Below are 68359 nucleotides of genomic sequence, written 5' to 3'. Positions count from 1 at the left end.
CCAAGCGGAGGGGGCCTGCTGTGGGAGGGGGGTCTCCTCTCCTCTTGCTTTGCTTCACTGGAGAATAAAGAGGTGGCCTGGATGGGCCTGGCAGTGGCTCCTGGACTTGCTGGGCTGTGGGGTGCAAGGGCAATTGGGGTAACACCCCAAGCTCTTGGTCATGACCCACTCCTCCCCAAGAGGGATGGGGGGCCCTGCTTCCCAAAGGGGGTTTTACTCCCTGTGTGAGTTGGGGGTCAAATATTCACACCTCTTTGTGCCCAAGGCCAGTCCTAGTCCACCTGAGTGTCTCCTGGACCCTTGTGAGCTCTCCTGGCCTCCTCCATTCCAGATGGAAATTCCTGATGCCCATCTGCCACACCAAATTTAAACAGGATGCCACAATTTATGTCACCTCCATGTTTTTAAAATTGAGTTTTCTTTTTCCTGAAGCTATGCCCTTCCTCACCTCACTCCTCCCTACCTCTGCTCTGCAGGGCTGGGATCCCTTTTTCTGGTGGCAGCAGCAGACTGTGGGAGCTGTGCTGCTATCCCTGCTACCAGCCCTGTGCTTCTGCAGACCTCCAGGGAGAGGGGTGGAGCATGAGAAAGCTTTGCCTTTTTAAAAACTGGTTGCTACGCTTCAGGGTGCTGAATTTTCCAGGACTTCTTTAGCAGAAGCTGCCGCACATGCTCTCTGGCTGGGGTCTACATCCAGTGCTTCACAGCCCCTCTGAGCCAGGCATTTGGGCTCCCCTCTGCTGGGAAGAGCTATGCTGGCTCTGCAGGTCATGGAGGGTAAGCTGGATTCTCTCTACCTTTCTGTGCATCAGCAGAGCTGCTAATTAGGCCCAATCTGGCTCATTCAGGCAAAGCTGTGCTGCCAGGAAGACAGCACAGATGTCCCTGTGACGGGGGCTGACCTGGCAGGGCACTGTGCAAGGCTTTTCCGCGGCTGTGTAAACGCAACATGACCGATGCTGCTCCTGTCCTCCCTCTCCTAATGGATGCTCTTGTCTGTGCCTTTAGATTGACATTCATGTGACCTTGTGGTGAGCTGTCTGGGCCACAAGGCGTTCCCAACCCGCCCCAGCTTTGGCCATATCCACATCTTGTCATGGGAAAGGTAACTTCGGCTTAAACTGGTGGAATTGGAGCCTTATAGCTCCTATGGGGCTGCTGGGAGAATCCTCACTCTCCCATACCAGTGTTTTGCAGCAAGGGAACTGAGGCATAGTGAGATGAATACAGCAAGGTGGTCTGCATCACAGGGTGACACCTGAGCCATTGGTACCAGCTATTTCCAGCCTGAGCTGTGGTGTTTGTCCAGTGATTTCTATTCCCAGCTGTAGGGCTTTATGGAGTCTCCTCCCAGAATTGAACAATCTCCAAGCACTGGAGGATTTTCCCACCCTATAGATCTCCTTAGAGACACTCACAGGGTTATTCCAACTTCAAGCCCCAGCCTTTTAAGTTGCTTCCAGCTGCAGTGAGGCCATGTCTTTCCCCTCCTCTCTTGTATTTCATTGATTAAGAGTCCTAGGCCTCACTGGGGGATTTAGGAAGAGCTAATTGCAGACTGGTAATTGAAGACAGCTTGGAGTCTCTGGAAATGTCAAGGAATGAGAGAGGAGCTTAGATGCTCCCATGCATTTAAATATGCATCATTGGCTCAGCCAGAGTCTTACTGGAGGGAGGGAGGGAGGCATGTCTGGTTTTCCCTACTCCAGAGGACCTTGTAGAGCTGCTGGGGGAGCAAGGCAGGGGTAGCACTAATCTTACCTTGTCTGGAAGCTTTCTGCTCCCCCCAAGGCAAAGGAGACGTGAGAGAACACAAGCAGGGCTGGGTACTGAGGGGGAGAATCTCAGGCTAGGGAGCTTAGTTTTCCCCTTTTTAAAACCGTGATTTGACATGCCAGACTCCTGTGCTGCTGCATGATTGATGGTCTGGACTCCGGAGCCAGCTATTGGACAGCAGCAAGGGGAATGGATAGAGCTTGTGTCCAAGCTGGTGATCCCTGCAGCGCTCCCTGAGGAGCAGGGAGGAACTGAGACCCTCTCAGGAGGGGCTGAGCAGCCCCCTGTGCTGCCAGCCACAGGGCCCAGCAGTGTCTGGGGTTGCAGGGATGGACAGATTCATATCGGGTTTTGGACTTGGAGGTAGAGCAACAGGGCCAAATCACTGACCAATCGCCACAGGAATCCAGGTGAGAGATCCCAGTACTTTCCTAGTTTGAAATTCCTCCAGCAGCAACACATCTCCTTTCCATGCCTCACAGTGGGTGCCCCATTTGCACCACATTGCAGCAGCAGAGGTGGGCACTGCAGCCTGCAGTGGGTTCAGCCCCTTCTGCCCCAAGGAGGTCTCTTCTCAGGCCAAAGCACCCTTATCTTCCTTCCCAAAGGTGTGCGGGGCTCTTAGATGCACCTTGAGTGGCAGTGGATCCCGAGGATGAATAGTCACATGCCAATAAGGGAGTTTCTACCTGGAGTCATGGAAAAAGCTCAACAGGACTTTCCTTGCCTGACTGCTCTGTCTGTGGAGCAAACTCCATGGGCTGGATGAGCTGGCCATAGCACTGGGACAGGGAGAGGTGATGGGCAGCTGGAGCAGCCAGCCTGGCAAGCCATGCCTCTTCCATGTCAGACAAACAGCAGGGAAGCCGTGGTTTTGCTATTAAGAGTTGTCATCATCCCCCAGAATGACTTGGAGATGCTCCATGGGAGGAAAATGTTCAGGATGATGCAGACCCAACACCTGCTTGGCTGCTGAAGGACCTGCCTTGGCCCAGCTTTCTGCACAAGCCTTTCCTCATTTGCCTGCAAGGATGATGGATGCTGTTCCTCGAGGCAGATGGGAGTGGGAGGTCTCTTCTGCCTCTGTGGGGGCCACTCGAACACTGGCTCTATTGCAGCTTTGGGCTGCTGCTACTCTGTTGAAATGGGGATGGCTTGTGGGTGCAGGTTTCTGCTCCATGGAACTTCAATCACAGCTGCTAACGGGGTGCCTGTGGGGAAGCACATGGGCAAAACGACCCAGGGAGATGGCAGCAAATGGCAGAGAGAGTCAGAGGGTCCCAGATGGCAGCAAATGGCAGAGAGAGTCAGAGGGTCCCAGACTAAATTGGCTGATGAGATGTTTGTACTCAGGGAAGGGTGGGATACTGCCACAGGGTCTCATCTGATGGAAGACACATCCAGGTTGGGTGGAAGGCTGCAAGAGCTCTGCCTGTGCCTAGGGTGGCCCAGTGGCAGGTATGGGACTGAGGGAGGTGGGATGGCAAACATCCACTGTAGCCAAAGCATGGCCTGTGTCCTTGCCTGGCTGATGTGTTTGGGAGTGAGGAGCACAGACTGGGAACAGCTCAGTGCCAGGAAGCTGGGGCAGGTGAGGAAGGGGAACTGGCTACCTTGGAGCCCTGCTTGGTTAATCCTTCTGCCACAGAGCTGGCAAGGCAGAGGCCAGGGCTGCATAGTCTGAGTCATTACCTCCAGCTCACTGAGAGCTGAGTGTGAAGGTTTCCCTGTGCTGTGTCCCCTGCCTGTCTCACAGTCCTTCATCACTTCTGAGGACTTAGCTCGTTAGGGGACAGCCAGGCAGAAGCAAGCTGTGACCCAGGGCAGATGTGGGGAGTCTGGCCCAGGGAGTGAGTGTCCCCTGGGCTGGAACAGGGACTGCTCCCTCATCAGAAGGCCTGCATTAGAGCATAATCTGGCATTAGCGCATTAATCCAGCCCTCCTGCTACTCAGCTCCTGCCTTCAGCAAAGTCCACACCAAGGTCTCAGTGTACAGCTGGGCAGCAGGAGCATCAAGACACTCTCCCTGGCCACCCCTGATGGGCACCAGAGGTGGTGGCAGCAGGGACAAGGTTTGGGTTTATGGTGGCAGTACAGCCCCAGCCCTCAGTATGTTGCCGAGGGAGAAAGCATCTTTTGGAAGCATCACCGTTGCTTTCTTGGAGGGATTTCACACGGGGTTTTGGAGCCTGACTGCCTGCAGGTGCAGGCTTAGCCACACTAAGTCACGAAGCACTTTGCAGGGAGCCAGGCCAAAAGAAGGTGGTGTCTGGAGAGAGGATGTGAGTCAGCAGCTTGGGTGTAGGGGGCTGAGGAGCCAGTGCAGCTGGGATGAGGAGAGAAGGAAGTCGGTGGGAATTAGGAGAGCTGGAGAGGGTGCAGGAGTGGGCAGGGAGGCAGACTGTGTCCCCCAGGACAGACGTGGCCTAGCTTTACTGCAAAGGCTCTTCCCAGCATGAGAAATGAAGAAAGTGGCAAGGTGACTTCACTAAAATAGGAGAGGGACTAATCCATTCCCCCTCTGATACATTACAGGGCGGCTGTAAGATTTTGGAGGAGTTGGAGAGGTCTCCCTGTTATGCTGGCAAGAGGCTGAGGTCCGGGCAGCCCTCTTGCCAGCTGAGCAAAGCCAGATACAAAGATACATTTGTTGGTTTTTTTTTTTTTTAAGTAGGAGAAAAAAAAAATATCCTTCTTCCTTTAATCACTGGGCAGCAGAGAAAGCTGCTAGGCCATGTGCTCTGCTCCCTCAGTCTTCCCAGCACAGGCTGAAGCCCTTTGGAACTGTGTTCCCCATCTCACCTTACACAGGGCACCCAAGGACTCCCCACAGGTAGGTTGGAAGCCACAAGGGCACTGAGTGCAGCTGTCAGCCACACAAAATAGGCTCCCAACAGCTGGTGCACCCCACAGCCAGACACGGTGCTCCCCCATCTGCCCCCCCGGCTGGGCACCCCTGCTCAGGGCCAGGGATGATGTTCCACGGGGAGCTGTTCTGGGCTGGGCCCTGCTTGCCCATTGGCAGGATTTTGCTGCAGTCTGCTCCGAGCCGGTGGTTTTGGTGACTGAAGAAACCTGCAGAAAGCAGCACTGCTGGTGGATTGGGTCAGACAGGGCTCTGGGGAGGGGGGAGGCTGAGTTGGGTAAGGTAGTGCTCTGTTCAGCCCTCCGATAAGCTCAACATATGAGGGGAGGTGGCTCCCAGCGGGGACTGGGCATGCAAGCATCCCGAGTTGCCATGGTGACAGCGGCTGCATCCTCAGGCAGGCCAGAGCATGGCTGGTGCAGCCCCGCATGGGTGTTCCCCCCCTGCTTCCTTCCTGGCTGCCGTCCCCGGGGAGTGCAGGGCTGGTGCCCGGCTTTCGGCCTTGCACCCTGGGGACACAGCGGTGGGACTGTGCCAGCCGGGCTCAGAGCAGAGCGAAGCAAGGCGCAGCTGCAGCCTGTTGCGCTGGGTGTGTGCGGCGGCCCTCCCTCTCCCGAAAAGGTAAGTCCCCCTTTTCCCTACAGTGTCCCGCCTCCAATCCATCAGGGATCCGGGTTGCGAGGTCGGGCGTGAGGCGGGGGCCGGACTCACCTGGGCTTCCCTGGTGCAGAAGGGGGAGCTACTTTCTGAGGGAAGGGAGGAGCTACTAGCGACCCACATCCCTTAATCCGTGTCCTGTCCTGCGTCACGCAGTTACCTAAGCCCCGAAGCAAGCTCCCCCGGCGAGGGCACAGCCCTCTGCCCCGGCTCTGAGGGAGCCAGTTGTGGCCATTTCCCCCATTTTGTCCTTGCAAAGTGAAACCTGGGGAAAGGGGATGTCTCCAGCCTATCTCGGCGCTGGTTGCGTGGGGGTAACTACTCCTTTTCCCCCTCACTTCACCTCCTGCCGTCCCTGGGAGCCAGTCTGTGCAACACTCGGAAACCCTGGAGGTAGGGACAGCCCCCGCCTAGCCCCTTTCGCTCTCATGGGTTCTCTGCCAGCAGCATCAGGCCCCCCCACTTCACAGCCTGAGCCCTCCCCAGAGGACACACTGACAGCAGATCCCACTCCCTTAAGCTGATTAGGGCAGTAAGGATGCATTGGAGCAGATGCCACCAAGGCTATGAGAGTGACCAGACCCTGGAGGGATGGAGAAGGGGCAGCATGGAGCCCTCAGATCTGGGAACTGCTGTGGTCTGAGGCATGAAGGGAGAGGAGGTGGGGGCTGACCACTCCTTCCATGAGCTGGGGAGTTGCATGACTCGCCCTGCACTGCCAATGTGATCCCTGTTGCAGGCCTGGGAGCCTGAGAACAGTGTATGTGGCTTTCCTGAAGGGGAGGCTCAAGTAACCCAGAGGTTTCCAGCTCTGTCCTATCTCTTGGGGATTGTAAGAACCAGAGGTGATGCCTGGAGAAAAGATGATCCAGACAATGGCCACATCCTTCCCACCCCAGCCCTGAAGGTATTCTGGCTTAGATGGGAGAGGATTTGCTGAGTGGTTCCCCCTCTCACCAGCTCCCTTCAGACAGGAGAGGACACAGGTCACAGCACCTCTCTGGTTTATTGAACACCAATCCCACCCCTCAGCCAGTACGGAGCTCAGCGTGCCCAGCTCTTGTGCATCCACTGGGCCAAAGTCCTGCTCCAGAGGATGGGGGCAGCTCCTTGAACCCAGGGGGAGAGACCCAGGGCTGCCCCTTAATGCCTGGGGCTCCCAGGCCTGCTGTCATCCCTTCTTCTGCTCCACCACCCACGCTGCCTTGTCCCTGGGGATGTTCCCATTTATGGAGAGTGTCCCACCAAGCCCTGCATGTGAGGGGCTAAAGCTGGAGTAAAACTGGAACATTAATCTAGGAAGTGATTAGCAGGACATGGGCTCATGTCTAGGGTGTCAGGGACTGTCTGTGGTGTGATCCTTGGGCACTGGGGAGAGGGCAGAGCTGCAGAGACCAGGCTATGCTGCCTCCAGGCTCTGATCTTGCCCTGAGGACTGGCAGTGAGCCCACACTTGTCCCTGGCACCTCCAACCCCAGAGCCCTGCCCTGGGTCTGAGTGAACCCATAGAAAGCATCTGCTCTCCAGACCAAGGCTTCTCCTGAGTCTGAAAGAAGCTGCCTTCAGGCAGCAGGTATAGGAGAGATGGAGGAAACAAAGCCTTTGGAGACAAAGGTGAGGGGACCGAGTGGTCAAGGAAGATCCCCTTTCCTTGTCCCTGCTCAGTGGGACCCTCATTCATGGACACAGCTGCCCTGGGGCCCCAGCTCCTGACTTGTCTCTGCAGGAAATGGGGAGGGCAGGCACAGGCTGGAGGCAGAGCTAAGGACATTCATGGCATGGGCAGCATGTTGCAAGGGAAAGGTGGGCCAATGTCCCTGCCAGGAGAGGAGCCCATGGTTTTTCCTTCCATTCACACCCTGCTTTAGGTATCCACATCCGTTCCCACGATTGTGGATACTTCTTCATCTTAACTTTAGATGGCCTCCCTCCTCCAGCCACCTACATCAGAGATTCAATCCAGCTATCCTGCAAGCACCCCCCACTCCCCACACCACATCAAACATAAAAGGGGGAAAGTGAGAGCAGGGCACAATCCCTTCCCCAATCCCTCCCCACTGAGCTTCCCAAATCCACAGCCCCACGCTGCCAGGGACATGGAGCATCCACTTGTCACAGCTGAGCCTCTAATGGTAATGGTTGTTCATGTTGTTGAGGTGGGAGGCTGCCATGGCACTGAACGAGGCTGAGGGCTGGAGCCCATGCCCAGGGTAGAGGGACGGGCTGGAGCCAGGCCAGTAGGAGAAACCAGCTGGTGTCACTCCCGAGGTCATGAGGTTGAGTTTGGAGATGCCCGAGAAGGGCAGTGGTGCCAGGTTGCCCTGGAATTTGTAGAGAGTGTGATCGGGGGTGGTTGGCTGGCACACCTGTGCCAGCCCGTGGAAGTCGAACTTGTAGGCGTAGCGCTTGCCATGGACCTTGGTCATGATGTTCTTGTCGTAGTAGTAGCGCAGCGCGCGGCTCAGCTTGTCGTAATTCATGTTGGGTTTGCTCTTCCGTTCACCCCAGCGCCGCGCCACCTCGTCAGGGTCAATCAGCTTGAACTCCCCGTTTGTGCCTTCCCAGGCGATGCAGTTCAGGTTGGCCCGGTCCGAAAGCAGCTCCAGCAAGAACTGCCACAGTTGGATCTGCCCGCTGCCTGCAAGGCCGAGCCCCAGAGAGGTTAAAGCTCCCTCCCAGGGCACAAGGTGAGGGACAGGATGTGCCCCAATCCCCTTGACCCACTGTTATGTTGCCCTCTCCCACACCCAGGTTTTGGCTGCACCCTCATTGCATGTTCCCTGCTTTAGAGACATGTACGATGGTAACAAGGTTATGTCTCCTTTGTGACATCCCAACCCCATCCTACACCCCCAGATATGAGGAGAAGATGCCCCTGCACCTTGAGATGGAGTAGGAGTGCTCAGAGGTCAACACAGGTTGCAGTAGGTCTGGATCCAGAGTCTCCCCATCCCTCCCACCCACATTCACACACCACTGAAGATGAATACCCGCTTGTTTGTTTTTGTGGGAGGACATGGCCTTGTTCTTCTATAGACACTCCCAAGAAGGACATATCTTGGCAGAACCCAGATCTATCCCAACATAAACATTCCCCATGCCATGTCTGCTTGAAACTGGGCTGGTCTCACAGCTGCTGCTCTAGGGACAGTGTCCTGCACAGATGTCTCCATGGTCAGCTCAAGTTAGGGTGCAACACTGATCTGAACTAAACCACAGAGAGACACAGACAGGTGTAGGGATGGGAGAGACGAGGACATAGCATGATGTACTGTGGTTTTGAATCAGGCATTAATGATGTTCCTTATTTCTGGAGGAAAAATGTCCTCCCTGAGCCATGGCCATTGCATCTGCAGCTTGCACCAAGGAGTATCCTCAGCGGGTGCCCATGGTGCCCCTGTGCCAGGCTGTGCACACACTGGAGCCTGGCACAGCTCCACACGCCCATAGTGAGGCACAAGGACATGCTCCATGGAGTCTGGCCAGAGGTCACGAGAGGAGAGGGAATCTGGACCTCTGGGCAAGGAAGGAGTCGTACTGCTGGGACCTGGCCATCCTGCAGAGGAGCCCTGCACTTACTTAGACACCCCACTCTGCCTCCTCTGAGCAGCATCCCCTGCACATCCCTGTTCCTGGTGCCAGTCCTTGCAGCACAGTCTCTTTCCAGAGCAGAGGATGTGCCTTTGCAGTTATCCCTGTGCTCTTCTAACATTATTTTGTCTAAAAGTGCTTGAATCCTATACAGAGGTTTAGCACCCATGACCTCAGCAACAAGAAGTCCTACAGCCCTGCTACATTTCCCACAAAAAAACATCTTGTTCTGCTTGTTTTAGACCCACCTATTTTATCTAGTGCTCCCTGTATCTTGCTCTAGAAGAAGCAGGGAACAGCCATTCCCCCTCCATTCTCATTCCACCAAAACCCACACAGATCCTGATCCAGGCAGTTGAGCCTAGGTCTCTCCAAGTTGCTGTATTTCCTAATTCCCCATCCTGGGACCAAGGCGGGGGATCTCTCCTCCCTAGGGTGCATCTGCAGCCCTTGCCTCTTCTCCATCACCACAGACCCCACCCTGGCCTCCAGCTATCTCCCACCCGTGGGTGTTCCACCCCATGCAAGGAGGTCAGGGAGGCGTTGAGGGGTGCATCTGGGTGGGGTGGTGAGGCTCAATCCTGCCTGCTGCAGGGTGCCATGATAATGCACCTGAGCGCTCCCTAAGGAAATATCCAGGCATCCAAAAAGATCCTTCTCACTGCAGCACAGTGTCTAGAGTATGGCTGGGCAGAGTCTGCAGTGCAGAGCAAAAAGGATTCCCCCAGTTCCATCTTTCTCCCCCTCCCACTACTAAACCAGGGCTCCATTTTTTTCTGCTCAGAGGAGTCCCTGGTCCCTGCCTCCTAGCAAACATGAAAGCTACACGGCCCAAACACTACAGCGCTGTCTCCACGACGCCCAGTGCTGCCGCGCTCCCAAGCAGGCTCCAGGCTGCTCCCTGGGCAGCACTGGGAGCTCCAGGCTGCTCCCTGGCCAGCACTGGCCGATGCCTGTGTCCCCTGTGCAGGTTGTTCCAGATAGATGACTCCAGTTCCCGGGGACACATCACTTCTGAGCCCTGTCCGAACCCCAGCACTTCACTGGCAGCTCCCTCACGAATGATGCCTCAACTCTCCTCTCCACTCGCAGGAACAGATCTCCCGAGCCCGGATTAGCCCGCCCCACTCCCGGGATGGCTGGCAGCTCCCTCCCGTCGGATGTCCCGGAGCTCCTGGGAGACTGGAATTAGGACCCTGCACTCTCCCCACTGCGGGGCTCGGGGGAATGCGTTCCCCGCTCCTCTCTGATGCCACGGACGGGAGCTTCCGACCGTCGGGGTTGGCCGCCGTCCCCGTGGGAATAGGCGGCGGGATGCTCCCAGCCGGAGGCACTCGCAGCAGCAGGGAACGGGGGCTCCGCGGTGGCTGTGTCCTTCATGGGCAGTGCCCGGCAAAGGACGGGAAAGGGTCTCCGGTGGCTGCTGGGCGGGAGAGAATGCGAGTGCCCCGGGGTCCCCGCTCCGTGCCGGCCGAGGGAAGCAGGGCCTGTCCAGGGGAAGGGGCAGCGGTGCTCTTACCTTTCTGCACGCCGGGGTTGAGAGACCCCCACGCCTGGCTCTTCCCGTCTTTGAACAAAGTTTCCCCGACTGGATCTGGGGGGAAAAGGGGACGCGGGTGGTGTGGAGGGAGGGCTGGAACCAGGCGGGACCGCGACACCCCAGCGCCCACCCGCGGGCAGCGTCCCCGCAGCCCCCGGCCGCTCCCCCTTGCCTGCCCCGCCGCTGCGGCGAAGCCAGGAAACGCGTCCAGGAAAAAGGAAATCCGATTTCCGATCCAGCCGGGGAAGCTTTTAAATAGGAATAGACGATCCCGTGGGCTGGGGTAGGGAGGAGAAAGGGAGCGAGGGAGAGAGCTGTGGGGCAGGGGGAGAGGGAGAGGAGGCGAGTGGATGGCAGAATGGATGACAGGAGCGGCAGGTGGAAGCAAGGATGTCTGTCGGCATTTGGGGAGTGGACTGCTGTGGAAAGGAGAGATAAATGGATAGATGGATAGAAGGAAGGAAATGGGTGCATGGATGGAAGGACAGAAGAGACGGTGAGTGGGTAGGTGGAGGAAAGAAAGTGCGAGAGATCGATGGATGGAAGGGCAGGTAATGGATAAGATGATGGGAAAACAGCCTGATGGAAGGGACATTGGGTGGATGGAGGGGTTGGCTGGTACCGGGGATGGAAAGGGGGATGCAGGGACAAGTGGGTGGGATGGAAGGATGCATGGAAGCACAGGGGAAGGGTGAGTGGGTGGGTGGAAAGATGGGTTGGAAGAAAAGAAGGGTAGATGAAGAGATGGAAGGACTGGGTGACGGTGGGTTGATGAAGGATGGGAAGATGAGTGTGCGGGTGTGGAAAGCTGTGAGGGCAGCTGAAAGGAAGAAGGAAGGGATGGTTGTGGTGCTGGAAGGCAGGAAGAAAGAATGGACAGAGGGAGAGGGGATAACAGGGTGGGCGCTGGAAGGAGATGGGGCAGAGGAGAGCCCCAGGGCCTCAGCGGGACAGGGTGGGCAGGGGCTGGGTGCTGTGCGGTGCACGGCGCTGCGGTGGGGCAGCGGCCGAGGGATCCGCCCGTACCTGGCAGGTACATGTTGAGCAGCAGTGGCACCGCTCCGGTGCCGTGTCTCATGGCAGCTGTGGGGGCGGCCCGCGGGCTGCATGTTTTAATATTCCTGCCCCTATTATTATTATTATTATTCCACTTTATCAGGGAGCAGCTGATGGCGAATAAATGGCAGCGGGACGGGCAGGGGACGGGCAGGGGCCGGGGGAGGCGGGGGAAGGGGGAGTTTCCAGGCAACTCGCAGGGGCTGGGGCCCCGGCTCCAGCAATTTCCTCCACTGTAATTAAAGCGGGCGCTGCCCCCCCCCTCCCTCCCCCCGCTATCGGGCCCGCATCAGACTTTAATCACGGCCGCGGGTTTCTATGGAGAGCGGTTCGGGCCGCTTCCTGCCTCTTCCGCCTCCTTAACTCTTCGCAAACACGGCGCTGACATCCCAGCTGGGAGCGGGCCCGGCCACTGCCTGGAGACTGCCCGGGCCCGGCCTCCCACCAGCATGTCGCTCCCTGACCCGCCGATCGGCCAGCATCTCCTCGGACCCCTGCACTCGCTGCACGGCATCGGCAGCAGCATCGGCTCTGTCCCCCTGGCGTCTGGCTCTCCGAGCCACAGTGCTGCTGGCCGTGGGGTCCTTGCCTGCCCCTTCCCCAGCTCCAGCATCATCAACACAGTTCTGGGGTCTCCTTGCATTTCACAGAGCCCTGGGGTGGGCCATGTGAGTCCCCACCAGGTCCCTCCTCCTCCAGGACAATGGTCATGGGGTTCCTTTGCAGTGCCCAGAGTTTTGGGGTGGGTAAGTTCATCTCCAGCTGTTGATGGCACCAGGTCATGACACAGCTCTGCCACCTCCCTGGCTCCTCTGTGCTCTTCTGAATAGTCCCTGCCCCAGGGACAGTTAAGCCTGTGACCATCCCACAACACCCAGCCCTGTCCAAACCTGCTGCACATCTTTATTAGAATCCATAGAAGCTGGGGAAAACCCCAACACCCAGACAAACCAGGATGGCCCCATCTTCATCTGCTTGTCCTGGGCAGCGCTGGGTACATTCTGAAGACAGGAGGGCATTTCATGGAGAAACTTAGGATGGAGAAAAGTTATACCAGCTCCAAAAAGACACATCTGGCCAGGGTTTTCCCTGTCACCCATGGCTCCAGCTGTTATATGCACTTGTGAGGTGCTGTCAATCTCTGTCCCCCAGGTCAGAACCCACAGCCTGAGGCAGCCAGGCAGTGTGCCAGCAGCTGTCATCAGTTCTACTCCATGAGTCCAACACCGTACAGCCAAGCTCACAACTTCTTCTGTAGTGTTTCATTGATGTCTGGCAAAAGGATGAGCTCTTGTGCTGGATTTAGTTGCCTTTCTGGAAAGTGATCATTGCAAGATATGAACCTAATGGAAATCAGGATACAGCCATGCCAGACTCACAATTATTTACACTGCAGCCAAAATGTTCCTGCCCTGCATAAGAAGCTGCAGCCCAAGGGGAGCGATGCTCAATTGGGGTGGCACAGCCCAACAGAGCTGGTGTCTCCTCTTGGCAGGGGGTGTCCAAAGTGTTTAGGAAACCCGGGGTCCCTTGGTTACTGAGCTCCAGCTCTGCTCCAGGTGCTCCACCTCTGCTGCCCATCTCCATCACGAACAAAGAGCAGATGCTGGCAAGGGGAGACATGAGCAGAGACCATGGTATTCCTCTAGAAATTCCCTAGTAATCCTGTTTGGAGGTAACAGCCCTTAAAAAGCTTCTCTTCCCCCAGCTTGTCTCCTGAGCTCCCCTGAACCTCTCAGTGGGGTGTCCAGGTCTGTAGAGTCCAGCAGCCCTGGCTACTCCCTACATCCCTCTCCTCCCCGCCCCTCAAAGTGCAGCTCTCCCAGCAGTGGCTCCGCAGCCTCCCAGACTTGCTTTCGCTGCCTGAGTGACTGAAACAAACCGCAGGCAACAGAAAACAAGCCCCGGAGACAGCGGGGTGAGGTGGGGAGAGTGCCAGACCCACCAACCCCTTCTCTTCTGGTGGCCCGGATGACTGTGATACTCCTGCAGCAAACCTGCATGGTGCAGGGCATGGAGGGGGGGTCTGGGCTGAGGGACATTGCATCAGCCCAGAGTGGGGAGGGGGTGGGGGTGAAGTAGGGATCAGGCTGAGAAATAGGTTTAGGGCTGCGGGAGCTGGAGAAGGGAGTGCTGTGGAGGGATGGAGATGCCTGGGTCCCCGGGAAATCCAGTGGGCAGGGGGCTTAAAGTGGCATGCGAGGGGACTGGGGTCTTTGAGTGATCTGGGGTCAGAGGTGTGCAGAAGGACAGGGAGTGTCAGATCCTAAGAGCTGGCAAGCCCTGTGTCCATGTGGAGCTCTGGGGACCTGAGTGATGTGACCCCAGGTTCATGGGGGAGCTGGGGCAGACCCAGAGGATGAGGAAAGCAGGGTATATGAGAAATCCAGGAAACAGGGGCCCATGTCCATAGGGGAACAAGGGACTGGGCTGTGGGTCTGAGGGGGATCTAGGAGATGAGGTTTCGGGTCTGTGGGGCTACTGGGGATGGAGCCCAGACATGTGGAACACCCAGCTGGAAGCAGCTGCAGGTCCCTCTGGCTGCAGGAGGCAGTCTGCCCCCCACCCCCCACTCCAGTGCTCTCCTCCCACCCTAGGTGGAACAATAAGGACCCTAGACTTTACAACGACCCCCACAGCCCACCCCTACCCCCCCCCCCCCCATCACAGCCCTATGTGCAGGTGCCCGGGAAAGCTTCACCTGTGAGCTGGCGTTGTGGAGCGGAGCCGAGCTGACGTGGCCCTGGGCTGGCTGCACCTGGCCAGGTGTGCCGGAATGTGTTTGTGCTGGGGGAGAGGCCGTGCGGCCGTGCTGGGGTGGGGCCAGTGGGGACGCGGAGGAGACAGGGGCGGGCTGGGGGGCACTCCGCAGCCGGGATGCCATGTGGGATGGGGATACACAGGTGCTGGGTGTTCTGCACAGCAGCACTGGGGCTGGAGGGGAGAGGGGGCATGCAGGGAAACACATGTGTGCTCAGATGTGTGCAGCTCACACACACACACACACACACACACACACACACATGCTGACACACACACCAGGGCTGGGGTCTCTGCACACTGCTGGGTGAGGTGTGTGCACAGACTGACCCCCAACCCAGGCTCCCAGCAGCCTTCTGGGACACTCCTTTCTCAGGGCCAAGCATGCTTTTAGCAGGGTGGGCATCAGGGAACCCAGGCAATTGAGGCACTCAGAGCTGTTCCTCCATGCATCCACGTCCTGGGTGTGGGGAGTGCCTCGGGACCAAAAGCCTGTGCCCCAGGAGGGCTTTGGGATGCCAGAGCAGGGTAGAAGACAAGGAGGAGGAGAGGAGGAGGAAGCAATGTGCTGGGTGCAGGGAGCACCTCGGGATGGGTAGCCTGCAACCCGGGAGGGTTCAGAGCCGGGTGGAAGAGGAGGAGGCTGGGAAAGGGTGCTGGAGGAGGAGGAGGCTGGGTGTGGCTCCCGGTGTCCCGGAGCCGGATACTCGCACGGATATGCTGGCGTGGCAAGGCTGGGGGAGGACACGCACACCTAAGAGCATCAAGCCAAGCCCCCTACCACCTGTGGAACACTGCCCTCAGACCTCCTTCCCCTGACCCCTGCACAACTTGCCTCCCCCTCAGCCCCTCTGTGCCAGCAGCAAACCTGACACAACTGTGCCCCCAAACCTGACACAACTGTGGCTGCCCCATGTGTTGTCAGTCCCGTCCTGCCCCAGATGACCCCTATGTTCTTCCTCCTTCCCAGGCCCACAGCAGGCAGGGACCCCCTTCTCTCTTCCAGAGGGGTGCAGAGGAAGGAGACCTTCAGTTCGCAGACTTTGTAGCAATCAATTTCCCTGGCATTGATCCTGGGAGGAGAATGCAGGGTACAACCCTGCTGGATGCCTCTTCCCAGGGCACAACCCTGGGTGACCTCTCCCACCTCCAGCACTCTCTTTGCCCAGCAAGTTCCCATTTTCCCAGCCAGGGCATCACAGCAGTGGAACTCTGCATGGAGAGGTGGGTGCAGACAGCTCAGCCCAGGGTGGAGCTGGCCATGAGCCCAAAACTGCCTGGGGAAGAGGAAACCTTCCAGATTGCCACCATGGTCCTCCCAGCATGGCAGCACCCTGAGGAGAAAAGAAGAGGCAGGAGCACTCTTTTTTTTTTTTTTTGACAAATGCCTTTATTTGCTACCGGATAGAGGTCTATTGCACAGCAGCCTGGAGGCTGCAGGGCACACAGCCCTGCCCCTGTTCAGTGCTGGACGCGGCGGATGGATTGGATCTGGTTGGTGTGGGCCTGGCTGCTGTATTCATTGTACTTCTTGAACTCGCCGTTCTGTCTGTCCCGCTCCAGCACGTACTGGTAGCCCCTGTATCCTGGGTACTGGTATGCCACCCACCTGCAGGCAGACCCTTGGCTCAGAGCCCCATCCCATCCCATCCCATCCCATCCCATCCCATCCCATCCCATCCCTCTGCTTGACTTGGGAGGAGAGGGACAGAAAATACCCAATGGCTTGTATTTTCAAGGAAAAGGTATCAGGAAGGCATCCCTTTTTTGAGGGGGTCCCCCTTCCACATCCTGGGGTTTACGCAGGTGTTTTATGCTAGGAGGTTCTTGCTGAGCCCCTTGCTGCTCTTGGCACCCCCAGTCCCTGCCCCACTGGCCGCACTCACGCTCCGGCGTTCACTTTGATGGATGCCACCTCCTTGTTGCCCCAGCCCATGGCCTGCAGCGAGGGATAGTCGTCACTCAGCTCAAACTTGTGACCCTGGAAGTTCTCAGCCTCGTAGAGGATGACTTTGCTGTCATTGTGGTTCTGCAGAGAGAAGGAGCTGGAGGTCAGCAGGACTGGGTTGGCTTGTCCAGGGATAGGGGATGTGGCATCAGCGTGACATACACCAAGGCAGTTTGAGAGGCCAGGGATCATGAGCAGCTTTGATGCAATGTATGGGAATGTCCTTCAACCTGGCACCCCGTCACTGGGATACCCCAGAACTGCCCCGAGGATGCTGCTCTCATGTCCCTGTGGTCCCAATGCACAGCTGTCAGTGAGAGTTAGTGGCTACAACCTTTGGACCCACACAGACTGCTGCCCTCAGCCTCACCACACTCCCCAAGGTTGCAGGAGGGTTCAGGGCAAGGCAGGATGCTGAGAGAGGTCCCCTCAGCTATGTGGGGCCTTTCTGGGTGCTGGACATGGTGGGGTTAATGGCTGGGACACTGAGTGATGCAGCACTGTCCCCCGTGCCCAGCCCCCACATGCATCTATCTGCACCGAGGAGCAGTCCTGCCAGCAAGGAGTGATCTTATCGCATCCCCTTTATTAAAGCCTGAACATATCTGCCTGGTGATTATTAAAAGTTGGGGGGGCCCCCCCGCTCGGAGGCGCAGACGTGCCGCTGCTGCGAGCACCAGTGTCTCTGCAGATGGAGCGATAGAGCCGCGTCTGCCGGGCACGCCTCAGGTACCCTGGGTGGGAGGGGGACGGGCCCTGCACTCCGAGCATCCTGTGGTCCCACTAGCTCCTCTCTGTTCATCCCATCCCCAGGAATCAGGGCTGGAGGACAAGGCCTTGGAACCCTAGCCTGGGAGGTGACTCTCCAAAGCACAAAGCAGGAGGAGCTGGAATTGTGGTTCAGGCTAAATTTTAGACCTAAAAATCCCAGGATCTTTGCAGGGAGGTGGGAGTTGGTGGGTGCAGCTACTCCTCCACTTCACACGTACCTCTGTGAGCACCTCAGCCCTCCATCCCATGCCCCATGTAAGTCATCCTCCAGTCTGTCCCTCATCGCCTCCATGCTGGGCTACCTGGAGGAGGCTCTGCCCGCCCTGAGCCCTCCCCCTGTGGTGTCCCAGTAACTCACTGCACATTTGACAGGCCGGAAGGAGAGGAGGTGCTCGGTCCGGTAGCCACTGTTCCCGCTCCAGGCCTCCCACCGGGGATAGTCACCCTTCTCCAGGATAAACTGCTGTCCCTGGTACTCAGGGTACTCGAAGCCTACCCAGCTGGAAGGAAGAGGAGGAAAAACCTTAGGGATGTGTGACACAGTCCCCAGGATCAGTCAAGGGTCAGCTTCTCCTTCCTGGGCAGGGGGCAGAGACATCCTGGCAGGTTATGGGTCTCTCACAAATGTTGGGGTCCTTGCTAGCAGCAAATGTCCCTTTTGAAAGTGGGACCCCTCTCCCCAGAGCCACATCATTGCCTCCAACCTACACCTTGCCTTGGTAAGGTCTCCCTGATTTAGCAGATGGGAAAACCCAAGGAGCACAAGCAAGGAGGTCGCATGATGAAGCTGTGTCATAGCTGAGGAAGAACTTGGGTGTTCGGCTCCCAGCAGTCCCCTGGGAGCAGTGGATTTGCTGGAGCGGGGTATGCCAAGGGACCACGGGGCTGGTGGGGCACTTACGGGCCAGACTCCACCTTGATGGAGCGGATCTTGCGGAAGCCGCGCTCCATGATGCTGGGGCACTCCATGAGGAATTCGCAGCGCTTGCCCTGGAAGTTCTCCTCCTCCCACACAGTGATCTTGTACTGCCCCAGGGTGTCCATGGCTTCACTGCTGGTCATACGGGTCGCTCGGCTGCTGGCAGAGCCCCACGTATCACCCAGGGCAGGTGCCCACCATCAGCCCCCAGCCACCCTACTGCCTGCTGCTGAGCCTGGGATGCCCGTGGTGCTGCCTGCACACATCCCACGCCACTGGCCCCTTGCCCTCCCAGGCTGGCATGGGGACATTTCCCATTGCCTTTCCTTCGGTGCTGGGCGATCTCTGTCCAGTGAACCCCAAGATGCAGGGGGAATTTGCAGTGCCCCATCTCTTCATGTGATGTACCCAGGACTGCCTCAGTTTTTCCTCTCCCATGCTCCCTGCGATCGCTCCAGGAGCTGTCTGGGGGCGGTGGCCCTGTACCCACTGCTGGGAGGCGGCAGTGACCGCAGCTCAGATGCAGATGCAAGTGTAGCCCTGGGGCACAGCAGCCCGGCTCCTCCATCCCTCCTGCCAGGGTCCCTCCTGCTTGCACAGGGCACCCCCCGCTGTGCCACACAGCACCCCGCCACTTGCCCTTCCCCAGGGTGAGCGTTGGGTGGGGGGCTTGGTGTGGGGGTGAAGGGAGCGGGGCAGCGCCTGTGCACTGGGGTCTTGGGGGCTCACAGCCTGGTACTTACTTGGTCGGAGGGCAGGGCACAGAAGCGAAGGTGGCGGTGCCGGCGCCGGCTTTTCCCTTCGCCCTTTATAGGCGGGCGCTGAAGTGCCGATGGTGCAGGCGGTCAGGGCGCTGTGTCAGCAGGCAGGGGATGGGGGGGACGGGCTGCTCACCCACCCCAGACTCCGGCTGTCCATTCCACTTAGGCAGTGTGGCGAGAGCGGCCCCCCCGCGCCCAGCGAGGCTGACAATGAAAGTGCTGGGCTGTGTTTGCGCAGGGGCTCAGGGCACAATGAGCAAAGGGCCTGACGCGCCGCTTTCCTTTCTGCCCCCGGACAATGTCCCCGCTTGCCCAGGGATTAGGGACCCAGCCTTTCCCAGGGCATCCGCAGCCTTTGCCAGGGTTGAGGCTTGTGGGAAGGAGGTGCCAGGGTGAAGTGGGGATTTACCATCTGGGAGCTGAGGGGCACTAATGTCCTCACGCTGGAACACAGGGCTTATCTGGGGCTACTTCTGCCCCTCTACGTGGGACTCTGCCACCGCGGGTTCCTTTTCCCGCCAGGCCCTGCAGGGGTTCCTGTGTTGGCTGCAGACTGGGCGCTAATGGACTGCAGATATGTGCTTGTAATGCCCTGAGCATTTCTCCTGGCTTGAAAAAGATCTCCCTGTGCTCCCACTCACCTCCCACTTGGGCAAGGGACGCTATGCACAGCAGGAGGGGACCAACTTTGGGGCAGAGCTGTGTCCTTCACCTGGACAGGAGGACCAGCCCTGCCTGGAACTGCACCATGTCATGCAGCTATCCCCAGTGTCTCCTACCAGGACCTGGGATGGACGATGCCAACGCACGCTGGAAAGGAGGAAGAGTGCCCTGTTGAGCTGTGAAATCCTGGGTGTCTATGCAGCTGTGTTTCTTGCAGCATCCCTGTGTAGTGTGTGGTGAGGCCGGGCACTCCCCACCTTCAGCTGGGCAGGTGCCATGCTGGCCACTGGACAAGGGCCGGACCACAGCACCTCAAACCTTCTCAGGAAAACTCCAGCCCTTCTGGGGGTCCTGGGCATGGGGTCAACATCACAAGACACCCGGACATTGTTGGTTATGGAGAATGCAGCGTGAGCAGCTGGGGGTGGTGTTAGAACGCCTGGCATCAACAAGAATCGGGGACTGAGGGATGACAGCAAGGACGGGCTGGGGATAGGACTCGGGGGTCCCCTTCGGTGACTTTCCCACTGCTCGACGGCCCCGAGGCTCGGTGCGAATCCGCGCCGATGCCTGCGGGTCCCAGCAGAGGGTGCAGCCTGGCAGCGGTTGGAGCAGGCTCCAGCTCAGGGACATTAGTGGCTCTGGGAAGGGGACAGGCGCTGGGGAGGCGACCCTCAGCTTGCGTTGCCTGAAGTGCTCCTAGCAGGGAGGGGGAGACCCTCTTGGAGCTGTCTGAGGAAGCAGAAGGTGGAGGGAAGGATAGGGATGCTCTCTGAAGAAGGAAGAGCACCCCGGACCAGCCTAGTGGCCTGGGGACATCTCAAAATGCTGGGAGACAGGTCTGGGCAGCATTTAGGGAAGCCATCACCTTGGCGAAGATGCAAGAGGCAAGATGGGGCAAGATGCAGAGCTAGTGCACTGCATGGTCTCCCCACGGTGCTGCCACCCCTTGCCTGGGCTGTGTGAACAGAGGTGTAGGACACTGGTTAGTTTGGGGTGCTTGAGGCATCAGGGCAGTTGGGGACTCTGAGGTGCAGGGCACTGTGGGGTGTACTACAGAGCCCCAGTACAAGAGGCACCACAGAATACATCGGATGCTGCAAGCTGTTATAGGATGTGCATGTGGAGTGTGTGGGGCACTGTATGGTGTGCTACAGCACCTATGGGGCACTGGGGTGTGCCATGAGGAGCACGCAAGCCGTTCAGCCATCCCCATGCAACATTTTGGATAAAAGCACTGGAAGGTGAATGGTGCAGAGGAGAAACCCAGATGCAGACTGTGCCCCTCCCTTGTTCCTCAGCATGTCGTACTCACTGGGATGTGCTTCACCTCCTGCTTGGTACATTCAGGGCAGCCACATGGGAGCTACAGCCACATCAGGGCACAGTGCATCAGTGGGGTCACTCACAAGGAGCCTTGCCCGACTGCATCCCAGAATGCCGATGCAGGCTGTTCTCCCTGGGCCATCTCCAGGTGGTCTCTGTCACCAGCCAGCATTCCCCTGGTTAGATCACCTGCAAGCCCCCAGCCACACCTGCCCAGCTGGGGACAGGGGCAGAGGGAGGCTGGTGCGGGGGCAGGCAGTGACTCTGCTCAAGGGCAGCTGCTAATACTGGCTCTGGGAGCTGGTTAGCACTCGCCCAGGGCCTCTTGCATAGGCTAATTTAATAAGGGCCCCTCGTAGCTCCCAGCTCAGCTTGTTCCCTGCACTAGCAAAACAGATCATGTTTCTCAGTGCCACTGGGCACAGCGTGGCAGCCGGCAGCCCCGGGACACGGTGGGAGCACAATGTCACCCAAGTGCTCCATGCCAAGCCCAGACCATGCCAACCATGGGGCTGGACCCCGTGCCTTGTGCAGGCACTGGTCCCAGGACAGTGCACAGCTGGGGGAGCCGAGCAGGCTGAAGGGCAGTCACAAGAGGTGAGGCAGGTGCTGCCCAGGAATCCTGAGGCTGATGCCGTGTCTGTGGCAATACACAACTGTACCCATTGATGTTAGGAATATCTGGGCTGGCTGACCAAGGCAGCACAGCTGGCCTTGGTGGTCCACCTGGCTGACACCATGGGCTGAGCCCTGGTCACACCCTGCAAGGACCACTAGCTTCTCTCTCCTTCTCCCCAGACCTGCTGGGGGCTAGACCAGCACTCCAGGGGTCTGTAGGTCTGGGGGCTGGGCCGAACAGGAGCAGATGGAGCTGGTGCCGGCCCCTGTTTGTCTTTCTTCCAGTTGCCTGGTGCTCTGTTTGTTCTAGGGATGGCTTTCTGCTGTCAGGGCCAAAACAGGTGGCTTTTATTTGCAGGGTCTGGCTGATTAGATCAGGGGTGGTGTATCACTGCCCCCACACAGCCCCACTGCTCCATTTTTCCTCTGCTTTCTCCCCCAGCCTCATTTCTGTGGGAAATCATCCTCCTCGACAAGGATGCAAACACCCTCCTTCTCTCTCCAGTCACCTGTGCTTCAGGGCTGCTCTGAATATGGCCACTCTGAATATGGGATTGGTTAATCCCAGCCAAAACCCCTACTTGCACCTGCTGAATCCTGGATCCCATAGCCAAGAGGGTTGCTGGGATCCCCAGTGTCACTTGTCCCCTCCAGAAGCCTTGCTGGCCACATGAGCCATATGTGTACAGGCGCACATCTGCCACAGAAGCCTCCTCACACTGGCACTGCCTTGCACAGGGAGCCCTGGCACTTGCCACCTGCCCCACATGCACGTGTCCCCTGTGCACGCAGACATCCCATCCCTGCAGCCAGAAACTCCTGGGATGGCAGAGAGCCTGGCAGATGTTGCTGGGATTAGCTCCCAGGCAGGTGCACACGCACACCGTGGGCTGCCAGCTGTTCCATGCCACTGGCACCGTGGCCACCCCAGGCACGCTGCTCAGCCCCTCCTTGTGGGACTGTGCCTGCCCACTCTGCCCTGTGGCACCCACAGCTCTGGAGGTGCACCTGCAACAACCCACCAAGACAAGGATGCTCCCAGGGGCACAGGTTCACCCTGTGCCACCCATTCACCACCTGACTCTGGCTGTCCCCAGCATGGGGGTGAGCTCAGTCCCCACAAACTGCCAGGGGAGCTGTGGCCTCACCTGCCTGCTCCCCACTGTTCCCATGGGGACTAATCCCACCTGAAGGTCAGGGAGGCTCCGCCAGCTGCTTACCTCCTGCCTGTGGATTACAGCCTGGGTGTGAGCAGGTGGCAAAGGCTGTCTCCCCAGGTTGGCCCAGCCCTGGTAGAGAACTGACAGCAGCACAAAACCAAGCCAGACTGCTCCAAAAGGGAACCCAGAGTGGCATGTCCCTTTCACCCTGAGGTGTCCCTTCTGTCACACCCTACCCAGCTGGGGATGCCAGGCACTGGGGCAGAGAAACCAGTATCTGAACCAAAGGTCCAGATCCTGACCTGGAAGGGAGCCCGCTGCTGCCAGCCACTGTGACCTCCTGCTTGTTACCACAGGTGACAGCCTGGCACCTTCAGGGCACTCCATATCTTCAGTGTCCTGGGGAAGCTTGCTGGTCCTTACAGAGTCCCCAGTGCAGAGCGGTGCCAGGGCTGTGGTGATGGAGACAGGGGAGCACGTCCCAACCCACACCCAGCCTGGCCGTGACGCAGCTGCTGATGCATCTCCTTCTGCACATTGTGTCATTTTGGAGGGATACCACGGGGTAAGCACAGCTTCCCAGATGCCAGCTTTACCTGTAGCAACTAGGGTGTTGTCATGGAGGTGCAGAGTGCAAGATTAAGGCTGGCAACCCCTGGCATCCTCAGAGCTAGGGGATACCAGCTCAGCTGGCACCTGGCCAAGGTCCCACTCCACCCCAGTGCTCCTCCACTGCCCTGTTGGCCACATCTGTAGTGGCAGGCACCCCAAGCCTGGGTGATGCTCACGCAGGAGGCAGATGAAGAGGTTGGCAGGGGCGGGTCCCTCCTCCAGCAGCTCTGAGGATCAGCACAGGCGGGGGCTGAGCCAGGCGCTGCCACAAGAACAGAACATCCTGCCTCAGGGCTCCTGAAGCCAGCAATAGCTGGGCCAGAAGCAGCAGCCCCGGCAGCCTGCTCAGTGTCCATCCCCTGGGCAGGCTGCCCACGCACTTCCCAGAGCCACTGGCTGGGAAGAGAGGAGCCCCATCACTCACCCCTTCCCTGGAGGCCCCGTGGGAGGATGGGGCTGATATGCTCCAAGATTCAGGACAAGTATAAGCTCTGGGTTCCCCCCCCCCCCCCAGCATCTTGAATCCTTCATCAGGGCTCTGCCTTATCCCTTTCTCTAATGGGAGTTCAAAGACATTTTTGAGGGGCAATTGTAAAACATGTCCCTTCACCCCAGTGGTCTGTGGGTGCAGGGAGGAGGATGCCAGTCTGTACCTATGCTGTCCCTGATACTCCCCATAGCCAGGAATGGGTTGGAGTGTGCAGAATTCCTGTAGTTTCACTACAGCAGAATGCAGATCCATGCCTGGGACCCATCTCTCTCCTCCACCTTGACAGAGGGGGATAAACTTTTCCCAGAGCCCAGGCAGACCGAAGACTGCCTCTTCTTATTGTCTTCAGCTGGGGGTGGTGTGTGGGATAGCCTCATTGCCTGTTGACATTATCTGAAGCCTGGCAAGGGGAGTGCAGGACCCCAACACAGAGAGAGGACAGTCCCTATGCTCCCTGCCCCAGCTCTGGCCATGCCAGGAGCAGGCTGGAGCAGCACCCTGGCCTCCAACATTAGCTCATCCCCAGTGTCACAAGCAGCCTGTCTCCTTGTGCAAACTGTCTGGGTACCCACAGTGGTTTTGGGACAGACTGACTTTGAGGGGCAGGGAGCTGGGCACCTTTCAGGCACAGCAGAGATGTGCCAAACAGACTGAGTGGGGTTAGTTGAGGTCTAGGGATGCTCACACCACCCTGGTTCTCAGCCCCTGAGGTGCCCACACAGCCCTGTGGGCTGGTCCCCTCTGGGGCACTGGCATGCTGAGGACAACCAGCTGCCTCTCCCACATCCTGAAGTAAAGCAGTGCCTGCCCCAGGATGGCACACCCCATCCGGGCTGGGCAGGACATGAGCAACCCAGAGGCTGCCAGCAGCAGCGCACACCTCTGCTCCCACCCACACCTTCAGCTGCACACACCAGGAAACAGAACAGCAAGCACAGCAGGGGCATGGCCAGCACCACCCATTCAGCTCAGCAGAACACACACACGTGCACACACAGGACAGGGATGCACCAGCTCTGCTCTGCCTGCCAGGGAGGGCACACACATTGAAACACCTATACAAATACACAGGCATGCATGCACATACACACCTGTGTGAAACTACACCTATGTGCAAATCCAAACCTGCGTCTCCCCAGTGCTCTTCCCGCACCCTGCCCTCTCCATGCAAATCCTCCTGGTGCAGAACTGTGCCACGGAAATCCCCAGCCCAGGTCCTAAGGTCCCCAAAGCCATGTCACTGGCCATGCAGAGCCTGGGGTTTGGGGAACAGCACTATCCAGCACAGACAGCAATACCCCACTGTGCCCCATCCCATGCCAGCTTTGGTACCCTTGGTACCAGCACTGGCTCTGACATGTACAAGTGGGTGTTTAATGCCTCTGGCTCTGCCTATAGTGAGGAGAAGCTCACCCTTGGGTGCTAATCCTGCCAGGGAGTCATTCTCCAGGTAACACAGTCCTCAGGGCAATGTGGCTTCTGGGGGCCATCCCACCTTTGAACAGTTTCACAGCTTCTCAGTGCCACTGGGCTGGCAGAGCTGGGGCAGTGAGAGCAGGCTGGGGAGGTGACGGGGCATAAGACAGCCCAGAGGTGCTGGAGCAACCAGGCGAAAGCGGAGGCAGCATGGCCGCATTTCCACAGCCTTGCTCTGCCAGATACCATCTCCACCAGGCTCTGCCCCCACAGGGACACTTGTGCAGCAACTGGAGCACATGGACAGCAGGGTCTGGCTTTGCTCAGAGTTATTAATCATGTTCTGTTTGATCCCAGCCTGAGCAGGGCAGCTGCAGAGGTTGTGCATATCAGGGGATGTGTTGTGCTTTCTCAGCTTTTCAACTTTGCCAGGATTGGTAGCAGAGGACACAGAGCCTGGAGACACAGCCCCAAGGGCCCATGACCACAATCATAGCCAATCACTGCATTGTCTGGGGGCTGTCCCTAGGCTAGGATGGACCCTTAGCTCTGGAGGGATGCAGGGAGTGTGGCAACCCTGGAGATGCTCGTTGATTTTGGCCCCTACCTACACCACCTGATGGAAACTGCCCAAACAGGAAGCCTAGGTGCCTCATCTCTGCCCCTTGCAGGGGCACCCCAAGGAGGGAACAGGATTTTCTTCCTCCAGGACCAGGGCTGCTGAGCTTTGTCCTGTGCATAGCTTCTTGGGGGTGAGGGAAAGCAGCAGGAATCATCCTGTCCCTTAGCAAACTCCTGAGCTCCTTCACCTCCAACTTCTCCTCCATCTACAATGGGTGGATGGGCTGAGCCTTTTTGGTGGTTGCAGAGAGGCTGCAGATGGGTTTGGGATCCACCTGTAAACTCAGAGCATCCCTGAGCATGACAGGACCAGAAGTGGATCCTGTGCTACGGAAGTGCCTGTGACTGAGGGCAGGGCAGAAGCAGCTCAGGGCTGACAGAGAAATCGCAGGCAGAGCCAGGCATAGACAGTAGGGGGGTGAGAGATCTTTCCATTCCCAAAAAATACCCTGAGGTGGAAAAAAAGCAGGTTTACTGCTGTCCCATCTCCTAGTTCTCCATGACTCCCTGCAGCCTCCACAGTCCTAGGAGCAGCCCCGGGCTCTGAATGTCTTCTCTGGCTGCTGGGGGAGAGGGATGGGACAGGACGTGGAATGGGACAGGAGTCGAAGTCAAGCACTTGTGCTTGGAGAGCAGGGCAGGCAGTGAGCAGGGCTGTCCTGAAAGAGACCCACCGGCTTGCCAGCACCACCCCCCCTACCCTTCCACAGCAAGCATAGGCAGAGGGATTGCCACCAGCAGGATCTGACACCTGGCCTCCAGACTTAGAGTGCACAACAGGAAACACCTGCCCCGGACAGTCAGACAGTCCTGGAACAGCTGGGAAGTGCAGCCTGGGAGTGAATCAAGGCAGAGTGAGGTGAGAAAGGATGTGACACCCCTCATCCTCTGCCCTGCTCCTTGCTCCCTGCTCCTGCCCTCCCTCCCTGCTGCTTCACTGACAGCAGCTAAAGCTCCTTTGGTGCCAGCAGACCATTGAGACCTACCTGGGTGCTTGGCAGAGCCTGCCAAACTCCACCCTGGGCCAGCACTGTGCCAGGGCTCTCTGTGCCTGCCATGGCTCTGCAGTGCTGCCAGGGCCAGGCTGCCCTTTCCCAGCAGGCTGCTACAAGCAGCAATCAGCCGCACAGGTAGGATGATTGTGCCTAGTGTGTTACATGTTCCTGCCACGCCATGGGCATACGGACATGGGTCCTGCACGTCACAGCCTACACAGCTGAGTGCCAGAAATGCCATGTGTACCACTGTCACCTGGGTCCCACGTCCCACAGTGCCATGTGGAAGTCCCATGGCGTTCATGCATGCTATGTGTGGATTGCTTCATCTGTGTGCACTGGCTGCTCACTGCTGCATGTGTTTGGGTGAGATTGCGTGTTGTGCACGTCCCTTGTGCACTTTGCTCCGCACAGAGGCTGGATGTTCATCTGGCACGCAGGAGTTGCAAGCAGGCGTGTGCTCCCTCTGCAGCGGCAGGGAGTGCGGTGGTGCCGGGGGTGAGCGCCAGCCATGCACTTGCAGATGGGCTGGACCTGCCTAACGCGAGCCGAACGAACAAAACGTTCAGGTCAGGTATTGCACGTGGGGCTCGACGCCAGGCAAGTGCAGAGATGCTCTGACTTTGGATAGTGTGGGCTGGAGGGGTGCTCTGTCTTGGGCTCTCAGCAGCCCCTTCCTCCCGAGCTGGGTCCTTCTAGGCTGGGAGATGGTGTCCTTTGCTGCACATGCTGCTCCAAACCAGCTCCTCCGGGGGTAAAATCTGGAAAGTGGATGCTTGACACCTGCTGCCTGGGAAAGCCAAACAGAGCAGGGGCAGGTTAACTGGCAAGGCAGGGTGGAGAACAGGGAAGAAAGGAAGGAAGGAAGGAAGAAAGAAAGAAAGAAAGAAAGAAAGAAAGAAGAAAGAAAGAAAGAAAGAAAGAAAGAAAGAAAGAAAGAAAGAAAATGGAGGAGGGGAGGGGAACAGAAAGGATTGGAAATACAAGTGAGAGAGAAGAGTTAAGGAAAGGGGACAGGCTGGACGGTGTCCCCTGAGCCCATCCCCTTCCTTCCCGGGAGTTCAGGTGTGTGACCGGACTCCCAGTACTTGTCTCGGGAAAGCCCCCAGGATGTTCTCTATGCCCAGTACCCTGTTCCCAGCCAGGCAGGCAGGATCCTGGCCAAGGTGTGCTGGGCTATAGCAGCTCACCTGGCTCCGGTGACACGCTGGCAGCTGTCAGGTGAGTGGCTTCGCCTTCCTCCGCTGGCTCACAAGCAGAAAATGAGGGTGACGCTGGCTGGATGGGGCTTTTATAGTCCTGATAAAAATAGCGCTGGCTGGCCGGTGATCGGGGGCCGGAGAGATGTGACTGAGCAGAGACAGGCAAGAGGGCTGGGCTGGCGGCAGTGAGCCTTCTCCCCAGCACACCTGTCACAGCTCTGTGTTTGCTCAGAGCAAATATTGACCCAGGGAAGGCAGGCTGGGCAAGGGAGGCGATTAGCCCACCTAGATTAGAGGCAGAGCAGGTCTCTATGCAAACTCTCCAGGGCTGCCTTTGTTAATGGGAGCCTGATGGGCTGATAGGAGCCAGGAGCCTGGGTGCTGGGGTGGTGGGGAGGAGGAGGTGAGGGGGAGAGGAGGAGACATTCATTAACCTGCACTGGAACAACACCAGCTGTCACTTTTCCACCCACCTGCCTGTCTCACTTTGCAGCAGAGAAGAGAGGAGAGCAGGGGGCCAGGGGAAACAGGTGTGAGGATATCCTACCTGGCAGCTCTAGGATGGCAGTGGCTTTTTTGCAGTGTTTTGGGCTGCTGAAAGGTCAGGGAGTTGTGAAGTCTCAGGGCAGAAAAGCAAATCTAGTGCCTACCCCAAACAGTCTGAGTGTCAGTGATAGAAAAGTCTTCCTTGTTCTTACCCCAATCCCCCCACTCATGCTGAAAATCTCCACAGCACACCAGCAAAATGCTCACATGTCATTTAGAGCAATCCACAGACTTCTGAGCTAGGCAGCAAAGCACAACTTAACAAAACTTTGGGAGCACTCTCTTTGGGAGTGTTCCCTGCATGGCCACACAGGCCAGGAGCCAGCTGTCCCAACGCAGCAGCAAGAACACGATGTGTTTCACTCCATGTGCACATGCTTCCCCGTGGGTCACTGCATCCCAGAGTCACAGCACCCTTGTGTCCCAGCTGTGTCACTGCCCAGCAGGTTAACCAGACATCCCTGTGCTGGCTCTGGGAGCAGAGCTCATGGAAGCCAGGGGAAGTTTAGACACACTCCTACAGTGCCCAGCCAGCTGCTCAGCCCTGACAGCCCTCTGCTGATCTCAGCCAGAATCAGCAGGAGCTGGGCTCTCTCTCCCAGTTACTCTGGCACCCACAACTCCTCGGATAACAGAGCATGAAGTGCAGCAGCAGTGGCAGGAGAAGCTCCTTTGTGCAAGTGCAGTGGCCTGTTCGTTTGTGTAGATGGGTGTGTTTGTGGGTGGGGAAGGGGGTAACACTCCTTTAACCCACACGGTGTACACCTGCAGGAATCCTGGCCCTAGGTGTGCTTTAGAAACCATCACCATTGCTCCCTCCAGAGCTGGAGTGTACTTGCAGGTTGCAGTAAATGGATTCCCAAATGTAAGAGGATAGTGGCAGATCTGTAGGAGCCACTGCCACCCAATTCTTCTTCCTTGGAGACTCGACCCTCTCACACTCAGGATTTTGAAAGGCAGGCTCCATCCTTCCTGTCTTCTGCTGGCTGTGCAGGCTGGAGGCCCCAGGCCTGGCACTAGGAAGAGGTGGAGTGATGCCAACCTGCTGCTCCTGCTCACCTTGGTCCTTTTTCAGTAGTTTTGGCAGCAAAGGAAATGCAATACCACCAATACTCTGGGTTGTGGTGCAGTGAAGAAGTGTGATGTTCCCCCTCCTTTTGATGCTGTACAGGCTGTGATGCTTGGACTTTTATATTTCTCCTTTCCTAGTATGGGAGGTGTGCTGGACAGGACTCTCACCCCTCCCTGCCCTGGCATGCACCAGCATAGCAGAGCTACAGCTCCTGGCATAGGTTGGTTGGCTGCCCCCTCTTTCTGGAGCACAAAACCCAAATACCACAGGTGCTTCTGCAGTGTCAGCAGACATCTCCAAGCCTATATGCTGTGTCAGAAATGCTCTTTCACCCCAGCCTCTCTCCTGCAAGGTCAGGGCCCCACGATTTACTAAATAGCAGCAAATACTGTCCCTGCAGGGCTGCTTTACAGAAAACATGAGAAAAGCAGGTCTCTTGAGCTTGCAGAGTGCCCTGCACTGCACTGCTACCCTGGGGAACATCTTTCACTTGTTCTGGCATCTCTGGGGCAGCATCTGCCAGTTTGTGCCCTTCCCTATCAGGCAGGTGGGCGGCTCTGGGATTGAGCTATTAGTAGGGCTGGCCTTGGAAAGGCAGTCTCAGCCTCCTCTTGCAACACCCAAGGACTTGTGCTGCCTCACTGTCCCATGAAGACTGACTAGGTCACATCAGAGCACATCTTGTGTCCATCAGGAGACAGCATGGTGCCCTGGCCTGGCCTGAACATGGCTCCCAATCCCAAACACCAAAGTGACACAGCTGAGCCAGCAAAGCCCAGTAGCTCAGAGACGGGAGGCCAGGGGTGAAGGATCTGTCCAGCTTTGCCAAGAGTTTTGGAAGGATCACCCTCACACTTCTGCTCTTCAGACACTGCAAGCTGGTCAGGGCAGGACTTTTTCAGGTTCCTACCTCATACACTGTACAGAGGGAGAAGGGGCTGCTTCCAACAAGGGAATGGTTGATTGTCCCCTAACACTGCTGCCTTCCCTACACTGACACAGAGACCCACCAAGTGGGGCTTTGCAGGAGATTCAGGCTCCCCAGCTGCAATGGGACAGCAAAGCCTAGCAGACACCGTCAGGGAAGCCCAAGAGCAGCTTTGTTCCCTTCCCTTTATCTCCCACACAATGGCACGATTCAGCAGGTGTTAAATGTTTTAATGGGATTCAGGATAGCTTCTGTTGCCCACCTGCCCCAAGGCCATTTCGCCCCTCCCTGGGAGCCAGGAGTTACAGCCAAGAAGAAAGCGCCTGCTGTGTGGTGCATTAACTGCCTGATGACTGAGTGCTCCCGATAATTCACACAAGGAGAGGGGGAGTCCCATTAGCTTGCCAAGCTCATGCTCAGCCATAGGCGTGCTGGCTGTATACCTGCCGGGAGCCTGGCCTGGCTACCAACCCCAGTCCCGTGGGAACATCACCCATTTCACTGCCCAAACACCAGTGGGAAGAAGCAGGACCTGTACCTACAGTATTTCTGTTGGAGAAATGTGCATTAGAAACGTAGCTCTGTTGGGCAGCCCTGGGAGACAGTACAACAAGCTCAAACTTCCTTCTGCCTGAGACCCAAATGCCATTAGCAGAAACAGGACTTCTCCCCTCTTCTAGGTCCTGAGCTGGGCTGTGAGTCTATAGTCCCACAAGTTCATCACCCTTGGCAGTGGCTACCAAAAAAACCTGTTGCTAAGAGAAAGTCCCTCCCTGCCAGCTCTGTACATCTCTGCCCTCCCCTCACTTCCCCATTGCCCCAAAGATCCGAGAGAGAGAAGCCCCTGGGTGAGAACATCCACACCATAGGCTCCACACTACGTAGAGCTCACCCCCAGCACCATCTGGAAGTGCTGCTGTGTGGGAGTGCTGTTAGTGTTTGCTAACAGGACAGTGATGTGGCTCAGTCACACGTTGAAGTGTTTTCCAAAACCAGGGTCAGGGTCTAGTTCCCAGCCTGAGAAGAGGAATTGGGAATTTCCCCAACCTGGAAAAGAGGCTGCCCCTGACGTATTTATATTTTAGGATGAGGATAAAAGAAGAAAAGTGTCTGACAGCTGCTACTCTCTTTGCTTAGTGCACTCAGAGTGGTTCTGGTTGACAGGCACCAGAGAAGACCTACAACAAAGGTGACACACCACCATCTCACAGCCCCTAAAAAGAGCTGAGAGAAGAAAAAATTCTCTCTCACGGGTGTAAATAGCTCTCAAATCTGTTTCCCTGACTCACCTGTTGTTTAAGGCATCATCTTCGAGATCTCTCCTACTAGAGTGATGCTTATCAAACAAGTGAATTTCCCTCTAATAGTGCTCCAACAGGCAAGTACAGTGTGACTTCTGTTTTCTCCAGGTCCAGGCTGGGAGCACAAGAAAGTGGGGAGAACAGGAGCTTTAATGGCATAAAAAATTCCCTGCACATTTGATGGCACTCGGGCTGTCACCGTTTGGTTTTGGGTGTTACACCAGACTAACACACAGCATTCCCATGCCAACTCCTCCAGGTAGTGGATGCAACGGTGCAGCTGCAGTGATGCAGCCTAACAAGCATTAGGTCACACAGCAGGTCTGAGGATGGACAAACTGACTGACCCTGTCTTCACTGCTCCATGCTGCCCTTGGGCAGCTGGATTCAACCTGCTTTAGGGCAACAGTGAGGTTTCTACCCCTGCCTTTGCTATCCATTTGGGAACTTTGTTGCAGGACAACAGAGCATCTGCAGTGAGCAAATCCTAGCAAGGAGCCTGGACCAAGAAGAATCAGTCCAAGTGGACTGAACAGCCAGGCCCTGCTGCTGCCTTGAGGTGTGAGGAAGGAAGTGGTTCTGCATTACCTGTTCAGCACTAGCCAAAGCCCAGAGGAATACAGAAAGACTGCTGTGATGTTAGGAGACCTGGCACACAGAGTATTGGGAAGGGAGGAGAGGGTTTGCACTTCTCGTGAGAAAGATCCAGGACCCATGTGAAGGCCCAAGGCACCCAGGCTGAGTTCAGGAGCTGGCAGTGCCTCTGCTGTATCTCTGACAACAGGAACAGCTCAGCCCTGAGGCTTAGTAACAGTTACACAGGCAGGGCTCCTGCACAAAGAGGAGTGCTGGGGTGAAGCTGGGTGAGCTGCAGTACCCCAGGCACAGCAGGCAACAGCCCTCTGCTGGGCGGGGCAAAAGCCTTCCACAGTGCCTTTTGCACAATCTTCTCTTAAGATGCAAGGGAAGAAGATGCAGCTCTGGTCTTGGCTGGGTCCTGGCACTGGGAAACAAGGCATGAGGGTTTGGAGGGAGACACCAAAACTGCACCCTCACCAGAGCTGGGTGGCTGCATGAGCCCCATGTTGCAGAGTCCATAGTGCTACGGCAGAGCTGGGGATATGCACAGCCCACTGCTTGGCACAGCCATCCTGCAACTCCTGCCTGGGAGCAGCAGCTGGAACCCAGCACCAGCCTGTTCTGTGCTGGCCACTGGGATTTCTCACATCTCACGCTGCCACCTCCCGGCTGTGACAAACATGCTTCTTCATTGTGACACCTCTTGCAGCCTGACGGACTCCGCAGGCCAAGCCAAGGCTCAGAGGACTCCCTTCCCTAGGTGACAGCCTTGCAGTTTGGAAAGGGAAAACCTTGTCCAGGGCTCCCAAACCCAGACGCATGAATTACGTATGTTACACACCGTGTCAGTGTCTGAAGGTCAAGTTGCTTTTATTGGGTTGCCGTGTGTACTGATTATGCTGCAGCTGCCCCCTCGGGCTGGTCGCTGTAAAGGGAACCTGCAGTCGCCACTGGAGCAAGGAGGGGAGGATGATTCAGTACCTGCATCCTGCTGATCCCATCACCTCGTTGCCCAGATGTCAGTCCTTCCTCAGCTACATTCCAAAGCAGATTCCACTCCTCTCAGCCCGTGCAGACTGAGGATAGTGGGAATTGTCATAGTGGTTGTCCATGTGCTCCCTGTAGCATAGAGTTCTTCTCCAATGATGTGGCCAGCCACAGAAAGGAGAGATCCCATGGACTCTGCTGTGGAGTTGTCAGAGGATTCAAATTGGTGCTGAGAACATAATCAGGACATGCCTCCTCAGAGAAAGCCAGCATGCTGAGCTAAGGTCATGGTGTGGGAGGGTCCAAGTTGCTCTGAACATCACAGGGATGAAGAATGGAGAGAGTTGATGTGCTTGAGGAGCTTAAGCAGCACAGTACCCAGCAGCTACGCTCTGGAGGGTGGGGTTGCCGGGTTCGTGATTCTGAGGAAGAGATGGCAGCTCTGGAGATGACATCTATATCCAACAACCCCCTTCCATTAACCCTCAATCCCATCTCGCTGCACTTCTGCCCAAGCTAGGGCAAACCCTTATGCTTTTCACTCAGGTCCAAATCTACTTTCCCCACCAGTGGCTATTCCCTCAACCAAACTAGATCCCACACCACCTTGGATTATGAAAACTTTACTCCCTTTCTGCTGTCAGAGGCTGTGCTGCCTGCTCCTTGACCCCTTTTCCCAAAGGACCCTCCTTGTGCTAGGCTCTCCAGTGCCTCAGGCCAACCATTCACCCATAGGGCCCTGCCCCAGAGCTGTATGAGGGTCTCAAGTCCATAGAAAGGCTGTACTGTTACCACCTCTGGCTCAGGACAAGCCAAGGAGGGGCAGAGACTTTGGGAGTGGATTCTTCATTTTGCACAGACAGCCTTGGCATTGATAGGCAGGGATTCAGCTAACCCACATGGTCTAGAAAATGGGCTGTTCTTCAGCCTGACATGTTAAGGACAGGTCCTGTCCCCCACCAGAGCACAGATACACTCTGCTACCTTCGGGAGGCATTGGGGGGTAAAGCAATGACCCTGGGCTGGGCTGTCAGCACCACCTCCCCACGGCTGGCTTCGATCAGGATATTCTGCAGTGTGTTTTCCAGCACCAGCTCCACAAGGTTCCCAACAGCTGGCTGCCTAGAAAGACAGAAGTACAGGAGAGGACAGCTATCAGAAAACAGATAAGACAGGCTGCTTGCTGTGACTCCTGCCAGGAATCATCAGGCACAGCAGTGGAGCATACACTGTTTCCTACACACTGAGACCAACAAAGACTTGAGCAATGGGTTGCTGACCCTTGTCCCAGAACTGTCACCAGCTGGTGTCAGGCCCTGACCTTAGACAAAACTGGGTGACTATAGTTTTACTGGTTTCTCCCTCCAAGCTGTGCTGTAGCTGCTATTAGTGAATAATGCTTGTAGCTTGTAGCAGTGTACAAGGGAGCAGCCACAGCAAATGCAAGGTGGTGGAATATTGCAGTGAAAATAAAAGGTAAGGTAAGCACATACTGCACCCTAATGTCTAATATAGCCTAGACTGCCTGAGAGTGAAGTAGACATCATTCACTACCAGCATCCTGGCACTGCCCACAGCTCAACCCCAGACACAGTAAACCTTCTCTCTCTACAAACCACATTTGGGAGAGGGTGGCTGGTGGGCTAGCATCGACTTGCACCCAGGCAACACATAACACACCGGCAGAAATGCTGCAGGGCTGAAGGAGAAATGGCTTTCTGGCCAGGCAGTGTGCTGCCACGGCTCTCTTGACTGTGCAGCTCTTAGCTTTTACATACACAACCTTCCTTACCTACTTATGATCTCCTTTTCCCTCAACTGCTTATGGTGAAAAGTCTCGCAAGACTCCAGCAAATCACTGGGAGAAGTTTTCTGACTAATTTTTTTCTTCTCTCCATCCTTCTCAAGGTCAAGATCTGTCAAAGAAGACACCCTGGAGGGAATCATGGAGCCCTGTCTACTGTCCTGGAGCTCTGCTGATTTTGCAGACTGGAACTGGGAGAAATATGGAATAGGCTCATCTTGGATTTTTCTCACTGACTTCTGGAAGCGGCCATCCTCCAAGAGGCTTCTAAGAAGAGGAAAATAAAGGATAATTCCAGCAAATTGGCTCTCTGTATGACCCAGAGGATTATTACAAGACACCACAAATCAGAGGAAATCACTGACTGATGTCAGTGTTTAGTCTGTAGCTTCTTGCTTTCTAGGCCTAAGGGAAGCAGCAAGAGGGTTTAAGCAGTGAAACTACCTCTGTTTTCCCAGTGCTGGTTCTTTACATTTGTGCAGCTCACAAACTGAATAGGTGTACCCCAACACAGCCTGTTTCCAAGATCACAGTAGGCAGAGTTCCCTGGTTCCTGGGAACTCTGGAAAGATGGGCTCAGCCCCTGGCTGGGGAGGAAGCCCCTGCCTTGGCTGTCACTCCATGATCACAGCTTATAGTCCCCAAGACAGCTTTTAGCAGGTGGATCCCCCATTCTGGCAACAAGAGTGCACAGATTCCTCTAGGATTAGCAGAGAACTGACCATGCTGCACTCATTCTCTGGAGGACAGGGGCTCCAAACCAGGTGAGGGTGAAGGGACACACACCTGATGACACCTGTGAGTATGTCAGTCACCACCTCCAGCTCATGTTTAGAAGCAGCAGCCAGGGACAGCTGTTTGTGCTCCATGTCCGTCCTGCTTCTGTGCCTATTTCCATCCACCAATTTGCTTTCTGAGGGCTGGGTGCTGAAAGGGCTGAGAAAGGAGGAGTTGTTCCATCAGTGGCAGCATTACAGAACCAAACTTTCAAAGACCAGCACCCTTCTAGCACTGCAGCAGCATGTCAGGCAAGCAGTGCAGGCAAGCAGTGCAGGCAAGCAGGGGAGGGGTGGGAGCTGTCATATTTCTGACAGGAGCAGGGACACTGTCATAAAAGAGGAACACTGAGCTCTGACAGTTGAGGTGGGGAGAGAAACAGGTCATGTCAGCTAATGCTGGGGAAAGCAAGACACCTCTTACTTAATTTTGAGGCACTGGATAGGAGCAGAGTAGAGCACCAAGTTCAGTGCATATCACAGCATGGGCAGCCTTGGCTCAGATGAAGCTGCCAATCCAAAAAACTCTACCTCTTACCGAGACAAGAAGTATCTGGGAAAATCCAAGGCAAAGTTGCTGAGGAAGTCCTCAATGGCGTAGGACCTGGCTGACACATCAAGGTATAAGAACAAGGGTGTGGGAGGCTCTGGTTTGACCTGGCTAGCATCTTTGTCCAACAGCCCCCTCTCAATGTGTCCAGGTGGCTGACTGGGTGTAGGGTGGCTTTTAATAGGGGGTAATGTCTGTTGGAAGGAAAGAAATGGCAGGCATATAGTTGGTCCTTTGGCCACAAGTAGGCTGGTGTAGGTTTGAGCACAGGCATGAGAACTGAAAGCCCAGCAACCAGACCCACTAGAGTGGGTGTCAAAATGATTTTAGCACCGCAGTACTGATAACAGGCATGAGCAGCCATAGTGGAAATCAGGTCTCTTCCCTTCTCACTGACTAGTGTGCCAGCCCCAAGTGTCAACAGGGCTTCAGGGTCTCCCTAAGGTACTTGGAGCTGTTGTTCTCCAATCCATCACCGTGGAAGCTCTTGCAAGCACACCGGGAGTGCTGCAGGAGAAGTGACGTACATGGAATGCATGGGGAAACTGTCCTCCCCCAAACCTGAAGGGAAACCAGGAACTGACTCCAGTCACACTACACGGGCCAACTTGGGGTTGCATTACCAGCAGTCAGGTTAGGGGAAATTTCTTAGAGCAGTAGCCAGGATGCCTGGGCCAGAAGGACACCACAGAGATCTGGAGAAGTCCTCAGGCATCACAGGACTTCAATGATCTTTGAGACATGGCTGCCCTGCCTCTGGGAATGAGGTTAGGGGCCAGCACTGCTCCTTACACAGACATAGCAGGCTCCAAATTATCACTACAGGTTAAAATCCTAGAGGACTAAATGAAACTGTTTTTACCTTTCTGCAGCCATCCTTATGCTCATCCAGAGAATGCTTTCACCTGCATCACTGATCACACCAAACAGCACAGGGAAAACAGTCCAAGCTAGAGTCGCCCTGAGCTGATTCCTTCACACAGAACAGTGCAAGGCAAGGCAAAGGCACTCATGGAGTCTCAGGAGCACTGCTACAGCCTCACTGTGGTGGCATTCCTGAGATAACAAGCTACATCTCCTTGTTGCCTCAGTCCTCTCAGGCCCAGCTTCCCCTCAGCTCCCCTAAATCTTTACACATCTTGGGTTAGCTTTGAGCCCTGTCATTCCCACAGCACATCTTGCTGATGGCTATAGGCACTGCTGGCTCTTCCTTTGGGCCCAGCTAGGTCTGCAGAGCACTCACTGGGACCTTGTTTCACACCTTCCCACCACTGCTGGAAAAGCTGTCTTATAGCAGTGCATACAGTTGTGTACTTGAGTGGAAACTGATGAACTAGGCAAATTGAGCTTTAAAACTTTCTGTGTATTTAAGGCAGCTCCTGTCTGCAGCTTCTCCTGAGGAACAGAGCACAGCTCTTCTTGAGGTGAGGGCAAAGTCTGCACCACATTCTGCCAGGGTTCTGCTGCTTTCTGCTGTGGCACACATTCCATTGTGGCCCCAAAATGAAATCAGTACAGGTACCAATTGCCCTGTCTGTGTGCATTTTTTCTGCTTATTTGAAACCCTTCCCCCTTTCTCCAGTCATGGGTGCACGTTTGATGCCAATTTCAGTTCCCATTCACCTCAGCTGGAAAGTTACTGGCCAGAGAACACAGCCAGACAGTGTGATTCTTCTGCCTCCTCCAAACAGTCTGTCTCTCAAAGCCTTGAAGCTACAAATCCTGCTGTGCTCTCTGTCCAGACTCCCACATTGTGATATCCAGCATTTGCCTATTTTCTAAAGCAATCAGTTTGATTCTACCACAACTGAGACAGGCCTGATTTACCTTGTATTTCCTGATCACAGCTGAGGATTCGGGAAGATTTGCTGTTTCAGCAGAATCTGATAACCTCTGAAAAATAAAATAAAATATTAAATTTAAAAAAAAGGAAGAAGAATTACCATATGGGGAAGATACAGAGCAGAACAAGACCTTAGGATTTTTTTTAAACTTTGTGCCAGCTGAGAGTCAATGATCTCATCCTCCATTCTTCACTTAGACCACATTCTTACTGCTAGCTACACATTTCTCTCCAGTGTTTATTCATGGTTAAAAATCCAACCATTGGTTTCCAGAGCCACTGGCCTTGTTTTTCCAAAGGCTTCTGATGCACTTTCAAATTTCAGATGGTCACTAGAAATTTCAGTTTGTAAGATGATTCTTGGCTAGAAAACAAGATCTCATTTTCCTCTAACCACAGATCAACTTTGAGGTCTTTAACAGATCAGTCTCATGTCCTCTTAACAACTGCCTAGGTTTTCCTAAAGAATGTTTCTTGTCAACTCTGGCTGCTATTTCTTGAGCCAAGCTAAGCTGGTGCAAGGTTTTGAGAGCGCTTACCACTGAAGGTGACGTTAGCTTCCTCTTAGTCCCAAGGTTCTTCTCTGTGATGGTGAATTCCACAGCCTGTCGTTCCTTCTCCTTTTCCCACTCATGCAGGTCCCTCTCATACTGAACCAGGGACTCCTGGATGTACACCTATGAAACACACCATACTGAGGGGAGCAGGGCCAGAAAAGAGTTGAAAATAGCAGTCCTTGGCTCAAGTCTATGCCTGTTTCTCCCCTTCAGGAGGTCCCAGGAAGAAACCCACTTGCTTTCCATGTATTCCAGTGGCAGGAAGAGGAAAAAACAGTGGTATTTTAAGTCTCAGACAGAGAAGATATACTCTCTCGCCAAAGAAAACCTGGAAAATGTTGAGGGGGACACGACTGTTGGTGTGTTCCCCCAATAATATTAAAGCAGCAAGACTTGTTTTTTACAGATATCAAGTCTTTGGCATCCACTGAAAGCCATTCCCATTCAAACCATCACTTCTAGCAGCTGGGCTCCCCTCACAAAGCCATACATTGCACAATTACACTTCATCTAGTGAACCACACAGACAGAAAGATGATTAAAGTATCAGGAAGGATGAAGCTAGGTGTCTTCAGGAGTGAGAAGTGTGTATCAAAGAAGGATTCCTTCAGCTGGAAGCAGCAGGCAGCTGACTGCTGGGGTCAGCCATTTGGGAACCACAATAACATGTCCGGGTCATGGTAACTGGGTCTCACCTCACACACCAGATTTATTCTGCAGAAGTAGGGAGTCCTTGTATGTTGCAGTGTGATGAAGCAGGGGATACTCTCTCCAGGCTGCGCAACCCCTGACTCTGGAGCAACCTCCAACACCTGGGCGAAGGGCGGAAGGAGGAGAACAAAATTAAATAAAAAAAGAAAAAAAACCCATAGGAGCTATTTCACTGTCCTGGGACCTTCCTGTGTGCTTTCTCTTCTCAGGGAACACACCTCTTCTCAGAGGTATGTGGCATGAGAGAGATGCAGTTGATATATTCTAAGAACAAACATGGCCTTTGCTGGTGGACAGAGTCCTGAGGTTTGTTATCGCATTACGTAGTTCCAACTTCATATAACCTCACCAAAGTCTTTGGATTTCCCTTCTGAAATCCTGTTGTTCCCCCTGTCCTAACCCTTGCCTTCACTTTTCCTTTCATCACCTAGTAGAAAGCCAGTTTCCTAGAAATAAGTGTCCTGTTGAAAATGGAGATGTAAGGTCCTTTCATAGCACAACAGACATTGGCAGGAAGGCTGTAGATCAAAGGGGACTCACCATTTCTTTACAGGAGTTTACCTGCCAGGTAAACACCACTGCCTTGCTCTTTGAGATATTGTTGAGAAAGACAAGTCGACCAGCTTTGGTGCAGTCTGGGATATTTCCAAAGCAAATCCTGTGATGGGACAAGGTGGCTGCCTGCAGGAAATAAGGAGAAACCAGAAGGAACAGCAGGGAAGGAAGATGGGACCTAGCCACTGGGGAAGGGGAGTCATACAGTCATCTCTAAGTCATACTTCAGCAATTCACAGATAATATTAACCAGGTATCTTTACTATAATAACTTGAGAGAATGTAACAATTCTCTCAATTTTGCTCTGGTTACAATGACTTTACATCAAAAGGCCAGCTGTGTTGCAGTGGGATTGAGTGAGCAATGAATAAGACATAACACTGGGACTGGACAGGAAAGGATCTCGGGAGCACAGAGGACCAGTAACGTCCTGATTCTCTCTGCAGCATTGGCAGTCCAGGCCTTTTCCTACTTCAGTTGAGAAACATGAGGTGTGTGCTTGTGCAAAATCCCTATCAATCTGACTGTGAGTTTTAGGAAAGTGATCCCTAATACACCTTGCTACTAGTATGCTACTAGTTTGTCCCATTCTCTAGGCACAATGCAATCTCTAATTAAGTACAGTAATCATTAGAGAAAGAAACTTGATTTCAGACAACAGAGCCTTGCAGAATGCTATCTTAATTGTCAGACTAAGGCAGTTTTTAATCATCTTCTCTTTGCTGTTCTCAGGAATATAATTGCCCTGCTTGGAAGCAAAAGAGCATGTGAAGCTATGGCTGGCTCCAAGGAAGGCATGCTAATGTCACACAGGTTGAATCCTTTACCTGCCAGGAGAAAGCCTCTGTTGCTACTGTGTAATGCTCATTCACTGTGTCTGGATCTGTGGGTGAGTTTAACAACAGATTGTCCAGGCTGGCAGGCCAGCTCTAGCCAGGCCAGACAAGCTCCTGCTGAGTCAGCAGCAGGTCAAACAAGCGCATTCCTCTGCATGTGTCTGAATAGGTGACCATCCATCCTGCAGTCAGCATTCAGGTTATGCATCACCTGAGTTTGGCTGGGAAATGGTGGCAGCCAAGCCCTGACAGTGTATGGCAGGAGTATAATGGTCTTTTTGAGAATGACTTAGGAAAGAAAAAGATGTTACAGCTGCACAGAAGAAAGGCAGCTGTGACAGGAGGTAACTTCCAAGAAAAAATTACATGAACAAACCCAAACCCATTTTTGTTCTAATGGCTATGGAAGTGACAAGCTGGAAGACTCCTTTCAGCTTCTATGAGTTAAGCTCCAGATCGCCTGCTGGAAGGGAAATATCTTGTTCTGTCTCATGGCAAATGAATTCTCCTGAAACACAGACTACTGCAAGATAGGGCCACTTGTATATTTCAGTCTCTCACACACATTTCTGGACTGATTATATTGCTCATACCCCACACTTGGTCTTACCTGCCCAGGCAGAGTTAGCTTGGCAGAACCTGGAATGACTGCAGAAGAAAAAAAATGTCTGGACGTGGCAGCCTCTTCTACAATATTTGGATTGTAGCCTGCTCCTTGGAAAGTAATCTGGGTTGAGTCACCCTCCAGGATGTCGATGAGAACATCAACCTGCCTTGGACAAGATAAAAGTTTTAAGTCCAGAGTCATATTTGGGAGAGATGTGCAATAAGCTAGCATACTTGCTAATGGACTGGTCTAAATACACCCCATGCATGTATAAAGACAAGTCCAGTCTTCTTTGCTCTTTCAGGCCTTGACCTTTCCTGCTAGCCCAGGAAAGCTGCTTAAGTAGTCAATTAGCCAGTTACAGTATAAGATGGACAGAGACTCCCTCTTGGAGCAAGGGTTGGAGTTTCAAAGTTAAATTTATTCATTTATCCATGCATTCACCACAGACTGAAGCAACAAGTAGTGCTACAGCTCTGGCCTTGCCTGCCTGCTGCAGCCCAGGACAGAGGTCTTTGGGAAGGCTGTTTTCAGAGGTTTGTAGCAGCATACACTGTAATGATAGACACTGACTTCAGTCTCTTTGATGGGAGTTTTTGAAGGCCAACAATGAACCACAAATCTGAATAGATACTATTGATATCTCCAGTTACTTTTGATACTTGAAAAACATATACTGGGATAACTCTGGTTGTGGAAGATATCTCTTCTTGGGAAGAAAAAAATTATGAGGCAAATTTATCTGCTCCATTTCCAGACCAGACCAGCCGCTCATATGCTCTCAAGACTCTTTGCTTCTTGGAGGCATAGAGCTCAATTCAGTTGTAGCATTACATGGACCAACCACCAGTAAGGAACCTAAAGAATTTTAGGTCAGCAACAGAATCTGTTGTTGTTGAATGTTTCAGTCATGAGGAGGCTCTTACCGTGTATGTTTTAGCTTCCAGTGGTGAGAAGATCCACTTAATGTGCCCTGCTTCACCAGGGGGGATTTCTCCTCTAGGAGTTAGGCAGACAAACACAGGATGCTGAAAATTCTTCTCCCGTATCTTCACAATGTTGTCCAGCTGAACCTCAAATGTCACAGGCATGGAGCCACCATTGTAGAGTTTATAAATCTGAAGTGAGTAGGCAAGAGCAGTGCTTTTTATACCAGATACAAGTTAAACTAGTTAACACTTCCCCAGAGGATGCTGATAAGCATTAATATTTAATTAATCAGCTTATCTCCTAAGAATGAGGAGACCTCATAGTGTCAAGATTTAACACTGAGGCTCTGATAGGCAGCTGTGCTGAAGGTTTATCACCACACATGTACATTGATAACCAAAGTGTCTCTCCAAATGGTGTCCTGCCAATTCACACTAGGGGAAAATTAATACAGATTAGCTAAAGGGATCACTGTAAAGCGGATTACATAAAATACAAAAACACTTGTATTAAAGTGTTCTTAATTCAATTCAGACTTTTTCACTTCCCAAGTAAATTAGGCAGAACAGAATCAATAAGTGTTTTTGCTGAATAAGTGTTTAAGGAAGTTAAATTAATTTACTAAAAAAATAATTAGGGTTTATTTCCAGAGTACTTGGAGCAGCTAGGCAAATTTTCACTCAGATACAATGCAAGATAATACGTGAACAACCCAACATGCCTCATAAGCATTCTGATTATAGAGTGAACATCAAATCTTGTCAAACTGCAGGTGGTGAGAAGTACTTTCCCTGCTGCCGTCCCAGCAGCTATTTCCAAACTCTGCCCAGAACTATCCTCAAAGTTCTCCTGTGATGCTTCACTATGGAGGCTATTCCATTTTCTGAGATTGCCTCAGACACTGCCTGTCCTTGGGACACATTAGTCTTAGCTCCTTCCCTACACTTGCTGCTGGGTTTGGCTCCAAGATGCTCACCTGCGTGGGGGGTTGGGAGCGTCCAAGAGCAATGGGTGCGAAGACGTGCTTAGTGGATGCAAAATGAACGTACCGCTGGTCGCGTTCCACTGTCACACCACTGAAGGACAGCTACAGTGGAAAGAAATGCAGTCACTTTCTCAAAGGGCCTTGGTCCCATCACTAACAACTGCACAAGGACCCTGAAGTACTTTGCAAATGGAAGACCACACAGTTACAAACTTTAATTGGTAATACCAGGATAGCGTGTCTGTCCTAAGAAAAACATCTAGCAGATGGAGAACCTACGCCAGATTTTCTCTGAAAGGTTCTCTTCTTGTATCAGAAAGACTGTACTTTTCTCTCTGCTATGCCAGGCATCAGCATCAGTGCTTCTCTGTGCAAGTGTATGGTGGAAATTCCCCATGAATGAAAGTGTCTGGACTGTACATAGGAGAGTGTGCAACTGTCACAGCCAAATACTTTGGAAAGACAGGATTTAGGTAAGTATTGGCCTCCTCTTGGAAATGATCATCTGGATATCCTCTAGAGTGCTCCAAGAACGTGTCTAGCAGCCCAAAAGCTATAAGCAAGTCCAAAAGTAAGAAGATTCCACCTGAACTTTAAGTGATCAAGTGATGATCAACAGTATCAGCAAAGCAGCCACCAGGCACTCCAAGCAAAGTGGAGATATTTACAGAGCTATTTCACAGAAACGAGTTTGCATTCACACATGCATTTTGAGAAAACCACAATCAGGCTGAAGATGTACTGATGATGCACTGTTTTCTTCAGGATCACCCCAAAGTATCCCTGAGCTGTCTGCTTTGGGGTGGAGGCTGCAAAGCAGTCACCTAGTAATGTCTCTGCATGGGCCAACAGGAGCCAAGTTGCTGCAATTCACAGTAAGTTAAGCTTGAAGAATAGCTATTTTTCAAACAGATGTGTAAAACACAGAGAGAATATTTGCAAAGATAGACACTTGCAGGAGATACTGTATCAGCTACTTAAAAAAGAGCAGAGAATGACAACTCCTTTTAAAAAACCCATTCCAGTTCACATCTATAAGCAAAATGCAGAGGAAGAAAGAACTAGAAATACAAGGTTAGCAAGGTCCCACATGGGATCTTTTCAAAGCACTACATGAGTATTCAGCCTCCTGAGAACCACAGCTTGCCAGATGAAGTGAAAGTAGGAGAAAGACAAAAGCTTTGCTTTCAAACTTCAAAGGAAAAAGGGATAGGAACCTCCCTGAGCTTTGGGAGTGAAACATCCATTTATACAACTTTGATCAAAAAGCCATCTTGCATTTCAACAGACCAAAACTGCTCAGGAAAAACTGTCACCAGTTTCCATTTGACACAGGATATGACATTTAGAGGAATATCTGTTAAAGAGAGACAAATGGAGAAAAGTGAAGACTTGCTGCAACCAATTCTCCTTCTAGAGTGCATAAACATCATCCCACAGTGAACACTTAAGAGGGATGCCAGGGGATGCCAGATTCTCCAGGGAGAAGAGCTGCCTGGAGAACACATGCTGCAGGTGATAACATCTCACAATTCCAAACTAGCAGCTATGAAGGGAAGTGCAAACACTTGCAGTTTATAAAACCTGTGCACTCAGGGATTCTCCTTGGGATCCAACCCTTCTCTCCAGGGAGTTCTGTGAACCAATCTACCTCAGCCTGCAACACATGCAGCTGGCTGGGCTTTTCCTACTAAAACTGCTGGGAGCTGCAAATTCTGCCTGGCCAAATGATCTCAGAGCTCTGAGAACAAGCAGTCTTACAGGTGAAGAGGCAAAGGACAATCTGTGAAAGCGTTAGGCAGTGGGAGGCCTTGTTTCCCTGCTGCACAAGGAACTGGGTAACACAGAATCCTACAGATGTCTCCTCCTACATCCAGAAGAAATTGCCAATAGGAAATCAATTTGCATTCTTCAGAGTACCTATAAATCATCATAGGACTAAAAATTGGCCATTGAATGGGGAAAGAATAACAGAGAAGAAGCTTCTCCTGAAAATTAAGCTGGGGAAACAGAGGAGCAGGAGGTCAAAATCTATCCATGTAAGTAAAGCCATCACAGAAGTGAATGTAAACCCACAGGAAAAACAGGCACTGGCTTGCAGGTGGCTAACCACACAGCTCTGAAGACAAAAAATTTGGAATTTGATAGAGTAACCAAGCAATACCCAAGCCAAATGGGCTCCTTCTCTGTTCATTGTTGCTTTTGGAAATTTCCAAAGCTTAACTTTTGGGGTGACACTACAGCATTTGCTCAAGGTTAACATATGCCTAAGGTTAGCATATGCTCTGCATATTTCACCAGAATCACAGGTGAGGATTTGCTCAGCCCTGGAATGTAAGCACAGTTAAGGCAATTTCTGCCCCAAGAGCTGGAAACTCTGTGCACTTCATGCTATGACTGCAAGGAAAGCAGGCACACTGTGTTCAGTCCCTCAGCTGCCCTCTTTGCAGAAGTATCTCCCATTCCTACTTTCCGATTATCAGCAATTCAGCAGTGGCACTGCAACTCTGCAGGTTGCAACCACCTGCACTGCTCCAGGTCTCTGGACTGGCTTCTACAGCTCCTATTGCCAGAGCTCAAAGGCACCAAGGGATCTTTTCATCCCCAGGGTATCCCACGCTTTTCTAGCCCCGTCTGCAGTGACAGCATGATGGAGGGTGGTGGCCTCTGGTAGCCACCAAAGCCACTGGCTATATGGCAAGAGAGGATGTATGCCCTATAGGCTTCTGGTGCTCCAAAGCCTCTTCCCTCACTGGCCAACTGGTGAAAGGCTCACAGTCACTCTCAGGATTGTGCCAGGCAGGCAGAGCACAGGGAGCCTGTCCAAGGGCTTTGAGGGAAGGCACAGTTAAGCCACTGTTTGAACAGCTTGGTCAAAGGGTTGGATTTTCAGCTGACAACAGTCCTGAAAGAAAAGAAAAATAAAAGAGATATGTGAACACAATGGTCTCATAGGAAACTTCAGAGACAGACAGGAAGGCTCAGCTGGGCATGAGTAGTGCCTGGCAGAGCACAAGGTGACTTTGACTCTAACTGACAGTTTGAGAGAGGAGGAGAGAGAGAAATTAGTTCCAAGCCTGAGGAGATGCTCAGGGAAAACACACCACAGATCAGCTCTGGGATGCTTTAGAAAGCAGCGAAGCAGGAAGAATGAGTAAGAATCTCCTCTATCATTGGTAGGAGAAATAAGTGGGTGGACAAAGGCTGCAGCCAACCAGGAACCCAGGGTGTCAAAATTCTGGGTTTGAGGAAAGAGCTGACCCTGTAAAGCCGGAGCTGGAGGATGCTCTGCCACCCTATGCATTCCCAAACTACCATCACAGCAGGTGATGGTGGTATATTTGAAGAAAGGCACATTCCAGGGAAGGTTGAAGAGTATGGAGGGTTGATGAGACGGAGAGATTCAGGAAAGCTGCATAGGAGAGAAGCAGAATGGGCTGCAGATCTGAACTCCAGGAACTGCATGGAATAACTCACAGTGAGGCAGATGAAATGAGGGGAAGCATGCACAGGAATCCTGACCATAAGTTACACCAGAGTGTGGAAAATATGCAGAGAAGAGTAAAACCTGAGAAGGCTGTTTTGGACTTGGAGTTGTCTTGAAGGAAGAAGCAATTCTGCACTAACACCATTAATAAAATACAAAGGTTAACAATAAATAAATTGTAGTCCTCTTGCTGAAGAACTTAGGAGATGCAACATCCAAGGGCCATTCTGCCAGTACACTGCCCACATCACTCTGTGCTGGAACGACAAGTTTGTCAGAACACTGTTTTTATGTCTCTGCTTGGCCCTCTGTTACTGCCTGGCTAGTGCAAATTCCAGGGGAAGGCCAAAGCCCCCTGTACACTATGCAGCTTCTGGAGAAAACACCTCTTAATTCAGTTCCAACCAATTTTGTTGTTCTGCAAATGGAAGGAAGGGACACCTGCTATCTTACCAGAATCTCATGGCCATAGGAAATCTTCAGCAGGACAGGGAGGCGATCAGTGCCAATGAAATAATGTCTAGCAGTGAAAGAGGAGAGAGAGGAAAACAGTAGAAATCAACCTTGTGCCCAGGATGATACAGTCAGACTCACACAGAACATTAGAGACAATTCACTTCCCAGCTAAAGAGTCGCTGCTGCGTAAGGGCCGCGGGGAGGTGGGGGGGAACCCAGTTGTGTTTGGGTGGGAATGAATGATACAATGTTGATTTTAGTCAATACACGTATTTAGGGACACAAGTCTCTAGGCCAACAAAATGCCAGTACTTCTCAGATATGGTCTGCTTTGAAAGGGGAGGCGTTCAAATTTATTCATACCTTCTACTGGCATGCAAGGGCTAGCAGCTCTAGCTGATGACAAAAAAAGAATATCACTACATAATCAAAAGCACAGGAAGTGCAGCATCTTGTTCATTTCCTGAACTGTCAGGTCAAGGCAGACCAGTGTCCCCAGCATGTCACACTAACTGCCTTTTGCTCTGCAGTGTTAAGGGACATTAAAACATTCTCCTGAGGAAGACAAGCTCTGTGGGGTCCAGAAACTGGACATGTTCAGGAACCTTTTACTTGCCCAGCCTCTGCTGAGGAACATGTGATGAGGAAGGAAAATCTGGCATGGAAACTCAGGGGACTGATGGCATGTGTTGTTCTGACACACAGCATGAAGAACCGGTGCTTGTCATCACCTGTGTGAGAGCTGGACAGATTTCTCTTGCCCTGGAAGAAGTGTTCCCGACTTTGGGGAAACACTGAAGAGTTGGTTATCCTGAATTCTCATCTGGTGCAGCTCCTGAGGGGTAAAGTCAGCATCTTCTGCCCAGTGCTCCATGTCTATCTTCTGATCAGAAGGAAACAAGAAGGCCCTAGGGAACCAATCAGCTGGTCAGAAACAAGGATATGCAACTTCCCCAGGGCTATGGTCAGCATATTCAATCCAAATGGGCTTAGCCCAGCTGCTGGCCACATCACATTTCATCAGGTCTGATCTGCATCTCCCTGATTGCTTCCCCACCTAGACTCAACAGATCTCAGCTGCAGCTGTACCTACAAAACCCACCCTATTAATCTGCAAATTTCTCACAGCCCTTTGAGCACTTCCAGACCCCCAAAAAGAAGGCTGAGCTCCAGTGAGCACTGCTTACCAGTCCACAGGTACCACACCCTTGTTCTCCAGCAGAAGCATCACAGTGGTAGGCTCTGAGCCCACCGGGGCAGACCCAAAGTCAAAATCCACCAGGAGAGGGGTATACACTGGAGGGATCAAGCATGTGCTGGTCACAGGAAAGAAAGAAGATATTAAATTGAAACAGGAGGAAGGGCACTGGCAGGAGGAACAGGGCATGACACGGGAAAGGTCATTCCACATTGGCTGTCTTCCTTATAATTCTTGTCTGACCTTATGTTCTTGGCCCTTTTGTGAGAAAGGATACTAGGCATAAGGCAGACCTGATTTCCTTTTCAAAATCTTTTATGTATGTCTAATGAGAGTGAGTGACATAAGACAGTCCTGCTTAGCCTGAAGTCTCTCTTTAGCTTCCCAGTATAAGGAAGTCACTGACATACTGGAGCAGGCCCAATGGAGGGCCACTAAAATGGCTGAGAGCTGGAGCACGTTGGCCAGGCTGGATGGGGCTCTGAGCAACTTGGTCTAGTGGAAGGCACCCCTGCCCATGTCAGAAGGGTTGGAACTAGATAATCTTTAAGGTCCCTTCCAATCCAAACCATTTTATGATTACAAAGAAGGACAAAGGGACCTGGATTTGTTCAGCCTTATGAAGCAAGGGGTCAGGGATGGCAACTGCACAAGTTGCAATACAAGATATTCTGATGAGATACTATGAAAAAGGTTTTTACCATGGAAATGGTTAAACAAGAGCTCAGACGAGCTGTGGTTTCTCCATTCTCAGAGATATTCAGCACTGAACTGAATAAGGCGCTGGGCAACCTGATCTATGTGTCCCTGCTTGAGCGAGGGGCTACACCAGAGACTTTTGGAGGTCTGTTGCAATTAAATTATTCTCTGTTTCTGTGGCTCCTTTCAAGGGAGCTTAAGCAGAGAAGTGGAGGTGAACAACTGCCTGCAGCAGTTAGGATGGAATAGCAGGGTGCCATGCAGTAAGGAGCTACAATACATGCCAGTAAGCCACAGCATCTCTGTCTGGCTCATGGAAGGGACTCAAAGATCCTTTGAGCCATTTCCTCATCTCACCTGTGCCTTGTGGGAACTTTGTAGGTGAGCTCGCCAGGAGTTGGGTCTCGCTCCAAGAATTCATTCAGTGTGTCCAAGGAGAAGAGCTTCCAAATGTGCATCCTGTTACTGCTGGCAGTCCTTGTTGTACAAGCATCTGTGATGCGCAAAGTTGGGTAGACGCCTATTGCTACAATGGAGCAGAGGAACTCTTTTGTGCTTGCAAGATCTGCAGCTTGGGAGAGAAAGAAACACCAAAAAGTAGTCATGTACCATTAAGGGGCTGCTGCCTAGGTAATTTTGACTACAGCAAAGAGGAAAGAGGCCCTACCAAGAGCAAAGAAAGAATGGGCATTGTACATAGCCTTTTGTTTGGCAGCTTCTCAAAACCCCTAAACCATTGACTTCTAGTTGTACCTTGACTTCTGCATTTAGACATCACCAAAAGACTATGAATGTGATCCTTTTCAACAGTGCATTTACACAATTTAGTTTTGCACTATGTGAGAAAAACCTTTTTTGATTTAAGCCTACAGCCTAAACATTTTATAAAGTGCCCCTTGTTTTTACACTGAATAATCATAAACTGTTATTTACATCTTGTGCTCCCCTTTCATTTATATGACATTACATTTTTCACCTTCCAAGCTGAAAACTCCTTGTCTTGCTAGTCTCTTCTTTTAGAAGCACTGTCCCCCATCTCTCAACATCCCAAAACATCCATCTCACCTCTGGGTGTGCAAATAGCATATTTGATTAACCAGGTGTAATGCAGCCGATGGGTTGGCCTTACTTTTATTCGGACCAAAGCTTTTGATCTTGCAGGGATTGTTCCTCTGGAGTGTTCCAGCTCTAGAGCTGTAGGATACAAGAAGCGGTATAAGCTCTTGGCATTACTGTCTCTTACACCACACATGTTGTGGCACAGAGATCACTAAGTCTACCTGCACTCTAGCTACTGCCACCCCTTGCCTAATAGTTAGGATTAGCTTCAGTTGTTGAACTTGGGATTCTTAGACTACAACTGTAGGCAGCTCATTGGGAGTACCCAGATTGCCTCTGGTCAGCAAAGAACAGGGAATGTCCCAACTGGAGGTCCTCTAGAAAAGCAGCTAACAGCTGAGCTCCAACATTTCTTCTAAGGTCCTTTATTTAACTTTCTCCTCTGCTGGGAAATTGTATCTTATTTCAAGGTCCAGATTGGTCTAACTTCAATTGTAAGACTCTGGATTATGCTTTTTCCAGCAAGATAGAAACATCCTATGTAAAAGGGCAGACAACTTAAGGTTTGAAAGAATCAGTGCAAGCCAACCAGCAAGCAGCCCAACCTCCAAGTTAATTCTAGATTGGTTTTGGAGAAAAGAGGGGAAAACTAAGGTCCTGTCCCATGTTAATTCCTTTACAGTACCCAGTGGATGGCTGCAGATGTCCTCAGGGTCCTGGGGCCCTGTGATTTGTTCCACACTGAGGATGTAATTCAGAGTACAGATCTCATCATTTAGCAGTACAATGCTGCAGCTTTTTTGATCACCAACTAGAACATTTCCAAGGTCCAGATGCTCCTTTTGTGCCTAGAATACAAACCCACCATGCTGAGGTCACTTTAACATGTCAAGCATAGTGGTTGAGTGTAGCCACCACTTATCTCACCACATGCTGATCCCTTGGCACATGCAGTGCAGTGCAAAGGACTCCCTGCTTTGTGTAGGACCTGGCATGCCCTGGGAGATAAATTGTTAAGGTTAGAAAAGATCTCTAAGATCATTGAGTCCAACTATTGACCTCACACTGCCAATGCAATACCACTAAACCATGTCCCTGAGTACCACATCTACATGTCTTTTAAATACTTCCAGGAATGATGATTCAACCACTTCATTGGGCAGCCCATTCCAATGAGTGACAACCCCTTTCCTGAAGAAATTTTTCCAAGCATCCAATCTAAACCTCCCCTGGTGCAATTTTAAGTCATTTACTCTTGCCTTATTGCTTATTACTCAGAAAAAGAGACCAATACCCACTTTGCTACAAACTCCTTTCAGGTAGTTGGAGCACAATAAAATGTGGAACAGGTCTGCGAGGGACTCAATCCCTCCTCCAAATGCTTTCTCCTACTGCTTTTTAGGCTGTTTGCTGGGTAGGATGTAGCATATTCAGGGCTGTGAGAACACTAGCTGGCCAGCTGCACTTGGTCAAAGCTGAGAGATATTTGCTGGCCCTTTTATAACTACTTAAAGAGTGCCCCTCTCTTTTGGCTAGTTGTGCACTCACATACAATTTATAATGACTACGTACCTTGAAGACGTTATCACCCATCAATCAACATGAGTGACATTGGGCAATGACTTACAAAGTATTATTGTATTATTTTATTTACCTCTGTTTCATTAAGAAACCTGACTAAAAATGAAAGTGGCTGCACATATCTGCAGATAACAGGAAGAAAGCCACATGGAAGTGTACTGGCTATACCACTTTAAAAGGTCCATTACACTTAGAAATCAGACTAATAGCAAAACAAATGGAGAAGGAGAACAGACAGAATGAGAGGAGAGAACCATGATTCCCAAGGAGCCAAATTACTTGCTTGGTTCAGTCTGGAACAGAGAAATCCCAGAGCATTTGTTAAGGTCGTATTTGAACTGGCAGGACATTTACATGTTGCCATTAGGCAACTAGAATGAGTACTATCATTTACATTGAAAACAATGTCTGGGAATTTTGCTGTGAATCCTTATTGGCTTCCTCCAGTACAAATTGTGCAAAAAGGGAAAGTCCAAGACCCCCATCCCACCCTGGTCCCCCCTACTAGTACTCAGTGGGCCCCTGTTCCTTACCCTGATGGTGCCCAGTGTCCCTTCTCCAATGACCCATAAGACATAATGGACATCTTTGGGAGACAGAGGGTCTGGGCTTTTCCACCTCACAAACACCATAGCTTGCAGCATATACTTGGTTTCCTTGTCAGGAGTAAAAGTCCATGCCTGAGACTGCAATCACAAGAAGGAAGAGTGCTCACAGAAGCTCCAGTCCAGAGATAAACCCAAACACCTCAACAACTGCATTTAATGTGCAGTCCCTTCCTCCATTACAGCTAACCTAGTTCTCTACAGACACACTAACTCCATCTGTGTCAAAGATTCACACTGGGAATGAACATCCAGATATTCAAAGCCAAGCTGAGGTTGTGTTGTAGAGAGCAAACTACAACTTTGGTAGAACTTGAACTTACCATGGTTTCATAGGGCTGGAGGATCCCTTCAGTGGGGCTGACAGACAAGATCTTACTGTCTGACCGATGGATCTTCCATGTGAAAACCATGGGTAGCCTTGTGCAGTTTTTAATGCTGTACATTCGTGTAGAGGAGGTCCCTATATGGAGAGGCTTGAAATAGAGAATTCCATCACCTTCTAAGAGCAAAAGAAGGGACTGCCCACAACTCTGGAGGACAATCTCCTGTGGAATTAAGAGAAAAAGTAACAGATATTAGCTAGAAGTCTCAGTTGCCTCTGGAGGAACCTTGCAAAGATGTTGTTTCTTCTGAGACAGAAGCAAGAACAAACTGGATCTTAATAAGGAGGGGAAGGGCTTTAGGCTGTGCTCTCAAGCCAGGCCCTTAGCATAATACAGTGTATTCCAAGAGATGGAAATGCAAGGAACAAGGGGTACAGGATGTTTGGCACTACAAAGACCTTCTTTATGCAATGTTTGACTCCATATTAAATGTTGAAAATATTCTTTCATTCCTATTTCCAAAGAGAAAAATCTAAACTAACCATTAGGAGATGTAATAAGCATCACAGTGCAAGTCACTGTGAAAAGGGAAGACTACAAGGGAACAAAACTTTGCTCACCATCTTCCACTTCCCTCTCCTTACCTTGGTGTATGCAGGATAAGAGTTCAGCTCCAAAGGCAGGACATGCTGCTGCAAGACTGTGTTAACTGGGTGAGTGGAAAGAAAGAAAATCTGGTGGCCTCCTGGAATGACATATCCTAAGCTGGGCTTGACCAAAACAGAGGGACAGGCAGTTTGGTTCACACTGAAGGTTATCAAAGAGGTGCTTGGGTTGGACAACAGCATGCTGCAGTAGGTATCAGTGTCACAAACCACAGGAGGAAAAGTCTGCTGGAGACAAACAAAAAGGGTTGTTTTCACTGGGTTTAAAAATCAGCTTAAAGAAAAAGTTTTCATTATATTCAATTCCAGGTTTCAATAAGCAGTATCCTGAGTCTATGGAGAATTTTCTAACTGTTTCTTTTCAAGGAAAGAAATTAAACCACCCAAGGGTACACAAATGATCGTCTTTTCCCTTCCCACAGTGGCCCTCATGGGCTCATGGGACTGGTGAACCTATTTTCTATCGTGCCATGCTTTATGTCCATCCAGTAAGCGAGCTGCTTGCTGGTGCCTACAGTTTCTGCATGGATAACGACATCCTGGATGAAGAATTCCAGCAGGCTAGAATTTGCTCCACTTCATGCACATCAAATAAAGGCTGCATGGCCTAGATTAGCTGAGGAGATTTCATAACAGGTTCTCAAGACTATTCTTACGTCTTAGGATCCGATTTCACTTTACCTCATAGGAAAAATACTTTACTGTGCCACAGAAACAGCACGAAGAGAGAGAGAACCTTCCCCTCTATCTTACAACCACTTCTCTTTCGTAAGTGAGGATTCTGTTTGCCCAAGTGCATGCAGTTTTTGAGACTCCTGAACACCTTTGTTAGTACCCATGTCTACCTAAACAGAAAGGAAGGTGATCCCACCAGCTTTTCTCTCAGAGCTAATGAGATGGTCAGTACAGCTGACATGGTGGAAGCTGTGAAGCCAATGCAGGAGAAACAGCATACTACTTTTGTACCACAGCAGGAGCCTCCACACCTCAGAAATCACCAAAGACACATCTCAGTGCAATGGGAGACAAACTAAAGAATTTAGAGGCAAACACTGAGTGTCTCTGCAAAGATCCAAAGGTCAATCAGTTACACACTTTGGGGACATCCAGGATGTACTGTGGAATGATGTGCTCCCGTTTTGCTTCATATGTGTGTGCTCTCAGCCTCACAGTCAGGCACCACGATGGACAGATGGTGGCATCATTCTCAATGTTGGTGTAGTGTCTCATCACCTGCAGACACAGAAGGGACAACACAGTGTGTGCAGGAAGGGAGTGTGGCAAGGTGCCTTCACAGAATCACAGATTAATCTGAGCTGGAAGAGACCAAGTGCACATACTACCTCAAGCAGCTGCTTGTTCAATGACATCCCTGGGGCTAACAAATTGACATTTTCATGGAAGAAGGACTGACCAGTGCCAGATGAGAAACAAAGAGAGAGAGACTGGCAAATGCTAGGTTTCACTTACCAGGACATTTCTGAGTGCTAAATCTCCTGTAACTGCAGACCCATGTAACATAAATCCCACGTCACTTGGGAGAGACAGTGCCCTCAGCAGCTTTACTTGTGGAGGGCCAGACACAAAGACCAAGTTCTTGCCCATCACCCAGGCCACAATAACCATTCTTGTGCAGGCTCACATCTATACTAATAGTGTAATAATTCATAGTAATTCCTCCTTCAGTGAGGTGTACCATGCTTCATGTTTCCTAGGGATAAGAGCAAGTGTACCTGTGCATGAGCATCAGCTGTGACGTGTTCTGTCATTTCTCTGCCAGGACACAGGTGAAAGAGACTTTAAGCCAACAGGGTATCAAAGCAGTGGCCAAAAGAGTTAGTAGAGGTGCTAGTTTTTCAAATTCAAAATTAAGGGTTTAAACTGAATTTTAACTCCCCTAAAATACTTTATTCTGCAAAAAGTTGCTTGCTAGGTCATCTCTGGTCTTAGCAATTCCTACTAACCTTATAAACAGCAAAACCTTCCAGCTCTGCTGCATAAAGACTGTTGACCTGAGTGGGCCTGCAAAAGACATAGAAAGTTGAAGACTCCAACGGTGGGATGTCACAGATTTCAGGGTCCACTTGGAAGGCACTGCCATGGCTTGGAGTCCAGGCAACAATGATATTTCCTTTGGTGTGGTTGGTCACACAGAGAGAAAGAGATTCTGCCTTGTGTGGTGGCATGCAGCATCCAAAATCATACTCCCTGGGGCTGACACTAACATGAGCAGGAAACAAGGCCAAGTCGCTGCTTACACCATCATAGAAATATTCAGCCATGGAATTGGGTTCCAAGTATTCCTTGGGTGGCTGGTCCTCAGAAATCTACAGGATGGAAATATCTCAGTGTGAGTAGGGAAAGTGTGCCTGTGGGAGACACCAGGTGCTGATTGCCTTCATGAGCAAAAGGGCATGCAAGATGCACTTCAGCAAGAGTTCCTAGAACAGATCAAAGTCTAGGCTTCAAGGAGGCTTCTGTTTGTAAGCCTCAATCTGAAACTAAAGAGGAAGCAAAAAAAATGACCCCATGATTGAGTTAAAGCCAGAAAGAAGCTTTGTGTCTGAGATAGGGTAAAAGCCAGCTGACAAAGATAGTGTTGGTGTGTACTGGGGAACATCAACAGCATAAATACTAAAGAAATCAGTCTGGCACTTGCAAGCCCTTCTAGATCTGTCTTCCGTATAACAGATATCCAGCATATACATAGAAGAGCTGAAAGTGTCTTAGATTACAGGGAGGGCAGCTCATACCTCAGGGGGAAGCATGAGGGCTCCCTTTTCATCCATCTGCAACTTCCCATTCTTCAGCATTTCACTCAGGATATTAGGGGGGTAGAAGGTCAGTCCCCTCACCATGTTGGTTCGGTACCAAGAGAGGTGTCTTTTCTGAAGGGTGGTTGGCTTAGCTGTGTCTGAATGGCAGGTACCAAAAAAGTCCACATACAGGGGTTCCTGGAAAAACACAATTCAGGATAATAAGAAATAAACTGTCCTGTGATTGCTTTGAGAGTTTCACCATACCATTATCTCACTTCCAAAACCATGCTTAGCATCTTCAGTTTTAGGCTGCCATTTACTTTATGTCGCGATGTGAGACAAGAACTTTCTTGAAACTGGAGTGAAAACTGAAGGCACTCAGCGTACAGCTATGCACTGAGTTAGGAGAGAGACCTAAATGGACAAGAGCCACAGAGGATGCGCCTCACCCTATCCACAGGCATTACTGACTGTCCACATCCTATTGCTGATAGGAACCTGCACCACAGGGATTCTGCTTAACAAGAGTCCAGGGCCTGAACTTAGGTCACAATAACCCCAGGCAGCATTACAAGCTTGGGGCAGAGTGGTTGGAAAGCTGCTCATCAGAAAAGCACCTGTGGGTGATGGTTGACAACAGCTGAACATAAGCCAGCATTTGCCTGGGTGTCCAAGAAGGTCAAGGGCATCCTGGCTTGTATCAAAAATAGTGTGGCAAGCAGGACCAGGGCAGTCATTGTCCCCCTGTACTCAGCAATTGTGAGACTGTGTATTGACTACTATGTTCAGTTTTGTGCCCCTCAGTACAAGAAAAACATTGAGGAGCTGGAGCGTGTTCAGAGAAGGGCAATGAAGCTGGTGAGGGGTCTGGAGCACAAGTCTTATGAGGAATGGCAAAAGGAGTTGGGGGTGTTTATCCTGGGAAAAAAAAAAAGGCTCATGGGAAATTTTATTGCTCTCTACAACTACCTGAAAGGAGGGTGTAGCTATGTGGGGGCTGGTCTCTTCTCCCAGGTCAGAAGTGATAGGACAAGAGGAAATGACCTCAAGTTGTGTTTGGGCAGTGGTTAAATTGGATAATGGGAAAAATTTGTTCACCAAAATGGTTGTCACCCCAGGTTGCCCAGGGATGTAGTTGAATCATCATCCCTGCAGGTATTTAAAAGACATGCAGATGTGGCACTTGGGGACATGGTTAGTGGTGGACTTGGCAGTGCTGGGTTAATGGCTGGACTCAATGATCTTAGAAGTCTTTTCCAATCTTAACAATTCTATTATAGAATGAAATGAAAATGTAGTGGGAAGAGATTTGCAGGGACTGCTAAGTGAGACAGGCCAGTCCTGTTGGATTACACTGGAAGATGCCTCTAAAGTATCACAGCAATGAAACCACCCTTTGCCTCCCATACCTGGTGGTGGACAAGGCACACGACTCTGCGGTGATAATTCATTGGGTGAGCAGGTCGAAAGATCACCTTCAGTGTTAGTGTTGTTGCGCCCTCCAAGACTCCACAGGGGCGATCCAAGGAGAACACGCTCCCTTTGCAATCAATATCAAATTGATAATAGGCCGGGACATCTGACGTGTTGCTGATTTGCAGTGTCCGCATCAAACTTTCTCCAAGATTGATCCAGTTAAAGTCCACAGACTGCTGGTGCAGGGACACAGAAGGACCTAGCACAACATGCAAAATCCTGGACCTGTCAAAGCTGTTTATTCCAACATGTCACAAGACACTGCTGCACTTAACTGATATTCCCAAACAGATTCAACTCTTCAGCAAACCCACTAGTCCTAGCAAACAGCTGGACATTCACTTAAAACAGTCAAGCAAGTATAAATCCCAAAGGGTACACCAGGGACACCCAGATCCCATCAGGACTTTAGTCTGTGACTGCGGGCTATGATAGCTCCTAGTCCTTCCCCAAGCACTAATCCTTTCCCTCCAGTGGTAAGAAGCTGACAGGGAGAAATGGGAAAGGCTTTGGTACCTTTACATGAGCCAACCACTTTCAGAACAGTCTCCAAGTGGCCTGCAGCAGATGTGATAGTGAAATAGTCAGTACTGTGCTCTCCTACTACTTGGGGCTGAAACCGTATGGACAAGACCAGCTTCCCTTTGGCAGGAACAACATCATGGGACACATCACAGGAGAAAACATAATCATGAAGCAGAGGGTCTTTTGCTCGTTCTATTCTACATGGTGCATCAACCTGCAAGTAGGAAAGAAACAGGTTAATAAAGAAGCCAACATGAACCAGGATTACTCTGAATGAAGGACACAAATCAGATAAGAACTGTAGTTTTCAGCAGTGCTGAACACCACCAAGAACACCAAGGCCACCACAGAACCACTGTGCAGCAAACCTCTGCCATCTTGTTCTGATGGAGAACGGGTGGCAACAAGCTCCCTCAACATGCTCAAAAATCAGCAGGCTGCAGCAAAACTCCCGGTGATCTCTGGGGTTGGAGTGCCCCTCCTGGTAGGTGGAAAGATGGCTCAAGGTGTCCCTAGGGGCCAAAATAGCATAAATGACTTCTGTGACCAGGGGAACATGCAGGCAGGTAAATTATTTCCCTCTATCCACAGTTCCACCTTGTTTATGGGTCTTCTTTTCCTGAAAAAACAAAGCTGGTGCTCTGATACCTTACTCAAGACCTTTAAAAAACTGTCCTGATCCTTGCCTGGCAATGCTGAGCACCACTGCAGTGTGAATAATAATAGTACAAAAATTAGTGTGTCTTTTCCACTCCCAAGCTGCAGGGCCTGTGGAGGAGTCAGCACTGCTGTCATCCATGTCAGCAGTCTCTGAGTACATCCATCACTTAAGAGGCTAGGATGGGCTGAGATGGCACAGGTAACAAGGTGCTCAAATCCGTTTGACTTTTTGAGCAATTCACTGGGCTGCATTCCACAGAGGGCAGCGGAAGATGCATCAGTTGCCTGGGACACACGCACACACACCAATTTGAGACTGACACAACTGCCACACAGGATTGATGGAGTTGTCCAGGGTGGGCAGGAGACCTGCAGGATGCAAAGGACATGGTGATGTGGACCAAGCACAGAAGGGAAGCAGGGGGAGACTGCAATACCACACTGCAAATGGCTAAGTTGCTAGCACTGTAGCTGGAAGGCAAGGGTGAATGGTATGGTTGGTAGGGGAAGGCTCATCACCTCTGCTTCATTCACATTCACACTTAGGTTATTTTCACAGCATTAAGGGAGATACACAAGACCACATATCCCAGAGAAATGTGTCAGCTTGCTGGCTTCTCAGAAGAAGTCAATCTCCCTCTCCCCATACCACAGACATGTTGAAGATTTCCACAGACTTCTCCACAGTTGTCCCCACTGCTACTGATCCAAAACACAGGGCATCCTGAAACTTTCCAGGCTGTACACCTTCAGACTTCTTTCCTGTCACGCTCACACACAGGCAGGGGTATTTGGCTGTTTAAGAGAATAGTATACTGTATTAGGAAAGACAGGTGGAACCTCTACTCTTGAATATTCAACACTCAACTGGACAAGGTCTGAAGAAGCTGAGATAACTATGAAGTTAGATCTGCCTTCAAAGTTGGCCCTGCTTTGAACCAAATAAACTCCCTTCTAGCCCTTCATAATCACATTTTTTGTTTGTCAGTGGCCATACAAGTCACTTCAGGCATGGACTTGCTAATGAAATCATTGCTTATTTTAGCTTGCATCCAGAAAGCTTTAGAAATTTCCCTCTGTTTCTCCGTCTAGCAGAGACAGACAGGAGACACTGAGTGCAGACAAAGCCAGGAGTTTGTGGAGGCTTTTTCCAGTGAATTCCTCTCATTTCTTCCCCACTGTCAACTTGAACGGGCCTTGGAAATGCTGGTTTGATGAAAGCATGCCACAGGGCATATTGGACCCTCTGTCTCTTCAGATAACACTTCCAATTTGGCAGAAGTACATTAGAGAATTCCACAGGCCACTTTCAAACTATGGGCTTCACTTGCTTATCATTGGGTTGAGCCAAGTGTGGCAGAGCCTCAGAGTGCAGGCCCTCCATGTATCCCTGTGGAATTCTATTCCGGAGTTAGGGGTAATACACATTTCTTTGAGTGTTAAATGCCAGAAAAACTCACCCAGGGCTTTTAGCTTGATTGTCCTCTTTTGTTTCACTTCACCTCCAAACCAGCATGTTGCTGCTGCATAATGCACCCCTGCCACCTCCGGCTTGAAGACCACCTTGACCATGCACTCAGCACCTGGGTTCAGTGTGCCACACATAGGATCCATGGAGAAAGGACTTGATGTCTCCCAGGCAAAGATGCTAACGAGATCACTAGGAAATGGAGATACATTTTAAGCAGATCTATGGATCATTTGCTGCCTGTGCAAACATGCATAGGGTGGGCCTTTCCTATTAGGATATTCAGTTGGGATGTGAAGCAACCGGTGCTGAATAGAAGAATCCCAAACGCAGCTGGACAAATACATGATGCTGTGAAGAAATTTGTCTCTAGTCTCTGCAAATGCTCTGTTCACACTTTAATGAATCTTAGTTATTACAGCTAAGAACTTTATTAATGACCATAAGGTGATAGCAAGCAAATCAGTTCCACAATTAAATATTTGCTTTTCCTGTATCTAAATTTGCAGCTACTTAATTTAAATGACTATTTATTCCTCTGTTATATGCTCAAGTGAGAAAAGAGGATTGAGCCATTTCCCTGATACCTTAATCAATTTTCCAGAACCCCCTTTGCTTGTTTGATTTCTACAAACAACATGATACACCATCAGCTTTTTTTAATTTATTGATCTAAGCTGTGTGCTGCTTACCATCCTTATCCTCCAACATCCTGGGCCTATCACTTGTAGCAAATTATTGCTCCAAGTGGAGACTGAAACACTTGAAATGGTTGCAATCACTTGGTTGGAAGTACACCTCTTCCTTGTCTGGGAACTTCACTGCATTCCTTTCTACAGTACTGTCCTTCCTCATTAAAATAGGACAAACCTTGGTAACTAGGAGCACCCTTGCACCTAAATGACTAAAATGTTTCCAGCTGGCAGCTAATCTCTCCCTGTTCATGCTGGGCAGCTTGCCTTCAGCTAAACGGAAGCCCAGGCCTCTCCAGTGAATGTGGGATGGCCTCAGTGGGACACTGTGCTTGTCCCCACCTAGTTCCTGTGCATGAATGGCTCGCAGCATATGCTGGCAACAAACAGATGTGAGATGCCAAGATGTGCCCACAGTGACCTGTACTACCATTCTGCTGCCTTTTCTGCCAAGACCTTAGCGAAGGCGGAGTTTTGCCTGCTGTTAAGGCAGCCAACAGAACTAATAACCACTGGAATGAGCTGCATTCACCGGACAGTCCAAGAAAGTGGCAAAACACCTGACAAAACAGAAGGAGTGTCTGCTTAGCCACCTCTCACTCACCCAATGTTGCACACAGGAAACGTCGCCTCTGTAGCACTGTGGATAGCACAGACAGGCAACTGGACAGCGGCCGGGATGGACAGACGGAAGCGTGGAAGCGTAGCATGCAGGGTAACAGAGAACTCACCCTCAGCCTTCACAAAGATGATGTTGTCTTCATAATCCCTCTGCACAGAAAAGCAAAGGGAGACAGCAATTAGATGGATTCCATCTTGCAGGTGCTGCAGCTCCACCCATGAATACCTGTCACCTTTACCACTACAAGTGTTGGGGAAAAAATGTTGGCAACAGAGGCACCAGTGGAGGCCTCTGTGCAGGACAGAGAGCATATGAATCACTCAGAAAAGGTAGGCAGTGTGGAAGGTACTCAGGCATACTCCTCTGTCAGGGAACACAAAAACACCGTCAGGGAGAGCAGGTGAAGGCCACATTAGTTTCACCTGGTTTGTTTCAATGCAGATGGATTTCTTTCAGTATTTTCAAGATCCCAGTTCAGCTGAACTGAAGCATGTACAGCTTTTCTTTGAGCTCCATAAGCACAGAAGTATCAATCTTTGATTAAATGCTTTGTCCGCTAGAGATCTAAGCAGATAACACACAACTTAAAGATGCAGCGTTGACAGCACTGTGTACAAATAGCCTCAGGACATCTGCTAACAAGCCAAGATAGAAGGAATTGAAAGATATGTGTTTTCTATGCTTCCCATTCGTCAGCTCTCCTGAGTAACACTTATACAGGTAAAGAGAGACCTTGGCCACTGCAGCACACACAGTCCTTGCTCTCTCTAAGAAAGGCAGACTCCTGCTTTAGCAATTTGTCTGTGCTGCAGACAAACTATTCACTGGAAATGGAACAAGGCCAGCAGCTTATTTCATAAAGGGAACACTGAACAGTCATCAGAAAATCATGATACTAAGAGAGCAGGGTACTGGGAATCTGTCCAATGACCTTGCTCTATGGCTAGGACAGAGGTACACATCAAAGACATAAAGCTATCGACAAGAGCCAGAGATCAACACTCAGAGCCAAGACAGACACTACAAACAACCTGAAAAATAAGAAAAGGGTCTGTATAAAAAGAATCATTGCTGTTTAAAATAAAGCTTACAGAAACACCCTCCATCCAAAAGAAGGGAGACCCCTGACATATTCCTTTAGAAAACTGGTAGCCCTTGAATGTAGAGGCTTTGGAATCTCCTGTAGGAGGGCAGAAAATGAGCCCCTCAACCCAAGGTTCTGCACTAAAACCACCCAGATGTGTTTCCTTGGGATCAAAACAGGTATGGACAGTTTAAGCATTTTATCTTACTGAGTTGAAAGGCAGAAGTAGTACATGAAAAATTGGGAATAATACTTTTTGTGAGGATTCCTCTCATAACTATTGGCAAATTCTGCAGAGAAGTCAGGGATGAGGGCTCCCTCAGGTAACAAAGATGTGGAGAGATCAGGAAGGCCATTCTGCCCACTCCTTCTATGCTTGAATTTCCCCAAGGACTCATGCATTCAAGTGAAAACAAACCAGAAAGGACAAGAGAGTCAGAGGCCCACTGCTCTCCCCCGGCATGCAGCTTGAGCACTGAGAGCAGTTGTGATGTTGCTGTTTTACCTTTTCACTGGGCCGGAAAACGATGGGCAGAGTTACAGACATACCAGGGTTCAGAGTAATCAGCTGTGGGAAAACAGTGAAGAAGAATGGCGTGGAAGGAGCCCTAGACAACAAAATCAAAACAAGAGATTTTGTCTGAGGGTGGGCAGCTTAAGTTAGCAGAAAAGAGAATAATTAACCAACACCTCCTGACCCCACAATTTAGAAGCACTTTACACACTGGACCCCAAGGGTACTTTGGCAGCAAAACAGTAGAGAGGGATAGAACCCAGGTGTCCTGAAAACCTATTCCCAGCTTGAAGTACCTACCCATTCCCTGAACAATATTTTATGTTTTCAGGACATGTGGTATGAGCAAAACACATAGGGCAGACACATTTGAGTTTCAGAGCAGGGAGGGTCACAGGGAATGCTGTAATGGCTCAACACCCAGAGGGACTCCGGGAGCAGTGGTTTTAGGTCACACTAGTGACTGGCTGGCATACATCCACAATTAAAATCTCACTAGACTGGAAATGCCTCACAGACAGAAGTATCAGCAAAACAGAATTTAAAACAAGGCATTTAATTTAACAGACTTCTGCCAGGAACAAGGCCTGTGTTTCTGAATTAGCAGGTTTCTGTCCTGCAACATAAGGGTGCACACAGGGGAGAGAGAGAAGGTGAATCTGAGAAAAGGTGCTGATGTGACTGATACAGCAGGAGGAGTGAAGATGCAGAGAGAGCATGAGGAGTACAAAGGACAAACAAACTTCCCACACACCTGTAACTCAGCTTCTGGGCTTTCCCATGAACGTTTTTCAAGGTCAGGTGTTTGATCATCTCTTTTCCAAGTTCCCAGCCACGCCAGCTGAGTGTTTCAGGAACCTCAATGCCCCAGAATATGACTTTCTTCTTCTTTGCCTCTCTTGCAGACACCTTAGGGAGTAGCAGTTCGGGAGGAAGGGAGGAGAAATCACTCCAACAGCCCTTTCTAAGGCTAAGGGTTTCTGACTCTAGACACGGATGAGAGGAGCCACCCCGCGGCAAAACTCCAGGAGTCGCCAAAAGCCCTGCTCCGGGGTCCAGAGAGGACACCTCCTGGCCACAGCCCAAACAGCAGATTCTAAAACGTGTGATGAAGGACGATTTTTTGTTTCTCTCCTCTCCCTGCCTGCCGGACAATCCACCCAAGTCAGCAGCACTCTTTGCTCCCCCGCTCACCTTCCTGTCATAGCCACTCTTCCAAAAAGAGTCAGAGTTTTCGGGCTCATCATGCACCTGAGAAAGCATCTGAGAAACAAGAGGAAAAAGTCCTCACACGTGCTGCCCCTGCACCCACAAACCCTTTGCTGCCAAGAGCGGGGCACTCCCAGCGACCCGACGCCCCTGCTCAGGCTCCTGGCGGCGCTGAGCCCCTCCCTGCAGGGAGCAGCCCCCGCTGTGTCCCCAGGTCGCAGCTGAGTGCAGCCCTCTCCAGAGAGCACGGCTGTCCCGATGACCTGCGGGTCACGACTCACAGCCCGGCCCCTGTGGAAGGGCTCTCCTTGGCGCTGGAGAGCACAGCCCTGCCCACTATGGGCCCACGGAGCACAGTACAGCAAAGCTGTGCTCTGTAGCCTGGCCTGGCCCCCTCGAGCCCCGTATGGGTGAGTGTGGCAGGACCCTGTTCCCTACAGCGAGCGCCTGCCCAGCTCCCTGGGGCACGGCCCGCTCCATCATGACCCTGCTTGCCCCCGGAACGGAGCAGAAGCCCGGGCCCCGAGTCACCGTCGCCCTCGGGCCTGGCCGGCTCCCTCGACCCCAGCCCGGCCCCCTAAAGCACCGGGAGCCCGGGACACCTCGGTGCCGGTGCCGACCGCCCAGCGCCGTGCGGGCCGGCCCGCGTTGCCGTGGAGACCGGACGCGGTTGCAGCGGCTCCCGCAGTGACGACGGCGGCCGCCTCGGGTCAATTCGCGCGGGCAGCGGCGGCCGCCAGGGGGCGGCGGAGGGACGCGCAGGGACGGGGAGATGGAGCGGGAGCGGGGCAGGGAGAGGCCGCGGGCGGGCGGCGGCCAGGAGAGCGTGAGGGAGGCGGTGAGGAGTTCTCAGGGGTGCAGGGAGGAGACAGAGATCAAGGGCAGATGGGAAGTTCAGGGGCAAGGAGATGGAGGAGGGCGGGAGGAAGAGGGAGGGATGCAGGCGTGCAGGAGAGAGCGTGGGGCGAGGGGTGTTGAGGATGAGTGCGGGGAGGCGGCAGCATAAAGCTGAGCCAGCAAAGAGGGGCCGTGAAGTCCGTGGGCGCATCGGATGGATGAGTGAGGATAGTGCGGGGATTGCAGGGTGGCAAGGGGTCACAGGCTGCAGCAGGCTGGAGAGTGCTCTCTTAGGAATGGAGTACACCTTAATGGGGCCACTCTAAGCTCCTTGGAGCGTTGGTGACACAAGTAACAAGTTCTTATCATTGCCAAAAGTAGTTATGGGGCCAAGACCAGCAAAGGCACAGAGGATGGGGAGCCCTGGCTGCATGAGCCCATCAGGTATTCTCATGGCACACCGCCACCACCATGGGACAGTCCTACATCTTCCCAATGCCCTGGATGACCCTCGGGGAGACAGGACCTTCATTTTTCCGGTGGGGAGGGACAGATAGTGCCTCCAGGGTGTGCAGGCATCTCTGTGGTGGAGAGTGGCCGCATCAAACCGCACAGGGAGGGTGCCCGGGCAGAAGCAGGAAGGAGATGCAGCTTTAATGGCATCTGTCGATGTTTACAAATGAGTCATCCAGCTAAGCAGCCCAGCTGTAAATCAGCACTCTAACTCTTCCAGCATCAGTTGCATCCCCTCCTCTGTCCCCCTAATTCTGGACAAGTGCCTGCCTCCTCCAGAAACAACCTCATAAATAACAGCAACAAAACAAACCCTCCTGCAGCCACGGTGGGCCTGAGTGCAGCAGGCGCGAGATGAACGCCTCCCATCCATCACTTTAATGATTGTACTCTGCAAATTAAACCTGTCATGGCCCATCAAGGTGAATGTTTCAAGCCTGTGACATGCCTTCAGCTCCCCTCCTCCTTCTTGGCACTTTTGTTGCTTTCCTTCTTGCCTTTGCCTCTCTACCATTCCTGTCCCCCCACTTCAGCGCTGCTCCAGTGTGTGCTAGTCCCTGTGGTCTCCTGCTGAGCCAGGTTGCGTATCAGGTGATAGATGTCTTTGGCCCTGATGCTCCTGCAGCCATGCCAGCATTTCTGTGCCCAGTCCTGTGTTTTTGCTGGGAGCTGGCACAACTCTCCTAGAGAAATGGGTCTCTCTTCTTCTGTTGTCCCCACATGGCAATGGCGGGGAACTAGGTACCATCCTTTCATGCTTCTCCATCCCTTCTCCTTTCCTTATATTTTTTTTTTCCCCTACACCACATTTATTTCTCTCTTGCCCCACATTACACCAACCATGGCAGGCTCCTGGTACCCGCTGCTACCCTAGCTCATACCTACCCCCTTGGAGCAAGAGCTGCAGCCTCCCCAGAATCAGAGGTCCCCGCGGGGCAATTCCAGGGGTCTAGACACCTGCATGTCTTGAGATGGACTGCCTGGGGAGAGGGAACCTGGGCAGTGAGGATGCCATGTACCCAGGGGGAAACTGCTGAGCTGCCAGCAGCCACTGTGGGTCACTGTCCCCCTACACAGGACCGTCATCCATCCGTCCGTCCGTGTCCACGCTCCTCTCTCCTGTCACCTGCTTCCCCTGCGCACCCCTCTGTCCCAAAACCATCGCATCTGTCCCCCTGCCCAGGGTGCTGCCCCCCAGACACTGACAGGCTTTTCCCAGCCTTGCGATGCGTGACAGCCCCGCACTAACGCTGACCTGTCCCTTCCAGCACTGACTGTCTGCCAGAGATGACCAGGATTCCACAGAGGCTGTTGTGCTTCAGCAATTCCCACCCCCACCACAAGTCCCGGGGCAGACAGTCCTCCCTGCCACTCTCAGGCAGAGACAGGGAGAGGAGAGGACAGCGGGGTGTGGGACAGAAGAGACATCATGGTCTGTCTGGGAATTGGGCCACCCACCCCTGCCCAGCCTGCTCCACCTCTGCAGCTCCTCGTCACTGGAGTGGTGAAGCAGGGCAGCCCCCTCTGCTTTCATGGCCATCTCAGCACCCCAAGGGGAGACCCAGTAAGTGGCACAGGAAGCATGGGAGATCTATAGGGCCTTCCAGGACCCTCCAGCATCCTGTGAGGACATGGGCAGCCTGCTTACCTACGGGGAGTCAGTGCTTAACCCTAGTGTTTCTAGGGAAGTGGTAGAGAGTGTCAGTCACCATCCTGCTACCAAGGGTTGATTTCAGCCCGTCAGAGTGAGCAAGTTCCCAAGAGCATAATGAAACAAGCCCAGAGAAGAACTTAGAGAGGTTAAGCATCACCATGGGAAAAGGAGAGCTCACCACAGCATTGAGCCTTTACAGCCTGAGCACTTTTCTGCCTCCCTTCCCTCCCCTGTTTATCTGGGACAATGCCACACGGATGCAAGCAGACTAATTGCAGCATGGAAAATAGCATCAGCTTTGCTTCTCATGACAGTTTTACCCTACAAAGCACAGACCCTACCAGGGATGTACTGGTGCAGGAGGAGGCAAGGCAGGCTGGCATGCAACCTGGACATCCTTCCCAGCTCTTCATGCCACCAAGGGGAAGGACAACCTGGCACCACACTGGGATGTGCTGCTCCAGGCACTGTCAGATCTGTAGGGAAGTGGCAGTGCAGTCAAAGAAGGGTCCAGGGTCTCCCTCTTCCAGCTGTGCCAGCAGACTGCCAACTGTCCAAGTTTGCTCTCCCCACCTTTTTCCCTAGAGACTTGGTAGGACAGCACAGTAGCAGGACAGGGGATTTTCCCATTCCCTAAGGAAAAGCACAGGCATCCAGATAACAGCTTTATAGGGGAGGGATTTGGGGACTCCTCCAAATACACACAGAGGAATAATTACAAGTTAAATAGGATCCAAACATACATAAGTTAAAGGGTGGCAGGTGCCCTGCAGCCCCCTGCTCCTTCCAGGCACAGTCTGTGTCTGCCAGCAAAGAGAACACCCACAACACAGCCTGGCCCCTCTCCCCAGCTGGCTCCGTTTGCCTTTCACAACACAGAGCCAATCTTCCTCTCTGTGGCACCCATCTCCTCCTCCTCCTCTTCCTCGCCCCCCGAGCAAGACGAGTCCGGG

The 68359-nt window shown here is 52.1% G+C and overlaps 5 protein-coding genes across 12 annotated transcripts in view; 1 reads left to right on the top strand and 4 right to left on the bottom strand.

Annotated features, from left to right (window-relative positions):
- Window positions 1–82, top strand: part of CDK5R2 (cyclin dependent kinase 5 regulatory subunit 2) — a 1997-nt gene extending 1915 nt beyond the window's left edge. The window contains exon 1 of the mRNA XM_053947804.1: window positions 1–82. This exon is cut by the window's left edge and continues 1915 nt beyond it. The gene's annotated coding sequence lies outside the window, so the exon portion shown is untranslated.
- A 6205-nt stretch (window positions 83–6287) lies between these two features.
- FEV (FEV transcription factor, ETS family member) lies at window positions 6288–11509 on the bottom strand. Its single transcript, XM_053947775.1, has 3 exons — window positions 11458–11509; window positions 10411–10485; window positions 6288–7938 (listed from the first exon to the last, which is right to left on the bottom strand). The coding sequence occupies exons 1-3, from the start codon at window positions 11507–11509 to the stop codon at window positions 7427–7429; spliced, it is 639 nt and encodes a 212-aa protein (XP_053803750.1). The 3' UTR covers window positions 6288–7426.
- Window positions 11510–15708: 4199 nt separating this feature from the next.
- CRYBA2 (crystallin beta A2) lies at window positions 15709–22298 on the bottom strand. Its single transcript, XM_053947777.1, has 5 exons — window positions 22276–22298; window positions 17868–18041; window positions 17325–17466; window positions 16134–16276; window positions 15709–15856 (listed from the first exon to the last, which is right to left on the bottom strand). Exons 2-5 carry the CDS (start codon window positions 18026–18028, stop codon window positions 15709–15711), a joined length of 594 nt encoding a protein of 197 aa, XP_053803752.1. The 5' UTR covers window positions 18029–18041; window positions 22276–22298.
- Window positions 22299–33020: 10722 nt separating this feature from the next.
- On the bottom strand, window positions 33021–65076 carry CFAP65 (cilia and flagella associated protein 65). Of its 8 annotated transcripts, none has more exons than XM_053947772.1 (33): window positions 65005–65076; window positions 64388–64456; window positions 63948–64102; window positions 63185–63287; window positions 61578–61744; window positions 60274–60473; window positions 59463–59608; window positions 58145–58367; window positions 57562–57827; window positions 56147–56347; window positions 55358–55720; window positions 54489–54626; window positions 53373–53621; window positions 52726–52950; window positions 52331–52483; window positions 50902–51064; window positions 50223–50351; window positions 49515–49728; window positions 48448–48576; window positions 47992–48168; window positions 47258–47324; window positions 43309–43419; window positions 42329–42520; window positions 41406–41564; window positions 39944–40084; window positions 39388–39504; window positions 38675–38812; window positions 38120–38185; window positions 36281–36486; window positions 35753–35902; window positions 34955–35233; window positions 34147–34284; window positions 33021–33584 (listed from the first exon to the last, which is right to left on the bottom strand). In XM_053947772.1, the coding sequence occupies exons 2-33, from the start codon at window positions 64454–64456 to the stop codon at window positions 33548–33550; spliced, it is 5271 nt and encodes a 1756-aa protein (XP_053803747.1). In that variant the 5' UTR covers window positions 65005–65076; the 3' UTR covers window positions 33021–33547. The 8 variants fall into 8 exon arrangements, 7 of the variants coding, with proteins under 7 accessions (XP_053803747.1, XP_053803743.1, XP_053803745.1 ...); XM_053947768.1 differs by lacking the exon at window positions 65005–65076 and adding an exon at window positions 64841–64915; XM_053947770.1 differs by lacking the exon at window positions 65005–65076 and adding an exon at window positions 64841–64915 and having other exon boundaries at window positions 49515–49722.
- A 3198-nt stretch (window positions 65077–68274) lies between these two features.
- LOC128791008 (motor neuron and pancreas homeobox protein 1-like) overlaps window positions 68275–68359 on the bottom strand; it is an 8413-nt gene continuing 8328 nt past the window's right edge. The window contains exon 3 of the mRNA XM_053948305.1: window positions 68275–68359. This exon is cut by the window's right edge and continues 224 nt beyond it. Within this exon, the coding sequence (XP_053804280.1) occupies window positions 68275–68359 (85 nt within the window).

Source organism: Vidua chalybeata, chromosome 7 (genome assembly GCF_026979565.1).
Source record: "Vidua chalybeata isolate OUT-0048 chromosome 7, bVidCha1 merged haplotype, whole genome shotgun sequence".
Lineage (NCBI taxonomy): Eukaryota > Metazoa > Chordata > Aves > Passeriformes > Viduidae > Vidua > Vidua chalybeata.
Note: the sequence above shows the minus strand (reverse complement) of the source record. Positions and strands in the feature narration are given on the sequence as shown.

Coding starts and splice junctions, on each gene's coding strand:
- FEV (XM_053947775.1), bottom strand. CDS start 11,509: ATGAGACACGGCACCGGAGCGGTGCCACTGCTGCTCAACATGTACCTG. Junction 10,486..11,457: donor GCTCAACATGTACCTGCCAG/GTACGGGCGGAT, acceptor TTTTCCCCCCAG/ATCCAGTCGGGGAAACTTTG. Junction 7,939..10,410: donor CAACCCCGGCGTGCAGAAAG/GTAAGAGCACCG, acceptor TCGGCCTTGCAG/GCAGCGGGCAGATCCAACTG.
- CRYBA2 (XM_053947777.1), bottom strand. CDS start 18,028: ATGACCAGCAGTGAAGCCATGGACACCCTGGGGCAGTACAAGATCACT. Junction 17,467..17,867: donor ATCAAGGTGGAGTCTGGCCC/GTAAGTGCCCCA, acceptor TCTTCCTTCCAG/CTGGGTAGGCTTCGAGTACC. Junction 15,857..16,133: donor ATCAAAGTGAACGCCGGAGC/GTGAGTGCGGCC, acceptor GTCTGCCTGCAG/GTGGGTGGCATACCAGTACC.
- CFAP65 (XM_053947768.1), bottom strand. CDS start 64,885: ATGATGGAGCGGGCCGTGCCCCAGGGAGCTGGGCAGGCGCTCGCT. Junction 54,627..55,357: donor AAGGTTTTGCTGTTTATAAG/GTTAGTAGGAAT, acceptor CTGTGTCTGCAG/GTGATGAGACACTACACCAA. Junction 38,186..38,674: donor AGCTAACGTCACCTTCAGTG/GTAAGCGCTCTC, acceptor TTTATTTTTCAG/AGGTTATCAGATTCTGCTGA.